This window comes from Hyperoodon ampullatus (genome assembly GCF_949752795.1).
Source record: "Hyperoodon ampullatus genome assembly, chromosome: 3".
Taxonomy (NCBI): Eukaryota; Metazoa; Chordata; class Mammalia; order Artiodactyla; family Ziphiidae; genus Hyperoodon; species Hyperoodon ampullatus.
The window spans coordinates 171,075,603-171,146,779 of NC_136916.1; the positions used below are offsets into that span (position 1 = coordinate 171,075,603).

At 52.3% G+C, this 71,177-nt stretch overlaps 1 protein-coding gene across 2 annotated transcripts; it reads right to left on the reverse strand.

The window, feature by feature from the left end:
- Window positions 1-6,505: 6,505 nt before the first annotated feature.
- Window positions 6,506-59,483, reverse strand: SYNE3 (spectrin repeat containing nuclear envelope family member 3; the record flags this gene model as incomplete). Of its 2 annotated transcripts, none has more annotated exons than XM_079699620.1 (17): window positions 6,506-6,793; window positions 17,679-17,717; window positions 18,700-18,849; window positions 20,741-20,902; window positions 22,429-22,558; window positions 23,005-23,177; window positions 23,331-23,492; window positions 26,795-26,929; window positions 27,804-27,947; window positions 28,889-29,071; window positions 32,739-32,913; window positions 34,351-34,487; window positions 36,894-37,241; window positions 39,864-40,025; window positions 49,548-49,857; window positions 51,146-51,318; window positions 59,326-59,483. In XM_079699620.1, 17 exons carry the CDS (start codon window positions 59,467-59,469, stop codon window positions 6,593-6,595), a joined length of 2,928 nt encoding a protein of 975 aa, XP_079555746.1. In that variant the 3' UTR covers window positions 6,506-6,592. The 2 variants fall into 2 exon arrangements, with proteins under 2 accessions (XP_079555746.1, XP_079555747.1); XM_079699621.1 differs by having other exon boundaries at window positions 20,741-20,887; window positions 59,326-59,469.
- Window positions 59,484-71,177: the final 11,694 nt, after the last annotated feature.

Here is a 71,177-nt window from a genome sequence, read left to right on the forward strand (position 1 = left end):
GATGGTGGACAGACTGCAGGGAGGCAGGGATGCCTCCAGGTGGGGTTCTGAGGAGGTGTGGTGCCTTCTGGTTCCTGAGCCCTCCCTTTAGAGGGGTGACGAAAGAAACTAACCAATCCACCAGGCTCACCTGCTTTGGGATGAGAGGGCTGCTCTTTTGGACTTGAAATGGAGGGGAAAGTGGTCATTCCTTCAAAGCTGGTACTGGAAACTTGCCATTTTTCCTGCTTCTGGTACCTTAGGTGCTCAACAAATTCTATGAACATCACTAGTTTCTTTCTTCCTTCCTTTCTTTCTTCCTTTCTCCCTTCCTTCTTTTTTCCCTTCCTCCCTCCCTCCCTCTCCCTCTCTCTCTCTTTCTTGATTCTGGATGCATCTTTTAAAACTAGCCAATCCATTTATTGGTTAAAAATAGATTGTGTACATCAATAAACAGGTTCTTTCTACCCTCACAATTATTGTGTTGACCCTGTATACATTCAAATCTTGCCTTAAACATGTTCTAAAAGAAAACATGAATGAATATAAATAAGCAAATGAAAAGAATAAAAGCTGACACTTCCTCAGTGGAGTCCTACAAAATCAAACATAAATGAAAAGAGAATGTAGAGCTAGTAATTGCACGTTCACATATATTTAGATCATGTATGTTTTAAGAAACAGTGGTTGGGCTTCCCTGGTGGCGCAGTGGTTGAGAGTCCGCCTGCCAATGCAGGGGACACGGGTTCGTGCCCCGGTCTGGGAGGATCCCACATGCCGCGGAGCGGCTGGGCCCGTGAGCCATGGCCGCTGAGCCTGCGCGTCCGGAGCCTGTGCACCGCAATGGGAGAGGCCACAACAGTGAGAGGCCCGCGTACCGCAAAAAAAAAAAAAAAAAAAAAAAAAAAAAAAAAGAAACAGTGGTTGAGAGCAGAAAAATGGACAGAAACCAAGATATATTTATCCACAAGCTGTTAAATGATCATTTCCTGGATTTTTAGCATTTTTGAACATCACTGGTTTCTAAAACACACAGACAGACACACAGAGCAAGAGAGAAATGGGCAAATTAGGACCCACTTAGCTAAGTCTTCCTCTAAGAGCACGTTGCATGCTAGCCAGAGAAAAAGAGAGAGCATCGTTTTCCAAACCAGCCTGAGGGAGTTTCCAGATGGCAGAGACCTCAGGGGGTCAGCTGACCTTCCCTTTGTGGGGAGAACAGCAGGGGGAACAACCAGTTGCTTCCATAAGAGGCATAAAATGCTGGAACCAGGGGAAACATCCTGGGTCCAGCATGGTCACCCTGAGGTTCCCAGAGATCACAGGCTGGTGGTATCTGTTGCCCGGAAGCCCAGGGCTGGAAACAAGGGCTGCGTAGCTGTGCTTCTGGGTGGAGATGAACACGTAGTCCACATATACACACATGCACACACACATATAGACGTGTACACACACACACACCACATTCACACAAAACTTCCTCTGTCCACTTCTTCCTCGCCTGTAAAACTCTAGAACATGCAAGGCCACTGCCTCTAGAGAGAAATGCCTCTTTTTTTCTCCAGTGGAAGGAATCAGAACTGTTCTACAGGCAGCGACATCCCAAAGCCGACTCTGCCCTCCAGCTGCCCTGCAAGAGGAGGTCTATTTCTGTTTTTCCAGGGGATGGTAAGCACCCCGTCTCTGTCCCCTGGCACATCACCCTGGCGTTGTCAGCTCTCCGGGGGAGTGGGCATCAGAAAGAAGCCTTGCGACCCTTCCTCTGGAACATTACCCTCAACTAGCTAACCGGCTGCCAAAGTAGCAGCAGCCCAGGCCTGCCAAGGAAAGAAAAGCAGCTGAGGCTGGAGTTCCACGGAGAGGCCTGGAGCCCATCAACCCGGGGTACAAGCCCCAAATCAACCACTCATGCACAAGCCGGTTGCTTTTAGGCAGGTTGCTAACCCTCTCTGTGCTCTGGTTTCAGCATCTAAAAACAAGACCATGATTCCACGGTGAGCGTTCTGGAAGGAGTCAGGGCCATCTTACAGGTCCTCAGTTTGTTTCTTCCCTCCCATTTCCATCAGAATAAGGGGAGGGGCTGCCACCCTGTGCTCTGGTTGCTGAGCTTAGGAGTAAGCATTCCTGAAAGGAAGCCTGGGATCCTCGGGGAAACTGAGGTTCCTCTGTATGATTACCGCCCCCTGTCTGAACAAGCTGGTTGGGTACCAACCTGTAAGCAGCTGTCACATTACTAGGACAACCAAAAGGCAGGCACTGGAGGATGCTGAATTGGCTGACTGTTCTTTCAGGCTCTGGGTGCTCTGATTTAAGATCTGTTTTTAAACCATGAGCTTTTGTCTTTTTAATTTCTTTTTAAAAATGAATGCCCCCTTCTGCTTACTTTGACGAATAGAAGACCTTTCTCTTGTAATTGAAACCGAGGGAGAAATGATGATTTAAATCCTCCGAATCTGCTCCTCTGCTGGAGGCTCCGTCAGTCGGACGCTGGGAGCCACCTGTGGCTGTGTCCTCCCACGTTCCCTTTCCAGGCCTCAGCGGTTTGCTGGAAAATGGGGGGAAGGGGGCAGCCTGGAGACGCTCAAGAGAACCTCTCTTTCCAGGATTTGCACCCAGGAGTAACTCATGTTCCAGAAGAAATTAAAGCAACTACAAATTTCCTGGGCTGGATGCAGACACACAAGTGTTAAAAAGCTTATCCCTGGGCTTCCCTGGTGGCACAGTGGTTGAGAGTCTGCCTGCCGACGCAGGGGACGCGGGTTCGTGCCCCGGTCCGGGAAGATCCCACATGCCGCGGAGTGGCTGGGCCCGTGAGCCATGGCCGCTGAGCCTGCGCATCCGGAGCCTGTGCTCCGCAACGGGAGAGGCCACAACAGTGAGAGGCCCGCGTACCGCAAAAAAAAAAAAAAAGCTTATCCCTGAGCCTACACGGCCAGGACGGGTGGCGCGTGGAGGGCTGCCCCTGCACACGCTCTGGCCAAGAGGGGCACTTGATTTATTTTGGTTTATTTACCTGTTCCCAAGTCTTGCAAGAAGGTGGACCTAGAAGTATCCTGAGTGTGGAGGGAATGGCTGTGACACCTTGGGGAGGGAGAGGGACTTGAAAAACTCAGGGACCCCCGTCACCGGGGGAGGCAGGTGGGGGGCAGTGGTGGAAGGTCATTTTCACCCCTCAATGATGAACGCCCCCAAATTCTGCTGACAGAGCAGGAGACCAAGACACGGAGGGTCAGGATGACTGGGGCCGAGACACCTAAGTGCCACCCCAATCCACTCGACCCCTCCTTGTCGCTAAGAGATGCCCATTTTGTTGGAGGATGTGTTTCCAGACTCCTGAGAGATGCAGAGGAACCATGTGACAGTTCTGACCAGTGAGATGTCGACAGAAGTGTCTGGGTGGGGCTTCTGGGAAAGCTCCTGAAAAGTAGGGCCCATGTATTTAATGCTGGGCCTGTGTTCACAGCTCATGGCCCGACCACCTCTCCTCTGTTGCTGACCCAGACGGGTGACAATCCTACTGGGGTGAGAGAAGCAGGGGGAGACGCCACTCCATTAGCTGAGTTCCCAAGAGAGAGGGAATTAGGGTGCATTCCCGACTGGGCTGGGAACACAAGAAGCTTTGCTGGGGGTCACTGTGCTGCCACCAGTGAGAGACACTCAGGTAACAGACTTCAAAGGGAGCCGCTGGCATCTCGGGATCCACAGAGCAAGCAGGGACCTCTCCCCCATCTCCCCACTGCCCCAGACGTGGCCACCCTGGGGCAGGCGTGTCCCTCATCAGGGGAGACAGCTAAGGAGGGTGACAGCAGCTTTGATCAGGCTCACCTGTGTTTCTCTCTTCCTCCTCCCCCTCCCCCTTCCTCCATCTCTCTCTGTCTCTCTCTCTCTGTCTCTGTCTCTCTCTCTCTCTCACACACACACACACACACACGCACGCACACACCCCTGGGCTGGGCAGTGATGTTCACACTTCTTACCATCTCTCTCACTCTGGGGGACAGAGGAAAAATAAACACACGAAGGTCCCACTGCGACACCCTTCTCAAAAGGCACATTAAAGCTCTTCGAGGTTGGTGCTCAGGAAGCTAGAAAGTCATAAAAATCACAGATGTCTGCACCCACTTTAAGCAAGAGATGATACTTGAAAAGCACCAGTAAATGATGGTTATATCATATCGGCACCGCATTTATATGAAAGTAATGAAAATATCAATTCTCTTTTTTAAAAAAAGTTATGCAAACAAGCTCTATGGCATCACTGTCAAAGTTTAAAAAATATATGCAGACACTCCCACCCACCAGCCCACACATTACACCTCTCCCCCAAGCCCACACGCAGGACACAACTGTGCTTACATCCTTCGAGCCTTTTCTTTCTGAAGTTATGGATAGGGGTGGGGGGATGGGACGACCGCGAGCAGGGCGCCGCCTGGGGTTAGCGCGACCAGGCTCAGCTCTGGGCTTGGCCACCTCTTGCTGTGTGGCTGTGGGTAAGTTGCTTCCCCTCTCTGGGCCGCTGCCTGCTCGCTGTGAAGTGGGAGTGGGAGAGGAGATGTTCAGAGGCCCTGGCCACGGCGTTGGCCTTCTTGGGCTGGAGCAACGCAAGCCAGTGGGCATCTGGGCTCAGCTGCCTGGGCCTGAGGTCTTGGTTCACACAGCCCCTGATTTTCCAGTAAAGTGATCGCCTGTGGAGAACGGCTTTGTGGCTTGGTTTCTAAATATCTGGAGAAAAGTGTGCTTTCTGAGTCAGCGCTGAGAGCCCTTGTCGGTGACGCTGTTTCCCCACCCTGTGGATGTCAAGCTCTTTCTAGTTACAGGGATGCCGGGGTCCCTGTGCTGAGAGCTGTGCTGAGGCTGGGCTTGTGCTAGAAAGGACGGGTCCGTGTGCTCCAGAGAGCAGGGGGCAGCGGCACGGGCTGGGGGTCTGGACCCTCTTGGGTCTTCGGTTTCCCCTCTGTTTAAAGGTCTTTCTTGGCCTATAACACTGTGATTTCAAAGGCCTGAGGAATCCCCTCTTGGTCTCCTATGCGTAGCTGAACAGACAAAATCAATTTGTAAAGAGTGGGAACTAAGCATTTTTTAAAAAGAAAAATTTTGTGTTGATTTAGGGAAAATATGATCCAGTTATGAAGCATTTAGGAACCATTCCAGAATTCCTTGGGGAGGAAGGAATGTACTTCCAGCCTCAGGGCCCAGGTGGTTCATGGGCCCGATTGCAAAGCCCCTGCAGAGGGGGCCTGGTGGGACGCCTGGCCCCTGGGTCCCTCGTGGGCACATGTGTGGGACACAGGACCCACCTCTCTCCAAAGTCCCTTCTGGGAGGAGGAGGGAGAGCCCTTCAGACAGGCTGAGCTCCACGGCGGACCTCCACTCTCTACCTTGGACCCTCGATCTCTGGCCCCTGGCGTGGCAGATGCTCCCCTTTGTCCCTTCAGCCTGAGTCGTAGATGATGGAAAACTCAGCTTAAGAGCAACGGGGGTAACACATCTTCCCTGGCACTGTCAGGTGGGTGCTACACACAGAGTGTGCTCATCATTCTGTGGGGAAAGCCTAACAACAAGCTTCCTCTCCTTCATTTTCTCCCTGAACAGAGCAGAGAACACATGGCATGATCTAAACATTCTCTGAAGACGCACTGTCCTGGCCATGGACCTTCATCACTGGTCTGGGCTATTCGGGCTCCTTGAGGTCCCCATTCTGCTGTGCTTTCTTTTTTTTTTTTTTTTTCCTCAGTACGCGGGCCTCTCACCGTTGTGGCCTCTCCCGTTGCGGAGCACAGGCTCCAGATGCGCAGACTCAGCGGCCATGGTTCACGGGCCCAGCCGCTCCGTGGTGTGTGGGATCTTCCCGGACCGGGACACGAACCCACGTCCGATGCCGCTGCACCACCAGGGAAGCCCCCTGCTGTGCTTTCTTAGTTCTGGGTCTGCCCTTTGGAGTTCTTCTTTCCCTCCCTTAATTTCACTCCATCACTTGTCACTTTTCATTGCTCCCATTGAGCCTGCCTGGGATCAGCACCCTTTCTGCTTCTAACCCACAGCATCTAATCTGCTGTTGTTCTAAAAACTAGACAAGCATGGTTGTTCTCATTGTACCTAAAGTAAGAGTCACTGGGCTCTGAATGAGGGTCAGTGTTGTTCTTCTCTGCTGACAGCTCAGAGTCCTCTTCATGGACATCTGGGTGTAGGGCTTGGCTTCTGGATGGGAGGTGGCCATAAAAGCGACCTGTTATTGTTCTTGCTTTCCAGGGCTGACTGCAGGCCAAGGCCAAAATGCCACAAGATCCCACTGGACAAAAACACTGCTGGGAATTTTCCCAAAGACTAATAGAGGTCATATATGAAATCATACATACTGAGCATTTACATAGAGAGCATATAAAAATGTTATGCATTATTCCCTAGTCCCACATAGTACATGTTTAGTATAAATAGACTAAGACGACACTGTATAAAAAGTAATTTTGCTCTGGGAATATCAATACAGTATTTACACGGATGCAGCCCGGGAGGCTCTGGCCTGCCCCTGTTTCCAGTTTCCCCATCATCCTCCGGAGGAGCCTGGGGCACATGGAAGTTTGGAGAAGAAAGTCCCCCGAGCGCCGCCATGGGGCTAGGTGGGCGGGGGGCCGTCGTAGCGGAGCGTGAGCGTGAAGGAGCGGGCAAAGTTGTTGGCCAGCGTGCAGCTGCGGTCCGCCTCCCTGACGGGGAGCAGGAAGAGCAGCAACAGGCAGAGCAGCAGCAGCAGCTGCAGGGGGAGCGCCACGCAGCACACCTTCCGGCAGAGGGAGCCGAGCCCTCGCCACCGCTGGGTCTGCAGAACCAAAGCAGGAGATGTGAGTGGGCTCCGGAGGAGAGTGGGCTCGGGAGGAGAGGGCTGGGATGACCCAGGAGCAGCAGTGGCTCTGGGTGGACTCTCCAACCTCATCGGCCTCAGTTCTCCCATCTGTGAAGTGGGACTAATGTCAGTTTTGCCGGAAACAAAGATCTCTAGTTTTCTCAAACCGCTCAGAAAGGAAGAGGATAAAAAAGTTACAGGCTTTGTCCATGCTTACACAAATCTTTGCCAGGTTATAAGAGTCCTGGGTGTGAATCTTAAGAAGGTCAGTCAATCTCGCTAAACTTCAGATTTCCATCTATAAATAGGGGGAATAATGGCACCTACCTGACAGAGTTGTTGTGAGGATTCAATGAGACAGAGCCTGGCACACAGTAGGTACTCAAAGCTGCTGCTGTTATTATTATGCATCATTACTATGATCACCATCTTTGGTGCATGTTTTTGGCCAATGGGGTGAAGCTACCATCTGTGGGATTATGACTAAAGACCTCTAAGAATCCCGTACAGGCAGAACCATACAGCAGCACTGCAGGGCCCCAGTTGGCCTCGGATAGCCAGTTCCCCTCTGTCCCCGCCACGTGCCCCAGTTTTCTCTTCCCAGGAAACAGGGGTACTGGTGGAAAGGGGGCTGCCTCCTCACCCATTACAAGGCACATTCATGGGGAATGTAAACCATTTGAAGATGACCTGCTTCGGGGTCAGCGTTTCATAAGTAGCAGAGCAACTCCCTTGCTGCGATCTACTGAACATCAGCCCTTGACACAGGGTTTGAAAAAATAACAATAAAAGAAAACAAAAATTATCACCATCTAAATCATGGTCACCACCGTCACCACCACAATCACCATTATCAGCATCATCACCACCATGTTCATCATTGTGTTCTTCACCATCACTTTCTTCATCCCCTCCTCCTCTTCCTCTTTCTTCTTCATTTCCTCCCTCTCTTTGTTCCTCATCAACATCTTCATCATCAACACCCTCAATATCACCTGAATGCCAATCTCACAAGTCAAACGTCTAACGGGTTTCTTTGCTGCGATGTCCATGAAAGCAGCCAAAGGACATTTCCTAAATCCTAGAGGGACTGGCTGGGTTGCAACTTCACGGGAGTGCACAGCCAAGAGCCGGCCACCCAGTAAAGTGGAGGCCCCACAGTCAAGGTACAGCATGGTGCAGGGCAGGGGCCCAGTCCTCAGGAGCTTGGCCGACTGGGCTCCAGGGAAGACTCTGTCACACACTAGCTATGTCCATAACTTCTCTAGGCCTCAGTTTCCTTCTATGCAAAATGGGGATAAAACACCTACCCGCATTTTCCAGGTTGTGGTGAGGACTCAAAGCAAAGTACATTTATACACCAATTAAAAAGTATATATGCTCTTGGGACTTCCCTGGTGTTCCAGTGGGTAAAGACTCCGTGCTCCCAATGCAGAGGGCCTGGGTTTGATCCCTGGTCGGGGAACTAGATCCCGCATGCATGCCGCAACTAAGAAGTCCACATGCCACATCTAAGAGTCCACGTGCCACAACTAAGAAGCCTGCATGCCACGACGAAGATCCCGCGTGCCGCAACTAAGACCTGGTGCAGCCAAAATAAGTAAATAAATACATAAATAATTTTTTTTAAAAAAAGTATATACGCTCTTATTACTAGTACTATTATTATAGAATATACCTACTGGCTCCCTAAAGAACCAAAGGTTCACTTTCCAGGGTACCAAGTCAAGTGATGATAATGATGGTGATGATGATGAGGATGAGGATGATAGTGATGATGATAATAGTGATGATGATGGTGAGGATGATTATAATGATAGTGGTGGGCTTCCCTGGTGGCACAGTGGTTGGGAGTCCGCCTGCCGATGCAGGGGACACGGGTTCGTGCCCCGGTCCGGGAAGATCCCACATGCCGTGGAGCGGCTGGGCCCGTGAGCCATGGCCGCTGAGCCTGCGCGTCCGGAGCCTGTGCTCCGCAATGGGAGAGGCCACAGCAGTGAGAGGCTCGCGTACCGCAAAAAAAAAAAAAATAATAATAATAATAATGATAGTGGTGATAATAGTGATGCTGATGGTGGTGGGGATGATGCTGAGAGGAATGATGCAGGTGTTTCTGCGAGGTTCTGACCTGAGCACTTCTCTCTCTCTACTTCTCATACCTGAGTCATCTCACCCACTCTCCTGCCCCAACTATCCCCTCCAGGTTGATAACACTTGACCCTATGCCTCCAACTTCAGGTGTTCTCACTCACCAAAGGCCCTAGACACTGATTTTGTAAAAACAGACTTCTTACAACCCACACAATAGAGAAGCATTGCTGGCTGCATTTATCTCAGCAGTGACTTCAGGAGAGTGTGTGTGTGTGTGTGTGTGTGTCTGTGTGTGTGTGTCATTTAAATAGCTGAACGATGTCCACAGAGGAGACAGGATCTTCCCACAGCTGCCAGGCTGGGTCAGACCTAGCTGCCACGTGCTCTTACCCACCTACTCGACTCATGTAGCAATGCCTCAGTCTCTGGGGGCTCTAACTTGACTCTTTGTTTTTTTTGTTTGTTTGGTTGCGGTATGCGGGCCTCTCACCATTGTGGCCTCTCCCGTTGCGGAGCACAGGCTCCGGACACGCAGGCTCAGCGGCCATGGCTCACAGGCCCAGCCGCTCCGCGGCATGTGGGATCCTCTTGGACCGGGGCACAAACCCGCGTCCCCTGCATCGGCAGGCGGACTCTCAACGACTGCGCCACCAGGGAAGCCCCTAACTTGACTCTTTGACACTTCATGTTGACTTTGCCCGATTCCAAATCTCTGACCCACCCAGGAGAGGGAAAGAGGGTGAGGCAACATGCAGGGCCCCCCTAGCCTGGGTTCACACCACAACTGAAAACGTGTAATTAGTGGTCTCCCAGGTGGAGATCTGTGTCTAAGGGTCCTGTTTGCTTCTCCTTTCTCAGAGCTAACACTTTGCTTATTTAAGTGAGGAGTTGTGCCTTGGCCACGATCCGCTGGGAAAACAACTCTGAAGGTCCAAAGCGTGTTTGCATTGACAAGTGTTGACAAGGGGTGATCTTTTTCAAGGAGTCCTGCTGCCTGCCCCATGTCTATTCACACAGAGCTCACATCTTCGTTTTGAGGGACCTGAATTCTAAAATGCCCTTTAAAATAGAAGACACACTTTAATACGATTCTCAAATGCTTAGAAGACAAATGTGTGCACGCACCCACACACAAATAGGCATGAACTACTGTCTAAGAAGACAACAAAGAAATTGACAATCTCAGCTCTTCCCAGATCTGGCAGCTTCTCTGTGCCTCAGTTTCCCCATAGAAAGTGCTACGTGTGTTCTGACCTGTTAGAGCTATCCAAAGAGAGAAGGGGCTTCCTCGGGAAGTGATAAGCTCCCCATTCCTTAGGGTGTGGAAGCAGAGCGTTGATAGCACATGGTGGTGGGGAGGAAGCAGGTGATGTCGTGGAGGGTGATTAAATGCTTGAGTCCTCCAATATCTCCCACGAACCTGAGACTCTGCAGTTTTGAGGAGTTCAGGCAAGATGAGTTTATCACAGTAAATGTGATTTAATCTTCTGCCATTGATGAAAAAGGATGTGGGGGAAAGAAAAGGCTTGGAGTCCTGGGTTCTAACCCTGGCCCTGTCGCTTCCCAGCTGTGTGACCTAGGACAGGTCACTCAGCCTCTCTGAGCCTCAGTGCCTCCATCTGTCAAGGCAAAGGGAGACTGACACCTGCCTGCCAGAGTCATAAGGATGAATAGGGCAATGCAGGTTACGCTCAACATGCAAATGATGAGCCAACATGCCAATGGTCCTTGGCAAATACTCATTCCTTTACTCCTCCAACTGCCCAGGGCAGATGGGCAGCTTCTACTAGACCCTTAAGCTTCCCCCTGCACCCAGGGTGCCAAGAATCAGACACTATCAACCTCCTCAGCCCCATCAGAAAGGAAGACACTGCTCTCCCTAAATGCCACTTCTTGGCCCCTTAAAGGCCCTCACATCCTCCTGCCACAGGGCCTTTGCACAGGTTATCCCTTCTGCTGGAAGACCCATTTCCCTCCTTTCTCTAATGCGCCTGGTTAGCTCCTACTGATCATTCTAATCTCAACTTGTGAGTCGCTTCCTCAGGGGAACCTTCTCTGCCTCTAAACCAAAAAAAGGCCCATTACACATTCTCATGGCACCCATACCTTTCCTTTGGGTTACCACTTAAAGTCTGTGTTCCCCTTGGCTCCTTGGAGCTAGGGTCTACATTAGTTTGGTTCACGGCTGTATCTTCAACTATGTGCAATAAATATCTACTGAAAGAATGAAACAATGAATAAAAGGCTCTTTCCCTTCCTGTGCATCTGGCCATCTGCTCCTCCCTCCCTCGGTGCCTGTCCGTGAACTGTCCACGCTGTCCTGATGGCTCCCCCAGAACATCTGGGTCCACACGTTAATGAACAACACTGAGCACACTCCAGCCCCGCGCTCAGCTCGTCTCCTCACTCACGGGCTTCCTGAGCTCCTGCCCAGCTCTGGGAGGTACACTGTGCCCATTTCTCAGAGGAAGAAACTGAGCCCACAGGAAATAACCAGCCCAAGGTCACACAGACAGGCTCAAATTGCCAGCACAGCTCCACAGCCAGGCTCTTCCCACCATCCCATGTGGCATTTCTCATAAGTAACAGCAGCAACAATGACAAAAGTCCCCCTGGGCCTCTGTTGAAGCTGGTCCCACCCTGACCCGGGGCCCTGGGTATGGAAGTTCCAGGGCAACACCACTTGGGCTTGCAGGGTCTTTCCCAGGAGCTAGTTCGGTCTCATTCTCCAGCACAAAGATGCTTCTGGGCCAGCGCCAAGAGCTCAAGGTGATGGGCAGGGGCCAGCTTTTCTCTGGCTATTCAAGATGGACCAGCACCGATGTCCCTCACTAGACTCTCACTTCGCAATGAATTCAGTCCCTGAAGGTTCCTCTGACAGATGCCAAGCCACGTGCTGGCTGGCTTGCTCCCACTAGCCTTCCTCGAGAACCCCCAGCAGGGGGCTGTGTCTCCTTGACCGGTACAGGGAGTCCCAGGACATCACAGATCCTGGGCTGGGTCCTGCCCACAGCACCTTGAATATCTTTGTCGCTAAGTTCTTGGTGCCGAAGCAGTGAGTTAGAGCCCAAACTCATTCCCCAGGCGTGCTCAGAGGCGGCGGAGAGCTCCCACCCAGGCACAGAAGGGCAGAGGCTGGGGTGGGGCGGGGTTAACATTATCTCCTCCCTGGGCCAGCCCTGCATGCGATGGTCAGGCTACAGAACTGTGTTTTCCCAGCCCCCTGGCTTGGTTTGGGGGAGGATGAAGATGAGACGGTCTGAGCTGGCTTTTCGGAGGTGGTTTGTTGATGGATGGGAAAACCTCTGGATGAAATGATCGGACTGAGGACTGACCTTATTATTACTCAAGAGAGGACAGGGCTTCCCTGGTGGCGCAGTGGTTGAGAGTCCGCCTGCTAATGCAGGGGACACGGGTTCGAGCCCTAGTCCGGGAGGATCCCGCATGCCACGGAGCAACTAGGCCCGTGAGCCACAACTACTGAGCCTCCGCGTCTGGAGCCTGTGCTCTGCAACAAGAGAAGCCGCGATAGTGAAAGGCCCACACACCGCAATGAAGAGTGGCCCCCGCTCGCCACAACTGGAGAAAGCCCTCGCACAGAAATGAAGACGCAACACAGCAAAAATAAATAAATTAATAAATAAACTCCTACCCCCAACATCAAAAAAAAAAAAAAGAGAGGACAGGGCCCCGCTCAGCAGCAGACGTATGGACACAAGGCCCCCTTCCCCTCCCTTCCTTCCCTCATCTCTCCTCATCTGAGATCCATCCATGACCAGGCTCTTTGGAGTCTAGGACAGAACCAAGGTCAGTGAGGGTCTAAGGTGACCCAGAGGCATCCAGCTGGGAAGACTGGGTAGTGAGGATGCTTTGCTGATATGGGAACCGGGGTTTGGCTGGACACAGGGAATACAGTGAGGTCAGCTTTAGACACGCTGAGTCGAGGAGTCTTCCGGGTAAACATCCCACAGGCTTGGGCCTTGGGACTGAAGCTAGAAGGAGACCCAGACCAGAGGAGGACCAGAGAGAGAGAGAGGCCTAGTCAGGGAACAAAGCCACGGCAGGAAGGAGCTGCTGGGGAGAGAGTGAGTCGTGAGAGGGAAAGAGGCCCTGGAGAACCCGGTGGATGTGACCATGTAAGAAAGAGGCGCTGTATTTCTAGGGTCTCTGAGCAGTTAGTTCTTAGTAATTATAAAAGAAATGACAGCAGTTTTCACAGGCGAGAAATTTGGCAGTCACCACCTTCATCATGTGATCAGAATCGGCATCACCAGTATGGGGGTGTATCAATATCACATGTCTCCCAGTAAGACGCGCTAAGAACACAGCATCACTTCTGGGATGTGCTTCCCAGAAATGCAGAGCAAGGAAACACTGGGGAAACCCAAAGGGAGGGACATTCTACAAAATATCTGGCCTGTACTCAAGAGGGTCAAGGTCAAGAAAAACTGAGGACTGGTCGCAGCTTAGAGGAAACTAAAGAGGTGTGATGACTGAATGTAACGTGTGGTCCTAGGTTGGATCCTGGACTGCGGAAAGGGCTATAAAAGACTGTAAGTGGTACATCCCTACAATGGAATGTTATTCCGTGTAAAAGGAAATGAAATACCAGCCACAGAAAGGCATGGAGGAAACTCAAGTGCATGTTGCTAAGTGAAAGAAGTAACAAGATCAGTGGTTGCTGGGGCTCTGGGGGAGGGGAGAGGGATAAAGAGGAAGAGCTGGGCGAAGGTTAAGGCAGTGACACCATTCTGCATGACACTACAATGTCATCATACATTTGTCAAACCAACACAAAAAGTGAACCCTAATGTTAACTATGAACTCTGGTTAATAGTGATGATTTTTGTTTGTTTGTTTGTTTGTCTTGCGGTACGCAGGCCTCTCACTGTTGTGGCCTCTCCCGCTGTGGAGCGCAGGCTCCGGACGCGCAGGCTCAGCGGCCATGGCTCATGGGCCCAGCTGCTCCGCGGCATGTGGGATCTTCCCGGACCGGGGCACAAACCTGTGTCCCCTGCATCGGCAGGCGGACCCCCAACCACTGCGCAACCAGGGAAGCCCAATAGTGATGATTTTTTAAAAGCATAGCTATTGAATGAATAATAAAGTGAACTAACAAATGAAAAGAAAAAAAAGCATAGCTATTGTGAGAGAAAGTTATTGCCTAACGTGGGAAACTCACTAAGAGATTTAGTGAGTTCTGAGATTTGGTCTGACAATATTTCTTCCGCTCTACCATGCTGACTGTAAGGTGCAGCACCATTTTACACACCGCTAAGAAAGAAAGAGACCCAACAACCAAGATGGAGCGTCTGATTGGAGATCCCACATAATGCCGGGGCCACACGGGGCTATGCCTCCAGGGTCAGGGGGAACTGAGGGTTAATCCCGCCCCACCGAAAGGGGAAGCAAGGAAATCCCAGGTCTCATCTTGGCACTGGGTGCGGGCAGCAAAAAAAGTCTACCCTGAGAATTTGAACCTCAGTCCAGAGCTCCCAGAGGTGGGTCATCCAAATGGACACAATCAGTGTGGTCCAGTGGAAAACAAAACTCAACCTCCAAGGAGAGATTTTAATTTAAAGAAATCTCAGATGGAAAGTGTCCCGGGTGGCAGAAAAAAGTAAGCCCCAGTCTTCGCTGGAAAAACTAGATTGTAACAGGACACCCCCATTCCAGAGAGGTGAAAATGTGAATAATTATGAGTCTAAAACCTGTGAAATATGGGCAAGTGAGTTAAATGCCACTCTCGAGTCTCTCACCATCTGGACCCGTCTCCCAGAGGCCACAGCATGGGATGCCCAGGACGGATCTGCTCTCCATGCCTGCACACGGGCACGTGGCCCTGCCTAGTGCACGCCGGCAAAGCCAAGCATTGGCAAATCCGCTCCTCAACTAACAGGCTGTCTCAGGTAGGCCCACTTCCCTGCACCAGCACAGGAATTTAGTTGACTCACAGCCCAAGAGCAGCTCGAAAAGCAATGACATTTCATGTGTCTGATTGCTTCAAGCAGACGTATCCGGTGGCACTGAGCTGGCAAGCGTGTAGGCAGCTGCAAATTTAATATATCTTAATTATTCTGTTTATATAAACAAGCAGGCTGAAGCCACTGATGTAGTTGGAGCTTTCAGTGGCTTGGTGTGTGGAGAGAAAAAAAGTGTGGAGAGCCAACTGCTCATAAATAATTAGCTTTAGGGCAGGGTTTTCTTTTTCTTTTTTTTTTCCCCTTCCCTTTGGACTAAAAATAATATATGGAATGTTTTTAAGTTGGCAAGATTACAACCTCGGAAAACAGCACCTATTTTCTACCTGTCAGACCTGCGTGTGTATGTGCAGACCTGCGTGTATATGTGCAGAGCCCCACACATGCATGTGCGCACCCCTCCCAGCCAAACAACACCAGAGCCCCACCAGCGGGTGGATCCCCCCCACTGCTCCCCCCAGAAGGGCACTATCCCTCTGCCATCAGGAATTGAAGCAGAGGCAGTGACTGCAGACCTCTCCTAGGTCCTCATTTACATGGCAATTAAGAATCTGCTGGTTTACGATAAGAATTATTAGTTCAGTGGACCCGCATTTTATTCCTTGGAAAACCCTGGTTAAGTGACTCGCCAACGGTCACACACACTAATGGTGGATCCTGGACTCAGATCCAGAGTGTATAGCAGCGGTTCTAAGTCTGGTCCCCAGGCCAGCAGCATCAGTGTCATCTGGGAGCTCGATGGAAATGCAAATCCTAGGGCCCCCTCAGACCTAATGCATCAGAAACTCTGGATGTGGGACCCAGAAATCTGTGCTGAAACAAGCTCCTATAAAGGAGCCCCAGATGGCCTCTGTAGATTGGCTTCCGAGTTGCTTGCTTCTTCACAGGAGGCTGAGACCCATGAGCCAGCCAGCACCAAACTCAAACTTTCACACATCCATTTGTTTTGAAATGAAGCCTGAATAAGCAGATATTTTTTAGCCATTTAGAGTCTGCCTGCTTTGCATATCCCACGAAACCGTGCCCAATGTGGGACAGTCATAGATAAGATCAACCCTATAGCTGTAAATACCTCAAGCCACTGCTGTCCTTGGGCGGTCCCTGGCCAGAGACTCGACATCCTGCGGGCAACACCAGCTGTGGGTGTGAGCCTCTCTCCCAAACCCCTCCACCCAGCACTCCCCGAGCAGTCCTTTGCTCTGGTGAGCTATCCCAAGTACCTGAAACAGTGCTTGGTACAAACTCAGTGCTCAGTACGTATCTGTGAAATGAACGAATGAGGAACCGGCCAATGAACCTAGGGTTGTGAACACTCCACATGAACCCGGTTTCAGGCTGCCAGGGACCTGAGTCTGCACTGCAGGGCTGGTGTCAGCCAGCCAAGCGTCCCCCTACTCAAAAACACCACAGGACCCAGACATGACTGCCCCTGGACTCTGGCCTGGGAGCTACATAGATGGGGGCTCCCAACCAGAGAGCCTTAAAGAGCAGGAGCTGGAGACACCTGAGCCCCCCTGTGCCACCAGGAGTCACAGGCTGGGCTGTGTGCGCCCCCCCTGCCTTCCTGCTGTGCTCCCCTACACAGAGGAGGAGGCCCTCTGTTCTTCTAAATTAGGGGGGAAACCAGGGCTTCCGAGTCTCCTCTAAAGAACGAACAACAGTTCACATGATCTTCAAAATTCGTTCATGAAGTGAATAAAGTCGGCACTGATGGTTCCATTTTACAGATGGGGAAAGTAAGCCCCAAGAGTCAAAGCAACTTGCCCAAGGCCGCAAAGCTGGTGGACGTCAGGCCCAGAGCACAGCACTGGTCTTGTGACTGCCCCAGCCAGTCCCGGGGACACCTGCTGTCCCACAGATGGAGACATGAACACCAGCCGGAGACCAAGAAGTCCAGGTGGACAGAGCCCCTGGGAACACAGACTGCAGGGCCCGAGAGATCTCCTGGCCCCGGGGCTCTTTGGAGCAGAGTGTGCTGCAGGCTCCCGTCATGAGCCAACGCTTGTCAGGACAACAAGCGTGCTCCCAGAAAAGGTGGCACTGGGGACACCAATTCACACCGGACTTTTCCAGAAGTGGGGAGAGCCTCCAGCCCCCAGGGACGCTTTCTCCAAGGCCCAGCGTGGATGGTTACGTGTGGGCTTAGGAGGCAGAGGCCAGAGGCCACTCAGGAGCCGTGCACCTTGACTGGACGCGTCACTCCGATCTTGCCTTTCCTTGTTTGCCTTATGCTTAACGTGGCGGTAACGATGCCTGCGGGGTGTCTAGGGGACAGTTAAGTGAAACGCCCTCACCGCGATTTAGCACAGAACCTGGCACACGCTGGACGGTCAACATGTAGCATCTAGAGTAATAATTCTTATTCCTCATCATGGCTATGATTCCTGCTGTTACTGTCGTTGCTTTGGCCCGCAAGCCCCGCGGGAGGGGCTCTGAGCGCTTCACCCCTTCCCCTTTTGTCCCCCCCTACTCAGGTGGCCGCGAGGTCCAGTGACCCGGAATGGTCCAGGTCTCCTGGGACCGTCCCAGTTTAACGACTGCTGTCACAGCAGTGTCCTTGCTCACTCGTCCCCGTGTCCCGTCACAGCTGAGGACACGCTGTGCATCCCTGAGAGCAAGGACCCCCGGGGCCCAGCACAGTGCAGCCCACAGCCGATTCCCCAGAAACGTCCCTCAGACCTCATGGAACCTTCCAGAAAGCCCAGGGGTCCTGCCCCAGCGTCACAGGCCCAGCAACCCTCCAAACGCCCTGCCCTCTAGCTGTGTGGAGCAGATGGCAGACACCATACCTTTTGAAATCCAGTCGGCTCCCCTGGAGAACTCTGCGTCTGGTATTTTAGGTAAGGAGAGGAAAAGGGAAAAAAAAAAAAAACGAAGTTAAGTGAGTGAAGCTTAAATCCCAGCAGAGCCTGTAATGGAATATTCATTTTGTCAGGGGAGTGTTTCTTTAAAACTTCTGGTCATCTGGACAGGCTGAACCAGCAGGTGATTCAATTTAATGAGCTTTTTAACGCGCATGGGGCCCAGGTGGGATCCTGTCTGGGAAGCCCTGACCTGGCTGGGGCTGGGGTGACACCTAGTGGCCGACATGGCTGTTTCAGGACCAGAAAAGCTGCAGCCCCCAAAGCTTGGAGTCTGGGGCCTGAGGGCCCAAAGGGCTCCAGGAGGCCAGCCACCCTGTCCTTGGATTAACCTCCGTGCCTCAGTTTCCCTATCAGTTGTCAGGGAATAATAACAGTACCTCCATTATAAGGCCGTAAGGACATAGCATTCAGTAAAGGCTGTTAGGAGTTTAGCTATTGTTATCGTTTTGTGTGAGACCTGGGGGCGCCTAGGGGGACGTGCTTCCTCAGGGTCACAGAGCAGGTTAGTGGAGGAGGGAGGCTGGATCGCAGGTCCCACTCCTGCGTTCCCGCTGTCATGCCTCCAACACCAGGGTGCGTTTGGTGCTGGCTTTGCCCCGTCCTCGCCACGTGAACTTGGGTGAGTTTTTTAACGGTTCAGAGTCTCAGCCCCACTCTGAAGGCTGGAGATGCAATTCCTCCGGCTGCTGTAAGCCCTGAATGGGACGATGCACGTAACGGTTTCAGGTTGCTAAGTAGCAAAGCTGTTGTTAGGGGAGCTCCAGCCTCACTGGGTGGCAGGAGGACCAAACGACAAACTGCAAGTCACGCGCCTAGGACCCATGAGTCTCCGTCTCCTCTCTCTGAGTGGTCCCCTCAGCCTGGTCTGTGGAGGCATGGGGCAGAGTGGATGAGGGCCCAGCTATGTCTCCCCAGGGCCTGGGACCTGTGCATCCTTAGCACCTACAAGCAGGTGGCTGGAGTCCTTTAGTTTGGACTTGTAGAGCATCCACCGGTAGCGCAGATCCTCCAGCTTATCTGAGGACCCCCTTGCTGGCCTGAGACGAAGGAGGTTTTCAAAGAGATGCTGACCTTCTGGTACCCGAGCCTCCAGCTCCTAGAGGGAGAAAGACAGGGTCATGTGTGCCTTCCAAATGGCCGAGGAGGTCCCACCTGGCTGGTAAGGAGAAGCCATTCAGATTTCACTTAAGAGGCAGCCAACAGAATAAGGCCCTGCGTGATAACCTCGGGAGGTTGAACTCTACACTGAAATGTTTTCCCTGGGGGAAGACAAGGTCATATTTAGGATTCGGAACGGTCACTCTGGCTACAGAATGAGCCACCACTGAGATGGGGACCCAACAGGAAGGAGGGAGGCCAGCTTGGAGGCTATTGTCAGAGTCAAGGTCAAAAATGATAAATGCCTAGATTAAGACAGTGGTAGTGAGGAAACAAACAACAAAAACCCAGGGGGTGGAATCAAGAAGGGCTTGGCGACTAATTCAATGTGGGAGAAGGAGAAAGATTTGTGGTAGATGGATTATGCCTCCAGCCCCCTGCCATATCCACGCCTTTTGAAATATGACTTTGCAATATTTCCCATCAAGAGGTGGAGTCTATTTTCTCTCCCCTTGAATCTGAGCTGGCCTTGTGACTTTCTTTGTCCAACAGAATGCAGGGGAAACAATGTTGTGCCAGTTTCCAGCCTAGGCCTGAAAAGGCCTTGCATGCCCCCACTCGCTCTCTCAGACCCTGCCTGTGTTCTGGGAAGCCCAGGCTGCCCTGCAGCAGGATAAGAGATGTGTGGTGCACCTCATGATCATCTCGAATAGCCCACCAAACTCCAGAGGACAGCCACCCTGCTGGTCTACAAATAAGGGCACCCAGCCAAGATCAGAAGCACTGCCCAGCTGACCTCAGTCTGAATTGCCAAACTTCAGAATCATGAATTAAATAGACAGTTGTTCTCTTAAGCTACAAACTGTTGGAATGGCTTGTTACATAGCGAGAGTTAACCGATAAAAGAAGTGTGATTAGTGGTGGTATTTTCCAAGTTAGGGACCACAGCAGTAGGTTGAATGAATAGATGAATGAATGGATGGTTCTCCTAAAATATTTGAAGCAAAAAAGTTTTCTTGGGCTTCCCTGGTGGCGCAGTGGTTGGGAGTCCGCCTGCCGATGCAGGGGACACGGGTTCGTGCCCGGGTCCGGGAAGATCCCACATGCCGTGGAGCGGCTGGGCCTGTGAGCCATGGTTGCTGAGCCTGCGCATCTGGAGCCTGTGCTCCGCAGAGGGAGAGGCCACAACAGTGAGAGGCCCACGTACCACAAAAAAAAAAAAAAAAAGTTTTCTTCTTCTTTTTTTTTTTTTACAAATTTATCTATGTATTTTTGGCTGCGTTGGGTCTTCATTGCTACACGCGGGTTTCTCATTGCGGTGGCTTCTCTTGTTGCAGAGCACGGGCTCTAGGCACGCGGGCTTCAGTAGTTGTGGCTCGCGGGCTCTAGAGCGCAGGCTCAGTAGATGTGGCGCACGGGCTTAGTTGCTCTGTGGCCTGTGGGATCTTCCTGGACCAGGGATCGAACCCTTGTCCCCTGCATTGGCAGACAGATTCTTAACTACTGTGCTACCAGGGAAGCCCTGAGGCAAAAAAGTTTTAAACCTATTTTTTTTTTTTTTTTGCCGTACGCGGGCCTCTCACTGTTGTGGCCTCTCCCGTTGTGGAGCACAGGCGCCGGATGCACAGGCTCTGCGGCCACGGCTCACGAGCCTAGCCGCTCCGCGGCATGTGGGATCTTCCCGGACTGGGGCACGAACCCGTGTCCCCTGCATCGGCAGGCGGACTCTCAACCACTGCGCCACCAGGGAAGCCCTAAACCTATTATTTATACACAAGCCAGAACAGCTCAAGAGCTATGTATGTGCTCCTGTTTTTAGAACTCCCTGGCGACAAGCACATCTCTGGGGGCAAATCCTTCGGAAACAGGGCCTTTCCTTGGGAACAAACCTGTAGTTTTGTTTCTCTGGTCCTCAGGTCCTTGGTGGTGGCAGTTCTCATGGTGATGATTCTAACCAACTTGGAATTATCCACCTGCAACCGGTGCTCAAAGTTCCTCAGGAGCTGGGAGAAATCTTCACAGCTGCCTTCCTCCTCCTGAAGCACATTTGTCTGCAGGAAGGCACAGCATGACCAACGCATCAGAGTTTCTGAAAACAGTCCACTAGCCACATGTCCTGGGGATTCCATCTGAGCAGAGGGGTGGAGCTGAGGATGCCCAAAGGGTGATAAGAGACACCTGGCGGGGGGGATGAGGAATGCATCTCTACTCAATGTGGCCATGTTTAGGGGCCAAGGACATTCCTCACTGTCACCTCCCTGGTCTCCTGGAGACAGCCAGCATCATCCCTTACCAGGATGTCTATAACAGTGGTCACCTTCTGCCACTTTTGTCCCCCTCCAGGCTATGCGGCCGGAGTGATCTATCTAAAATGCAAGCCACTCAGCTGAGCCTCACTTATACACTTTAGTGGCCTCTCACACTCCTTGATGTGGCCTGAGAGCCTCAGGTTCCGGCTCTGCCTGGCTCTGCAGACCGTGCCACCTGCCCCTTTCTCTGAGCCAGCGCCAACAGACGTCTCGGCCCCTGGCACTGGTGCTTTCTCCCTCGGTCTTTGCACACGTGGCCTCCTCTGCGTGGGATGCACCCCCTCCACTCCTCTCCTTGACTCCCACTCAGCCATGAGGATCCCCCGACATTTCCTTTCTCCTAGGAGGGCTTCGCTACCGCAGGTCACATCACTCTGCAACAGGCTGCCATAGCGCCTGGCCCCTCTGCCTCCGAGAAACGCATGTTCTGTAAACCCTTATTCTATTGCCTTGTGGTTCCCATGTCCTTGCTCTGCAAAATGTGCTCCGAGGCCCAGCAGCCTAAGCATCTCCTGGGAGCTTGTAGAAATGCAGAGTGACGGGCCCCAGCCCAGACCTGCTGAATCAGAATCTGCCTTTTAACACGATCTGGAGGCACATGACAATCTGAAAAGCTCTGTACTGGATTCTACGTTCTCTGAGGGTTGGAAGTGTCTCTGTTTTATTGACAGCTGTGTCTCAGCTCCAAGCACAGTCCTGAGAACATAGTAACAGCCAGAAGTGCTTTCTGGATGGGGAAATGAAAGAATGAATGGGAAAACAACTGAATGGACGTGTTGTCTTTGAAGAAAAAGGAATGGATTTCTTTTCAATGTGGTTTCATTTTTTAAAGCCAGTCAAGGGAAGGGATGGATGATACAATGTAGATAGGTTAGATCTTTTTACAAAATACAGTTTAGGGCACAAAAAATACCCATCTCGTGTGCTTTCAGTTTGCATCTGGGGTCAGCAGAAAGCTTCCAACCTTGACACTCTGCCTGTAAAGGCAGTAGCCGGGGTTTCTGGGGGTGAGGGCCTGTCTGCCCGAGGGATGCCTGGGACCTTCCCTAGTGGGGACCCCTGGGTCTGGGGTCTCAGAATTCCTCTGTCCAGTGGCACAGGGAGCTCTGGTGCCACTACCGGGCAGGCTCACCTGAGATGGGACATGGTCCAGTCCTGAGATGAGCATGTGGCCCCAGGCAGGGAAGGGACTTTGCTGGAGACAGCTTCCAACCATCAATTGACTCAGGATCTGGTCCCTCCCCGGAAGCCCCACTAGACGGACTCACCTGACGGTGGTGTCGGAAAATAAGATCCGTGGGGGTGATGAGAAACCCAGTCTTTGGGATGTTGTTGGTGAAAATCATTTTCTTCCCCAAATCCACTTCCATCCTCTGCAGCTGCTGGTTTCTGATGAGGCTGAGAAGACAAACCAGCCCAGTCAACGTGGTGATGGGATGGGGACTCCCCGGGTCACGGGAGAAGGAACAGAATTAGGGCACCAGGCTGTGGGAGCCAACTTCTGGTCCTCACAAGCCCACGCCTGTCCTTCGGGTTTGTCAGAACCTCCCCAGGGCACCTGCATCTCCAGTTTCCTGCTAGAGACTCACGTTACTGTCATCAAGGTGCATATACCCATCAATGCAGGCGAGGCCCAAGCAGGAGGGGCAGGAGGCTAATTCCCAAGCTGAGGCGTTTCCTCGCTCTTTGTGTCTCTACTTAGAATTGCCTCGAGATGCCCGGAGGCAGCTGGCACCACGCCTGGCACGCAGACCCCAGCCATCTTTTCTAGGAGTGTGGCTGAGCTCTCCCTGGCTGGGAAGGGGGCTGCCCGAGACCTGGCGCAGAGCCGGGAGCCCTCTCACCTCAGCAGGCTTTCCCCCAGCAGCCTCAGGGCCCCCCAAGACGCCACCAGCTCCTGCAGCTCCTTCTGGACCGCAGCAGCCCCCTCCGGAGAAGACTTCTCCATCACCAGCCGGCCGCGCGCTTCAATCAGGGGCAGCTGGGCCTCCTTCCCCGGGAATTCGTCCAGCAGCTTCTGAAGGACACACACACACACACACACATACACACAGAGTAAGGTAATGGGGAGGGGGGGGTCTCTGCTCCCCAGTATGAGAGCATTGGCTCCCCAAACCTGCTTTTTTGGGATGCAGGGGACAGAATCTCTCTGTGGGGAGAGCCCTCTTACCTCGACATCGACCTCTCGGGACTGGGCATCCCATGGGCCCGTGTCCACGCGGTGGGCCTCCAGCTTCTGCGTGAGCACGGAGATCCACTGTCGCAGCTCCAGAACCTCGTGGCTGAAGGTGCAATGTTCCCGCACGCTCTGCCGGCACGTGTCCACAAGGTCCTGTAGCACAGCCCCGGGGGACCCAGGCTGAGACCTCACCCTGCAGGACCCTCAGCCCTGCCTGAGCCCCAGGGGAGGATGGCCCCCAGGGCTCCCCATCCAGCCAAGAACATGAGGGGTTGGTCTTCTCTCCTGCACAGAGCAAGGAATTTACCCCAGAAAGACCAACTCTGGTTTAAAGTGCCTATAAGCCTGTCCTACTTTTATGGAAAGTACCAGGTCTGGGTGAGGGTACGGGCGATGGTAGCTCGCGTCCGTCAGGGTTTGGGCAGACACGGGTGCGACCACTTGGGAAGACCGTGGGTCTGTATCTACTAAAACCCAACACAGGCATCCCTACGACCCAACTGTTTCATTCCTGCACGTAACCCATCAGATGTGAACATAGCTTCACCAAAAGGCACGTGTGTGCTGTTACTTGTGAGAGCCCCAGACTGGAAACTACCCAAGTGCCTGTCAATGGTAGATGGACAAATGCATTGAGGTACGTTCACAGGATGGACTATTTCACCTCCGCCGCAGCCAGAATGAACAATCTACACAACAATCTAGTGCAACATTATGGATGGATTTACAGCCATCATGTGGAGACCTAGAAGCCAGAAACAAAATGAAATATGCTGTCTGACTCATTTGAAGTAACGTATAAAATCAGGCAAACCCAATCGATGCCATGCCAAGTCGAAGGTCAGGGTTACTCGCAGGTGTCAGCCAGCAACTGGAGGGGGCACGAGGACAGGTATTGTCCTGTGCTGTGATCTGGGTGCTGGTAACGCAGATTTTTTGTTTTTACAAATGCATTAAGCTGCATAATTAGATGTTCACTTTTCTGTATATGATTATACTTTGATAAAAAGTCTTTAAAATGGTCTTGCTTTGTTTCCCCTCTCCTGAGTCAATCATGGCTCAGCTCTCTGGGACCTTGTTCATCTCTGTCTCCACAAAAGGTGGGTGCTGTATCCAGCACTCCGTCCTCTTGGTCACCCAGCCTGAGACCCTCAAAGCCCCTCCCTCTCAGCCCACCACAGGCCAGTCAGACCCCAGGGTCTGTGGTCCCCTCTCTTGCTGTGATTCTCAGTTTAGGTGCTTGTGATTCTTTGCTGGGCCACCGTAGGGCCTGCCTTCCTGCATTCCAGACACTGGTTGACACCACTGGCTGCCACTAGAAGCTGGGGACTTCCCTGCACTGTCACTACCACCGTCCCCTCCTGTCCCCTGTGCACCAACATCAGGCGCAATGCCTCCAATAGCCACCCCCGTGCTCAGTGGGGTATGTGCCCCCCAGGGGGACAGGAAGATCTCCTGGGCTATGGGAGAAGGACTTATTAGAACTTACTAGACTTAAAAAGCACCGAGCACCAAAATAATAAAAGAAGGGCAATACTTCTTTGAAGAAGCATTTAAACAATAAAGAAAGAAGTATGAGAGAAATGGAGTATCACCATTTTGCAAGCCTTGTGATGCTCAGCTAATACTTCTTCTAATTATTATAACAATCCATTAGCTCATCATTTGGATGTAGGCATGAAAGCTGATGTCTGCTGCTTCTGTGGGCTCTGCAGGTCCCTGAAGAGCGAGGACAGTGAGTCCTACCTATTTCTCTACTTTCCCGGCCCCAACCTTGAGATCACATGCTGTTAATTTATTAAATGGAATTAAATGCATTCATCCACACCTTATGCCTCCATTAAGACCAACAATGCAGAACTACTCCACACCTCGCAAGGTTTTCTCATGTCCTACTTATGTCCACAGAGATGAAAAACCTGTTTATCGTGACCCGAGCTTAGAATCTTACTCCAGTACTCTCATCACTAGAGGCATCTGTACTGTTGAGTAGAGCGAGTGTGGTCTGACCACCTCCGATGTCTTTGGTGTAGCCTTCTTGGAGCACCTACTTCATCAAAAGGCATTATTTTATTTTATTTTATTTTTCTAAAAGGTTATTTTATGACATGGGCTTTTTTCTTCTTTTAATGTATTTATTTATTTATTTTTGGCTGCACTGGGTCTTTGTTGCTGCGCGTGGGCTTTCTCTAGTTGTGGCGAGCGGGGGCTGCTCTGTTGCGGTGCGCGGGCTTCTCACTGCGGTGGCTTCTCTTATCCTGAAGCACGGGCTCTAGGTGTGTGGGCTTCAGTAGTTGTGGCACGCGGGTTCAGTAGTTGTGGCACACGGGCTCTAGAGCACAGGCTCAGTAGCTGTGGCTCACGGGCTCTAGAGCGCAGGCTCAGTAGCTGTGGCGCATGGGGTTAGTTGCTCTGCAGCATGTGGGATCTTCCCTGACCAGGGCTCAAACCCGCGTCCCCTGCACTGGCAGGTGGATTCTTAACCACTGCGCCACCAGTGGTTTATTTAAAAATAAATTTTATTTATTTTTTAAATTGAAGTATAGTTGATTTACAAAGTTTCAGGTGTACAGCAAAGTGATTCCGTTATATGTACATATATATGTATATATATATAATTCTTTTTCAGATTCTTTTCCATTATAGGTTATTATAAGGCATTATTTTATTATAATTACTCTCCTTTTATTTCTCTTTTTGATCATAGAAAAAGCGTTGTATTAAATTTTAAAATTATGTAGGTAGCTCTATGAATTTCAGGGTTGCAAAGAAGATGTCAGGAATATTTGTTATTAACATAGGGCATGCAGGGTCCGGAAGGGTGGAGAGCCCTGCCTTAGACTAGTGTTCTCGAGCTGTGGCTGCCTGACAGCTGGCTTTGCACGCCTGGGGCACTTGTTACAAATGCAGACCCAGGACACCATTTAAATCAGTGTCAGGGTGGGGCTGGAGCCTGCATTTCAACTTGTCCACAGGCCAGTTTTGAAGGAGCCATTCCACTACCCACACCTACTGGCCGTCCCACCACCAAAGGGGCATCGATCCTGTGCGGACCCCAGCAAGATCCAGGTGGCCACTAGAGGGCACTGCATACGGGGCTTACGGCCACCAGGACCCACCTTTCAACCTGGCGTTACAGCAGCAAACGTGACGGGGACTGCTGCGTGTGTGCAGCCTGGTCCGTGCTTTGCTGACTCCGTTGTCCATCTACCCACCAGAACTTAAACCCAGGAGAGCAGGGGCCTTGGCTGTCCTGCTCGTGCTGCTTCAATCCTTAGAGCCCAGAACACTGCCTGGCATACAGGAGGTGCTCAGTAATTGAGGTGCCCCTGAATGAATGAGGAAGGGAAGAAAGGAAGGGAGAAAGAAAAGGAACGAAGGAAGAAAAGAGGGAGAAAGTCCCCAGGAGCGTCAGACGTCTCTGTCACAGCACAGACCCTCCGCTGGCCCCTTACCTCCAGAGACCTGTGCAGGGTCCGGTGGTCAGAGGAGAGCTGGTCCATTCTGTGCTGGTGGTGGGAGTTCCCCTGGACGAGAGGCCTCATGGCCTCCACCTGCACCCCCAGGTCCAGCCCCTCCTCCTGTAGCCCCTGCAGGAGAGGAAGGAATGAGTGGAGCGCGCTTTCTGCTTCTCCTCGTGGAGGCTGATCAGGGTGGGGGCTCCGAGTGGGAGAGACCGGGAGGGTCCCAGGACCGTGGGTCTCCCCCTCTCCATCTGCTGCACCATATGGCTGTCTGACGAGCCCACTCTCAGGACTGGTGAGAATTTAAAAATGAGATGAAAATATTCTGAGACACCATGAAAATAAACAGCTAAAGACCAGAAGGCATCTCTGGGGGACAAACTCACGTCTGGACTCATACTAGATGACCACCTCTTAATAGGAAAAATCACATCTCAGCTTTAGTTTTAAAGCCCCAAATGCATCACTTTTAATACCTTCCAAAGAACACTCCCAGTAATGTATGAGCTGTGCCTGGGTTTTAAAAAGATAATTGTTGCTTCACGTGCATTTTAAAAACCGGCAAGCTCCTTATGTAGCCAACAATTATTCATGATCAGCCTATGTACAGTCCATGTGTTCTCAAACATTTATTCTTAATCCCCAAATCATTTATTTAACTGAAGGCCTCTGGACTCATTAGGACCACTTAGTGAAGCAACTTTAAAAGTAAATATTCATGTTAGACTTTGGAGCCATGGAGTAAGCAAAAGGACAGCCTATCATTTTGTTAGGCTCAAGAATCAGCCATTTGGAGGTGCTAAAGGCCTTGCTGAGGCCAGGAACCATCAGGTATATCAGCAGAGATTCATTTGAGATGAAAGGTCAGTTCTCAAGGGAGGGTCTAAATATCTGGCTCGGGCTGGCTGCTGCTTTGCTGGTTACTGTTACTGCAGGGGGCTGCTTCTAGGCACAGCTGAGTATCTGAGTAGGGGTGACTCAGGCCCGACAGACCTCTTACCTGCAACCTCGAAAGCTGGGCCTGTTTCCCAGGAAGGTCCCGCTGAAGCCCATTCTCAGCCTGGACCCTGATTTGGAGATCTGAGAGCCTTCTCTGCAGGGGATCAAAAGCCGCTCCGAAATCTTTGTGTTGAGCGAGTGAGCTCTGCGGAGACAGAACAGGCAGCACACAAATCAGCTTTCTTCTCAGGCTCCCTGTGGTACAACCTGACACTCACAGACTAGCTGCTCTATCTCCAGCCTTCTGGCTGGCTTGTACTCACTCAGGTGCCGCCCCCTCCAGGAAGCCTTCCTGGAGCCCTTGAGGGTGTTTGACTCTCCTCCTTGAGGACCTTAGTGTCCTCACCTAACAGTTGTCTGCCTCTAGAACAGGGGCTGGCAAACTACATCCCCTACCACACACCCCAAGTCCCACCAGGGGCCTGTGTCTGTAAATAAAGTTTTATTGGAACACAGCCACACCCATTCATTTACAGCTGCTTTCACGCTACAGCGCAGAGTTGAGAAGCTGCAACAGAGACCACTTGCCCTGCAAACCCTCAAATGTTTGCTAAATGTTTGCTCCGTGGATTAGATCAGACCAGGGATGTAATGCTCTTAGCAGGTGCCAGGCCCCTGGTCAGGGCCCCAGAGACCATCTCTTTCATCATCAACATTATTAGATGCTCAGCAAACATTTGTTACCTAAAAGAAACTGGCCACAACATCCCATGTTATGTCTTTGATTTCGTGTGGCCGTTTAGAAGTGTCCCTAATAATATTAGCTCCCAGCTCTCCAGTGGTTTAAAGTTTACAAGTGTTTTTCTCTGCGTCTTCTTATCTGACAGTCCCCAGCTCTCTGCAGAAGACAGTTCGACTTGATCAGTGAAGAAGGGAATTTGGGGGCAGAGGTGGGAAGCCGACAGGTGAGAAGGATCGCGCCATAATCCTACCCAGATGATAGATGAGGGGCCTGAGGTCGTGGGGGACAAAGCGATACGTCCAGGGCCACGTGGTGGCCAGTGGCAGAGCTGGGGTCAGGATGCAGGGCTGCCCTTCCTGGAAGGCCGGCCGGGTCGATGGCTGAGGGCCGCCAGAGGGGCTCACCTGCAGTTTGCTCTTCCTTTGCAGAAGGCGGTTGTGCAGTAAGTCTCTGTCCCTCACGGAAGTTGCCACCTGCTCCAGCAGGGCCGTGGCTCTCTCCTGGCCAAAGATGCCGCCCAGCAGGTCTTTCTTCAGCTGCAGCATCGTCAGCTCCTCCTTCAGGTGGGAGCTTTCCGCCAGGGCCACCTAAGGGAGACAGGGCCTCCGTGAACTGCAGGGCAGGATGAAGCTGGAGACGGGGCCAGGAGCGCACCTGTTCTGGCTGCGCCTGCTCAGGAGGATGGGCCTTGGTGCTGGTTTCCAAGGAAGCAGCGAACGTAAGGAGAAATGGGCTGGCAGGAAGGCGGTAGGAGGCCCTGAATGTCAGGGTCAATCTGATTCCTCTCTCACCTCCACATCCATCTTATTACCAAAGCCTGAGCAAGAATTCTACCTCCTACGTGTCCCGGAAATCCGTCCCCTCTCCATCCCCCATCACTGACTGTGGTGCACCCTCAGCCTTGCTCACCTGAACCCCAGAAGCTCCTGACCGCCTGCTGCCTCCCAGCCGCCCCCCGAAATCAACCGTCCACACTGCAGCCGAACCCCAAACTAACCAGTCTGATCCTCTACTCAGTGATCCTCTATCACTGACAGCAGTGGGCCATCCCCCAGTTGGTGTATGGGACCTTTCGAAGGGGCTAAGGGCCTATGGGATCATGATCAGAGGAAATTCTGCAAGGCTTCCCAGAGGAGGTGGCACCTGAGTGAAGTCGTGATGTGTGGGAACTCACTGGGCAGAGAGGGGAGGAAAAGGGGACTCAGAAGCCCTGTGTAATGGGCAGCCGGCTCCTAAACAGGCAGCCTGAACTCTGCACAGCCCAGGCCCCACCTCCTCCAGGAAGCCTCCCCTGACCACATTCCCAGCCTACATGCACTCTTCCTGCCCCCAAAGCCTGTTCCCCGCTTCAGGTTCTTGCTGATCAACAAGCTGTTGGGGACAAATACTTCTTGCTTCTCTAACTGAGGGCGCAGGGGCCCTGGAGGCCAGGGGTTTGGTCTTCAGCTGGCCAGAGTCCATTTGAATCTGATGATGTTACAGAGATGCTGAGCCAGGCACGGGGCTGGGAGAGGCAGGACTAGGACCCCAGCCCAGGTGTGTGGTTTGCAATTAGCCACACGGAGGTCAAGCCTCTAGCCGTAGGAAGGCACCTTCACCCCCTTTTCACCCCACTCAGACACAATATCATGAGGGTTAAGAATTCAGGCTGGGGAGTTGCAATCATGAGTTTGGATTCCATACTAACTGGGAGAACTTGGGCCATTCCAAGCCTCGGTTTCCTCATCGGTAAATTAGGGGTAGTCACACCCTAGTTCACGGGGCTGCCGTGAGGCTTAAACGCCTAAAAAGCATTTAACATACTGCAGGACCCACAGTGAACACACGATAAAAGACAGATCTTCTCAGCCATTATTATTTAACCAACTGTTATGTGTTGAATTGTGTCCTTCAAAGAAGATATGGTGGAAAAAAAAAAAAAAAGAAGACCCATGGGGAGAAGATAGCCACGTGATGACAGACACGGAGATCAGAGTGATGGACCTACAAGGCAGTGAACACCAGCGACTGCCAGCAAATACCAGAAGCTAGAAGAGGCAAAGGAGGATTCTCCCCTAGAGCCACTGGAAAGAGCAAGGCCCTCCTGACACCTTGACTTTGGACTTCCAGCTTCCAGAACTTTGAGAGAATGAATTTCTGTTGTTTTAAGCCGCCAGTTTTTGGTGCTTTGTTACAGCAGCCCCAGGGAACTAATACACCAGCCACGCCCAGCTTTTGGCTGGAGCTTTGCAGATCCACAGGCTGCTCTGAGGCTAGATGCAGGAGCTGAGTCAAGAAAATAGAGAGCTTGGCAGCTTGAGCCCTGGCCTGTGAAATCCATCCCGCCCAGGTGGGCCGGTAGGAGTGATGAAAGACATACTCCCAGCCAGCAAACAGAGTCCAAACGTGAATAAACCAAAGTCCTGGCCCCATGTGTTCCAACCCACTGCTCTGTGAAATTCCCACACTGGGAGTCTTGGGTCACACTCTAGAAAGACAGAACCTCTCTCCTGCTTCAAGGAGGTCTCGGTTTGCTTTCTGCCTCAGTGGGAAGGACAGGATGAAATATAGTTGTGACGCAGTGGGGAAAGTTAGACAGGTCTGGGTCAAAGCCAGCTCTGTCACTTAATGGCTGTGTCACATCGAGCAAGTGGCTTCCCCTCTGGGACATTTGTTTTTCTCAACAGTCAGATGATCATAAGTGTTCTGAATGCCTCGCAAACCTATTTTCAAGAGCCAGAGTGAAGACAGGGATAAGAACATTAGACAAGAGTCTAGAACCCACCATTCTGGCCCCAGCTCTGCTCTCTGGAGCAGCCTGACCTTGAACAAGCTCCCTAACTTCTCCCTGGCCCCAGTCCCTCATCAGTAAATGAGGAGAATGGTAGAAATGGAAACAAAAATCCATGTACATAGATAATCAACATATGTTAATTATGGCAATGAAAACTGGAAAGAACCTAAACAATCGAAGTGCGGAAACGTTAAAAAAAAAATGACATGCCCCCAAATGGAATATTCTGCAGCCATTTAAAGTGATGGCTTTTTTTTTTTTTTTTTTTTTTTTTTGCGGTATGCGGGCCTCTCACTGCCGTGGCCTCTCCCGTAGCGGAGCACAGGCTCCAGACGCGCAGGCTCAGCGGCCATGGCTCACGGGCCTGGCCGCTCCATGGCATGTGGGATCTTCCCAGACCGGGGCACGAACCCGTGTCCCTTGCATCGGCAGGCGGACTCCCAACCACTGCGCCACCAGGGAAGCCCTAAAGTGATGGCTTTATTGAACCATTTTAAAGGCTGCTGAGAAAAAGTTCATATGTGTCAACTGAAAATATCTGAATATACACCTATACAGCATGAGCTCAAATACACAGTGAGGATGCACACTTGCAATGGGGGCATCCACCTTGGGGCCATGAAGGCAGACGTGGTTTAGAGCTGGAAAGAGCTTGGGTCCTGGAAGATACTGCTGAGCTATCAAGCCAGCTCTGGGATGACCTGAAAGTCTCCGTGTTTGTTTGTTTGTTTGTTTATTTAATTAACTATTTAATTTTTTTTGGCTGCATTGGGTCTTCGCTGCTGCTCACGGGCTTTCTCTAGTTGCGGTGAGCAGGGGCTACTCTTCGTTGTGGTGCACGGGTTTCTCATTGCGGTGGCCTCTCTTGTTGCAGAGCACGGGCTCTAGGCGCGTGGGCTCAGTAGTTGTGGCACGCGGGCTCAGTAGTTGTGGCTCACGGGCTTAGTTGCTCCACGGCATGTGGGAACTTCCTGGACCAGGGCTCAAACCCGTGTCCCCTGCTTTGGCAGGTGGATTCTTAACCACTGTGCCACCAGGGAAGTCCCGTCTCTGTGTTTTAAGCCACCACTGATCAGGTTTCCTGTCACCTGTCACATGCATCCCAATTGACACACAGTAAAGGTAATGGCCTGACATCCTGCTCTTTCTCAGCACTGCTCAGGCTTCCACCAGAGGACTGCCTGCAGCAGGGCCCTAAAGAGAAGGGCTGAGCGCAGATTGGTGCAGAGTCCTGGAGCTACACCAGGCACCAGGCTTCACCTTCTTCCCAAGAACTGAGGGTGACTTTTGTCGCTGATAACTACAAGTGTTGACATTTCCTGTGCACTTAGAACTCACCAGACAGGGTACAGTGGGCTCCACCCAGACATCTGGAGGACTCAGAGACACGCCTGTCCCTGCGGGGGCGGCTAAAATGCTATGCTTGGCTGGTGGCCTCCCCCAGCTGCACCCATCAGCCCTCCCGACAGAGCCATGCGGACCTCAATCTGCGGCAGGAAGGTGTGGACGGAGGGCAGGTCTGGCAGGCTGGCGGTGACATCCACGATCCTCTGGGCCAGAGCCCTCCACAGATGCAGCTCCTGCAGAGGCCGCTGGAAATGCCGCCACAGGTCCACGCCCGCAGCGTTGCGCAGCCTGCTGCTCTTGGCCTTCATGCTGTGAGCACCGTGGAGGGGGAACCGAGAGAGGAGAGAGCGGGTCAGTACAGGAGCAAGGCCTCTGCCCAGAACCCAGAGCGCCCCGCTTGTGCTGCTCCCAGGGTGGGCACTCTCCTCTTCTACAGACTGCTGGGCTGTCCACGGGACCCTGAGGCCTATGCTGTCCAGATAAAAGGGCACTGGAGGTAAACCAGTCCTCGAATAGACTTGCAGCCTAGCTTCTGGACCAGGGAAAGAGTCAAGCCTGGAAGAGGAATTATGGAGCCCCCAGGCTGGTACTGCCTGCCCCCAGGCACCTCGCAGAAGCAAAACAAACTACTTTCTTGAGTAGGATGCCATGACTTTAGGCCCAAATAATTTCTACAAATAAATTTTCCAATATACTGTCCATTGTATAGCACAGGGAACTATATTCCATAACTCGTAATCACCTATAATGGAAAAGAATCTGAAAAAGAATCGATATATATGTATAACCGCATCACTCTGCTATACACCTGAAACTAACAAAACGTTGTAAATCAACTACATTTCCAAAAAATACATATATATATGTACAGGTATAATGTCTAGCACCCAGTCATAGATAACCAGCACCTGCCACCTCCACAAGAGCAACGAAGGGGAGGGAGACCTCGGCCACCCTGTCCCACGGCCCGCTTTATGCACAGGAGATTCAGCCTCACCACCACCTCAGCATCTTGTGGAGGATCCAGGCCCTTGTTCTGGATGTACACATGTAGGGCCTGTGCACACCGTGGGGTGAGAGTCCCCTGGCAAGGCAGGAGGCCCCTGAGTTCCTTCTCGAGGAAAACCCCTGCATCAGAGGCAGGAGGATGAGAAGTGCTACAGGGATGGGGACAGTTGGGCTGTGTTCCAAACACCTCTGAGCCTCATGTAGTAAAAATAGGTACCGATTCTGAATTTACACTGTGCCCAGTTCCACACAGGGTGGATATTTGAACTGCTGGTCTTTGCTGGGCTAAGAAGCTGGAGACCTAGCCGTGCCCGAACCCATGGGCGGAGAGGGAGGTAGGGGCTGGTCTGAAGTCACGCCCAGTGCTTACATCAGCACCGCCGTCAGCAAGCAGGGCACAATGCTGGCCTAGTGAAAAGCCCTCCCCTTGGACCATTACATAGGGAACCCATCCCCCATGCGAAGCTGCATAAGGAGACATGATGGAAATAAGCAAAGAGGCCACATAGCACGGAAAAAAAGCAAAGTTCAGGCCTCTTTCTGGGAGCAGAATGGAAAATACTTCGAAAAGGGGTCAGTACCTGAGCCCAGTGAGACCCTATAATGGCCAGTCGTTGATAAGAGCAAGAACTGTTTGTCACCAGGCAGCAAGAGGGTGCAAGTCCCCCCTGCAGCTGGTGTCAGATGGGCAGAGGCCCTGAGCATGGGGTCCAGGCCCGCCCTCGGCCCACCCGGTACCTCTGGTGCTCCTGGATGGCAGCGACCACGCTGTCCACGAGGGGCTGCGGGTCCTCGGGGAACACGATGAGCTCCTTCAGCCGGGCCTGCAGCCGGTCCACCCGAGGCTCCTCCGCGGCCAGCGCCGCCCGCGTGGCCTGCAGCGACAGACAACACCCGACGGACCGGGTGAGCTTCCGAGATGGGATGGCGGTGTGTGTGCACCGGGGTGAGCATATTCTGTGGGGGTGGGCCAGCCTGGGGGAACACGGTCCCCCAGGGGAGGGGCAGGGGCCCCGAGAGCTCAGCCCCTGCGCTCCCTTGCTTTCCCGCTCCGTGACCCCAAACACGTTTGCTCTTGATGGGCAGGTTTTTCTCTTTATCATCACCTACCTCACAGCCTTGCCATGGACTAGCACCTAATCATACAAATAACTGACACTTAGGGAACAGCGATGACGTGCTGAGTGCCCTGTGGTCCCATTCATTGAAGCCTCGCCATGGCCCTAGACAGTAATTCTCCGTGTCCCCGTTTTATACACAAGGAAACTCTGGCCAGGAGTTTTCTGACAGTTGCAGAGGGGGAAACAGTGGACCTGACATTGGAGCCGGGCCCTCTGGCCCTTAACCTGCCCCTTCAGCACTGAAGGAAACAGTGCCCTAAAGATGCTCTGTGAATCCAGTTACTGTTGTCGGCACGAGGATATTTCCACCCAGCATGCCCGACCACTCCACTCAACCACGTTCAGGTACTTCGGATGCGGCCTTTTCCTGCTATCCTGGGAAATGTGCAGTTTGATCTTGACCTTGACTCTGGCTTGGTCCCATGCTCAGTAGGAGGCAGGGTGGGGGAGTGAAAAGCGCACGGGCTCTGGCAGGACACAGGCTGGCCTGGAAACCCACCTCCAGCCCTTCCCAGCTGCGCAGCCTTGGATCGGTCCCGGTCCCTCGGTGGTAAAACGGGGCCACCCCCACTTGACAAGGCACCGAGTACAGAGCGGGAGCACTTCTCACTACATAAACGCTAGTTTAAGAACAGAAATCTTCGAACAAGTTCTGAAATTCCCCTTCATTGATTTCCGGTTCGTCATATCTTGGTCATAATTGACACTTGAATCGGGTGGGACAGGCAGCGCCTGTAGGGATGTGGTCAGCATCCTGCCTCGGGAAAGGCTTCCTGAAGCATAGCCGGGCACGGCCGGGTGGCTGTCGGGACAGGGGAGTGTTGGCAGGGCTTTCCAGGCCTTACCCTCCCCACACCCCAGCCCTGCCAGTGTGCTTGCTTTGACCTTGGCCCTCACCTAGAACTCCTGGTAAGAGCCATATGTTCCCTGAGTCCCGATGCTCTTGGCAGGTGCTGTCCTAAGCACTTTTGTTTTCACACGTTCATAAGGAATGTGGAAGGCAGAGGTCTTATTATCATCACGTCCATGTCACATTTAACTGAGATTAAACCAATTCTCCCTGGGAATTCCCTGGCGGTCCAGTGGTTAGGACTCCGCGCTTTCACCAACGAGGGCCGGGGTTCAATCCGTGGTTGGGGGAACGAGGATCCTGCGAGCCGAGCGGCGTGGCCAAAAAAAACCAAAAAAAAGTAATTCCCCCAAAGCCAGCCAGTCGGCAAGGAGAGGAACCAAGACTCGAACCCAGGCAGCCTGATCCGAAAGCCCCCGCCCTTCCCCACTGCACCACACCACCCCTACCCTGTGCCAAGGCAGACAATCCGACAAGGGAAACAACTCCCTGTGTACAAAGGTGAGCACTGCAGTGCACCTGGTCTCCTACAAGGCTGAGTGATGCTAAAGAGCATGGATGCTTTGTTTCCACCTACACACACATATTTCTGCATATGAGCAAACATCAGAAGGAAGAGGGGAAAAAAACAGAACAAGCTGGAGTGGAGGTAGGACCCGGGGGCTTTCCTTTTAGATATTTCCCCTAACGGAATTGACAAGCTAGCCCTTGGAGTTAATATAACAAATAAAGGACTGCAGAAGGGTGTGAATCCTTACTTGAAAAATCTCTCTGTCCTCAAGTCAAACCTCTCGTGAGTGTGCACATGGACGGGGAAGGGGGAGGGTGCTCCGACTGGACACCGTGTCTGGGTTGGAATGCCCCCACGCTCCCCAGGATGGGCATCATCTGCTGGGCCTCCTAAGAGCCTTGGTTATGCTTGTTCCTCATCTTCTCTACACAGAGAGCCTTGCCTCTGACCTAACACTCCCTGTTCTGTGCTCAGAAAGTGCTCCCCACATCCTACCATCAGGCAAGGGAATGGCAAACTTGGAGCCGATCCACCTCTTATTTACCCACCAACTCATCATGTGATGCTGGGGATGTTGGGGTGGGGGGGAAAATCTCTCCAGGCCTCAGTTTCCTCATCCAGAAAATGGGTACAAACAACCAATTTGTCTACTATGCTCGGGGAACTGAGATTATCAAAAATCCAGGAAAACCAGAGCCAGTGTGCTTGAGACTTAGTGTGATCCTCCCACTACACAGAGGATGCCCCGAGGCACACATGGCACCCGGACTGGGCCATGGCTTTGCCAAACACTGCTTACCGAGTAGAGTCTCCAGCGGGCCACCAGCTCGTCCTGGGTCCCTGCTTTGGCCGCGGGTTCCAGGTCCTCCTCCGCCAACCTCTGAAGGCCCTTCCTGAACTCTGCCAGCTCAGCCTCCAGCTGCCTCCTCTGTTGCTCATAGGCTCCCCTGGACCAGAGCAGGCCCTGCAGCCGCCCCTCCTCCTCCTCCCAGAGTGCACGCAGCTTCTCCAGAACATTCCGCATCTCCTCCAGTTCTTTGGTGATCTTCTCTGCGCCCAAAGGGGAGGTGTTGTGGATGACCCCCCCGGCCTGCTCCTCCAGCCTCTTCAAAGACTCCTCAGCCCTGGGAAAGTCACTGGCGATGTCCTAAAGCAGGGAGGCGGTGGGAGAGAAACACGAGGGAAAAAGAAAACACGTGTTGCATTTTCCAGGACTGCTGGGAACATCATGCCAAATGGTTAATTCCTATTCCCGGGCTAGAGCCAAGGCACCTTTCCAAGGGGTGGACTGTCTGCCTTTATAACATTCAGAATGTAATTCCTTTACCATGTCATTTACAAGCCATTTGATTAAGTGAAGGGGAAAGTCTCCATTGGGTACTTCTCTGTCTTTAACACTCTCTGACATTTGTTAATCTTGCTTTTTTAAGAGAGATAGAGGCAGCCTCAGGCTTGAAGCCTTCAGCTGGCAAAAGTATGGAGCAAATAGAACCTAACGATGCCATTTGGCCTCATTACATCTATTTGTATGGTTATCTACTAATTATGAATGAGTATTGGTATTCCATTTATGACAATGCCATAAAGTTTCTTTTTAATTCAGTGTTCATTGCCTTCTAATGTTAAAAAAATTTTTTTTGTAAACACTTTTGTCTGTTTCATTTAAAATACCTTCAAAATATTTTTTTCACTTTTTTAGTGAAGTGCAACTTACATGGAGTACAATACAGACTGTCCTTGACTTAAAATGGTTCGACTTACGATTTTTTCTACGATGGTATGAGATCAATATGCATTCAGTAGAAACTGTGCTTTGCATTTTGCATTTTTTTTTTTTTTTGCGGTACGCGGGCCTCTCACTGCTGTGACCTCTCCCGTTGGGAGCACAGGCTCCGGACGCGCAGGCCCAGCAGCCATGGCTCACGGGCCCAGCCGCTCCGCGGCATGTGGGATCTTCCCGGACTGGGGCATCAGCAGGCGGACTCGCAACCACTGCGCCACCAGGGAAGCCCTGCATTTTGAATTTTGAACTTTTTCCAGACTAGTGATATGCAGCACGATGCTCTCTCGCGATGCTGGGCTGTGGCAGAGAGTGTAAACCAACATGGTTTTCACTTTCACTATGGTATTCAATAAATTAAATGAGGTATTCAACACTTTATTATAAAACAGGCTTTGTTTTAGATGATTTTAGGCTAATGGAAGGTGATTCTGAGCACACTTAAGGTAGGCTGGACTAAGCTATGATGTTTGGTAGGTTAGGTGTATTAAATGCACTTTCGACTTATGATATTTTCAACTTACGATGGGTTTATCGGGACGTAGCCCTACTGTAAGTTGAGAAAATCTATATACAGATCTTAAGTGTTACTGTTCAAAGAGTTCCGAGAAATATATATGCTCACGCAGTCCACACTGTTATCAAAATATAGCATTTCTAACATCCCAGAAGATTCTAGAACTTCATCTATTTGAAATCATAGACTATGTTATTTTTTGAAACTGGCTTCTTTCACTCAGCATAATGTTTTTTAGATTCTTCTATGCTGTCAGGTATATCAGAACTTCATTCCTTTTTATTGACTAATATGCCTTTTTACATATATTCTAGTCTATGATGTGTTTATCCAATACTCTGCTGATAAAAATCTGAGTTGTTTTCAGTTTAGGGCTGTTATGAATAAGGTTGCTGTGAACATTCTTTTACAGATACCCACACTTTTCAAAAGTTCAATTTATATCACTTTGCTTTTACAAAAGACCTACATTAGTACCTGTTTTCGCTACCTGAAAGAAATCCAAAGAGGATTTTAGCCTTTGCGAGAAAAGGTAATTACTTCTCTGCTTGTTTTCTCTTTGTTTGTTTGTTTTTCTTTTTAATTTTTTGGCCGTGCTGCGCGGCATGTGGGATCTTAGTTCCCCAACCAGGGATCGAACCCCCCGCCCCCGCAGTGGCAGCACAGAACCTTAACCACTGGACCGCCAGGGAAGTCCCACTTCTCTGCTTTACACCATTTCGGCTCATGAACAGTTTCATAGGAACACTATTTTCAGATAGTGGGGAAACTGTACAAGTCATATAAGATATTTTGTGGTCACTGTTCATTGGTTTTTTCAAAAGAGAGTCAATTTAAATACAAATATTAAATAAATGGTATAGGTGCTGTATCGCTGTATCAAAAATTATAAAGCGGTCCTTGAATTATTGAAGATAATCTACCCACTCACTTTACAGAGGGAGTCGGAAGCTCGTTCAAGATCACAGCAAGTCAGGAAGCCCAGAGTGGACCCAGCTTCTCCCCGCTGCAGGTTTGATGCTTACATCAGGGTTCCTTACCTTCGCATATTGACACGTGAGGTCAGATAATGCTTTGTTGTCGGGGGCTATCCTGTGCACTGTAGGATGTTTAGCAGCGTCTCTGGCCTCCTTCCACTAGATGCCAGGAGTACCTCTACTCCCAGTTGTGACAACCCAAAATGTCTCCAGACATGGACAATGTCCCCCATTTGAGCCCAGCTGGTGTAGACCGTGCTGCTGTGGCCTTGGGTCTCCAAATGCCCTGCTGGCCCAGAGATTTCCATAAAGCAGCCGAGGCCCCAAGCATGGGATATACACCACATCCCATGCTTCTCCTCTTGTGGGGTCTGTGTACAGGGATGTGTGTATCTCCTGGGACCCCCCAGCCCCATCCTATTAAATAAACTCTAACAGAGACCCACCAGCCATGAGCGCTCCCTCCCCACTCGGGCAGAGACTTGCCGGGGTTACCTGCAGCGCCGAGAGACGGTCCTTGGTGCTCAGCTGGCACTTGCGCCCCATGCAGTCGTGCACCCGCTCCACCACCGCCTTCAGCCACAGCTGGAATTCATCCACGCTCACCTGGAAATGCTCATGCTCCTGGGTCACGTGCTCCAGCAGGTCCACCCTGTTCTGTGGGAGGGGAGGAGAGTCACCGGCTGTAAAGGTCCCCAGCCCAGGCTGCCCTCCCCTGGCCTCCTAGGCCTGAGTGTGTGTGGGGGGGGGGGGGGCGGAGTTTGGGATGCAACTGACCCTCAGCCCTTTTGCTGGACACAAAGATCCCAGACATTCTTCTCTACCTTATCGGCAATCAGCCAAGAAATTCTTGGTTTTGTAGACCAAAAACATGTCAGCACTGGGCCTGTCAGCCACACAGTGGGCTTTCTTTCCTGCCACGTCCTAGGAATGGCACTCAAGACGGGGCCGTGGTAACAACTACATAACACTACCATTTGAGCACTTACTAAGGTGCCGGCGCTGCCCTAAGGACTTTGTGTACAAGATCATCTCACTGAACGCTCCTGACTGCCCCCATAAGGTGGTACCATTATTATTATTATTTTTTTTTTTGCGGTACGCGGGCCTCTCACTGCTGTGACCTCTCCCGTTGCGGAGCACAGGCTCCGGACGCGCAGGCTCAGCGTCCATGGCTCACGGGCCCAGCCGCTCCGCGGCATGTGGGATCTTCCCGGACCGGGGCACGAACCCGCGTCCCCTGCATCGGCAGGCGGACTCTCAGCCACGGCGCCACCAGGGAAGCCCGGTGGTACCATTATTATCCCAGTCTGATAGATGGGGAAACCAAGGCACGGAAAGTGAAATGACTTGCCCAAGGTCACCTGGCTAGGAAAGCACCAAGATTCCAACCTGGGAGGCAAAGCTGGGCCAACGCATCTCTGCTCCATTGCGACTATGTCCATGGGGTACGAGGGTAAACAGCAGGCTGCCCTCCATTTCCCCCTGAGTGTGGTGATTTGCCTGCATGTGTTGGAATTGCCTCTATTTTCAGACAATCCCACTGAAGCTCTAACCACACAGGGGCAAGATGGGGTCCTGAGGGTGGGTGACATTTGGGGAGATAACAGTGTCCCTGCTATAAGACCTACTGTGTGCCTAGAGATTCTGATTTTCAAAACACACCCCTGATTACAGCACCATCTCTTTAAACCCCTCCACGGCTCCCCACTGCCCCCAGGCCCAGGTCCAAGCATCGTAGCCTGGTGGTCAAGGGCAGGGCCCCACGATGCGGCTCTGTAGACCAGTGGTCAAGACCCTGGGCTTGGGAGCCCACTGCCTGGGCCTGACCCTGGCCCCCCTCGAGCTTGTAATTAACCCGTCCGTATGGTGTGGCTGATAACAGTAACTGCCTCATCAGGGTGGCGTGGCATTAAATGAGTCAGGGCTCGCACAACCCCAGAACAGCCCCGGGCAGCTAGTAAGAGCTTGAGAACTCTGAGCCATTGTTTATTGTCACCTGTGTCCCTCTGCTCTTGTCACACCCAACCAAGTGAGGGGTGCCCACGTGGCAATGCTCATCTCCAGGCCCCACCTGCTCTGAAGCTTTGCCCACTGCCCCAGGCTGTGGCCCTCCCCCGGCCTTGTCTACCGAATTGTCATCTGGCGGGGACCAAGTGCTCCCTAAGGGCATGGGGGTTGATTTCATCTCCCTGGTCCCGCTCAGGGCAGGCTCTGAGACTAAGTGCTTCCTGAGTGGCCAGAAGTAATTAAGTGCGGGGTGTGTGCCGGTGGAGGGGTCTCTCCAAGGAGAGCCAAGGAAAAGGAACCAGGGGACCTTCATTTAGTAAGCACCTACTATGTACCTGGAAATAGACCAGCATTATCGTATTTAATATCTTCACAAGGATCCCAAAACTGTCCCATTATGCAAGTATCCAAATGGGTGTTGGGAGGTAACATAACTCTTGCAGACAAGATTTAAACGCCAAGTTCAGACTCCCAAATCACTGCTCAGGCCCAGGAGGTGGCAGAATCTCTCTTTCTCACTGATGGTAGATATTCCGGGCTTTGCCTGCCATGTGGTTTCTGCTGCAACTTCTCAACCACTTGTGTGCTACTTACATTGTAGCACACAAGTTGCAGCCACAGGCAAACACATAAAGAATGGTTGTATTCCAATCAAATGAATCATGGACACTGAAATTCGAATTTCCTATCATTTTCACATGTCATGAAATATTCTGCTTTTAATTTTCCCCCAACCATTGAAAAATATAAAAACTATTTTTGGTTTACAGGTCATAAAAAAGTCAGGAATTGGGCTGGATTGAACCTATGGGCAGTGGTTTGCTGACCTCAGCTCTCAGCCATGGAGCCAGGCCACGTTCAGGAGGGTCTTGACCTTCTACGAGGCTAAGCCAACAATTCTCAACTGGGAAGGGTAGACGGACATGTGGATTCGAAAAACCTCCCTGGCTATTTGTATGTGCCTTCCCCTCCCGTGGAGAAGCCCCTCACCAAACCTAGAAACACTAATTCATTTAAACCTTTGCAACACCCATGCCAAGTAGGAGAAAATACCCCCATTTCAGAGACAGGGGAACCAAGGCACAAGATCAAGTCCTTCAGTGAAGAGCTGAGAATCCTCTCACTTATGGGAGTGAGGCTCAGAGCTTCAACATCAGCGCTTGACAGATGGGAAACACGGGGCTGCTTGAATTCAGAAAGTGGACCAAGGCACAGTGACCATCCCCTTCACGTTTCCCTTGCTGGCTTCCCGTCCCCGCAGGATTATCTGCATCCACCAGAATCCTCCCCGAGCTTCCTCCATCCACGAGAAGATTCATTTATGAAACAAAGTGGGTCAAGAATATGCCGCGGAGCGGCTGGGCCCGTGAGCCATGGTCGCTGAGCCTGCGTGTCCGGAGCCTGTGCTCCACCACGGGAGAGGCCACAGCAGTGAGAGGCCCGCGTACTGCACAAAAAAAAAAAAAAAAAGAATACTAAGCAGAGAATAGGGGCTGGGCCCCTGGTTGACACTGATGGTGATGAAGGTTGTAGTGAGGCAAACTCTCCAATAAAAGTGCCAGCTGGCGGCTCTGTGCGTGTGAAGAATGAGGTGCTGGCACTGGGGGAAATCCAGAGTAAATAAAAGCCTCTGTGATGGTGAGCAGGCGTGCTAGGAGAGGAACGCGGCCGAGCAGGGCAGGCATCCAGCCGCGCTCTGTGCCAGGCATAACGAGATCACAGAACACAATTCAGGCATGGCCGGGCAGGGCACGTCGGAGGAATGTGGGTGACAAATGGGAGAGGGTTCCGCCTCCTCTCTTTACACCAAACAATCAAACCATCTGTGTGGGCAGAGCTGTCAGGAATGTCAAAACCCAACCAATTAACAAGGGCGGGCGTGGATTTGTGCCTCTGCAAAGGGCTGCAGGAAGGGCTCTGATTCCTGGCCGAGATGCCAAACAAACACAGCCACAGAGGGAAGCAGGGAGGAGGAGGGTGCTACTATCTGCCTGGCCCTTCAGAAAACAGAATCATTGGATTAAAAACCATCAGGCAAAGTAAACAAGCAGGCCCCGCCTACTGGCCACCAGCCTGCTTTGTCTATTCTTGACTTTCAATTGCTTTCTGCTGGCTGTGCCATTGCTCATTCCCGGGCTTGGCCACTTTTCCTGATCAAGAATCTCCCTTCAGGGGGTGGTCACGAAGGATACAGTCCAGAGGTGACCCCCGCTGTGCTTCTGTGGTCCTGTTCCTGTCAACACCAGAGGCCTTGCTAATTAACATCTTGGAAGTCGAAACTGGATTTTTAGAGGCAAAAGTAGTGGCTTGTTAACCAGCACGAGAAATAATGAAATGGGCTCTCCTCGGTGAAAGTTGAGATATTAATACATACCGTATCTCCTATGGCCTTGAGATGCATCCTCCCCAAATTCACACGATGAAGCCCTAACCCTCAATGTGATGGTGTTTGGAGGCGGGGCCTTTGGGAGGTGATCAGGGTTATATGAGGTCATGAGGGTGGGGCCCTCACGATGGGATGAGTGCCCCTATAAGAACAGACACCAGAGAGCTTGCTGACCCTCCCTCTCCACCGTGTGAAGACACAGCAAGAAGGCCACCATCTTCAAGCCAAGGAGAGGCCCCTCACCAGGAATCAAATCTGCTGACCCCTAGAGTTCAAACTTCCCAGCCTCCAGAACTGTGAGAAACAAATTCCTGGTTTTTTTTTTTTTTTTTTTTTTTTTTTTTGTGGTACGCGGGCCTCTCACTGCTGTGGCCTCTCCCGTTGCGGAGCACAGGCTCCGGACGCACAGGCTCAGTGGCCATGGCTCACGGGCCTAGCCGCTCCGCGGCATGTGGGATCTTCCCGGGCCGGGGCACGAACCCGTGTCCCCTGCATCGGCAGGCGGACTCTCAACCACTGCGCCACCAGGGAAGCCCCAAATTCCTGTTTTTTAAGCCACCAAGTCTATGGTATTCTGTTCTGTCCACCCAAGCAGACTGAGACAATATCCCAGGGACCCCTCCCACCCTGAGAATAGGCCTGGACCTCTAGGATCTCTGCAGGGCTCTCCTGCTCTCACTGGGGTGGGAGGATTTCAGTTGCCTGCCTCAGGGTGGCTTTCTCGTCCGACTTTAGTGCAAGGTGAGACCTTCATCAAATGTACAGAGCAGGTGACCAGGAGGCATCCGGGCCACCAAGAATCTCTGAGGGCTACTGGACATGCAGTATCCCTCACCCTGCTTAGGGTGGAGCCAGAGTGTCTTCCTTTCGTCTGGGGCTGGAAGGCCCAGTATGGGGTATGCCCCGGGAGGCTGATGTTGGGGAAGCTATATCCTATTTTACTAATGAGGACCCTTGCTAAGGGTGATATCAAAGTTTGCCCCTTGGGCTTCCCTGGTGGCGCAGTGGTTGAGAGTCCGCCTGCCGATGCAGGGGACACGGGTTCGTGCCCCGGTCCGGGAAGATCCCACATGCCGTGGAGCGGCTGGGCCCGTGAGCCATGGCCACTGAGCCTGCGCGTCCGGAGCCTGTGCTCCGCAACGGGAGAAGCCACAACAGTGAGAGGCCCGCGTACCACAAAAAAAAAAAAAAAGTTTGCCCCTCTCAGCAGCTTCTGTCTTCTGAAGGTCATGGCATCATCTGGAAGCTATGACTGTTCTCACCAACAAAATGCACATTCACATGACAGTTTGAGCATAATTTCAGAAGCTCTGTAGGGGCCTGCCCTGGCCTTTCCCCCATACCGCCTTTCAATCTTCTACTGCTGGCTCTGGGAGAGACAAGAAACAGCTCCCCGTTCACCACCCCTACACCCAACCCCAGTCCGAGAGCTAACCGGGCTCCCTGTGAGTTAGAACACAGCTCCCAAACCTCTGGCAGCCAGGAGGAGAAAACCAAGGGTCTGTGAGCTTCAGCCAACAGCTCAAAAGGCCAAACTGAACTGCCTTCTCTCATAGGGTCCAGTCACCCTGCACACCCCCCAGTTTCCACACTGAGGTCAAAATTCACCAGCCCGTCTGGCAACTCCGAGGGCTTCTGCCAGGGCGGCAACTTCCCCCCACCCCTCCATCACCGGCAGAGCCCCCAGGCTCCTGCCCCCAGGATGCTGCCAGCTGGGCTCCGCCTCGGGAAAACCCTTGGAAACAACCTGCTCCCTCATCCAGGGGCTCGAAACCTCCCATGTACCACTGCCTCCACTTTCTGAGCTGGACCCACAGGAGCTCTGGCGGCCCCTGACCTCCCCTGATGGACACAGGTGCAGTGACTCACCCAGGACCCGGGGCAACCACCAAAGGAGGAGCCCACATAGGGAGTCGCCTAGGACTTCCGGTTCTTTCTGATGGGTCAGTGGTATCTGACCCTTAGATTATTTTTTTTTGATTAAAGTATAGTTGATTTACAATGTTGTGTTAATTTCTTCTGTATACAGCAGAGTGATTCAGTTATATAGATATATGCATTCTTTTTCGTATTCTTTTCCATTGTGGTTTATCACAGGATACTGAATATAGTTCTCTGTGCTCTACTGTAGGACCTTGTTGTTTATCTGTAGATTATTTTTTTAAGTCAAAATAAAAAAAAAAAAAGGCCCAGTCACACCTTCTCTATTTACCACATAAGAAGGTTGGGAGGATCAGATAAGGTCAAAGACATGCAGGGACTCGGAAAAGACAGCATTCGCCAGTAAGAGCTGTGATTTCTATAAATTTTTGGATCCAGTGAGGGGAGGGTTCCCTGGGGGGACGATGAGAACCTCTGAGGTGATCATTTCTTAGAATTGGTGCTCACCAGTGCCCCAGGCATGTCCCTTCCATACACACGCGTGTACACATACACACACACACGCAAAACCACTTTCCATTTCCTGTACGAGGCACTCCCTGCTGATTGACACAAGCACCTGTTTCCTGTAAAGTCACAGCAGCAAGGAGGCCATGGGCCAGGCACCTCCCCTGCCTGAGCCCGTGGGGCAGACCTGGAGCGAGAATTGCTGTTAAGCAGGCTCTAGCCACTTGGATGCGGTGAGGGAGGGCCAGCTGGCTCCATCTCTGAGAACCAAGCTCCACCCCGCCTGCCTGTCCTCTGAGCCTCCCAGCTGCAGGGGCGGGGTTCTCATTCATTCAATGAAGGGCTCCTAGCGCCTACTGCGTGGCAGACACCATTGTTTTGGCTGTTTCTTCTCACTGCTACTGAGAACACAAGTCATCCTTTATCCTGGGAAAATGCTCGCCAATTTCAAAGAGCTCACGTGCAAACTCATTCAGTCCTACAACCTGGCTCCAGGTAGGGTGAGCACCCCAAGGCCACACAGCCGGGAAGCAGCAGAGCCTGGCTGGAACCCAGGTCCCTTTCCAAGCATTCTGGGGCCAGCGTCCTATTCCTACTCAAGGTTTCTCAGATCTCTGCTTATTATAGAACCATTTCCCGTAACTTGAAGGACCCAGGAGACTTCCACCTCCAGCAACATGGGAGAGCTGAATACCCTTCCACCGTAGCCAGCCAGAAATGCTGGATAAAATGTAACAAGTGTCATTTAAATGCAGAACCACGCACACACCGCACACACCGAGGTAAGAGATATCCCGTGGACCAGATGCAAAGATGCTATGGAAACCAGGATGCTAAACCCACATGTGTGCTTGACGTCTTCTTGGGTTTAGTGCTCAGGTTGGAGGAGGAGGTAAGACTCTGGGCCCAGGGGGGCAGAGACCACGGCAAAAAGGCAGAATACTCAGGGGACTCCCCCTCTGTCAAAGGGTGAACTAGAGAAAAAACCTCCCCACCAGCGCAATACAAGACAGAAGCATATGTGTTTCAGCCTGGCCTCTGGCTGAAAAGGCAAATGAAAAGATAGTCACCTTTCAAAGTATGGAGCCAGGAGCCTCTTGCATCATTTTGGCTTAGGGTTCAAGTGCAGAGAACCCACTTGATTTAGGAACCCCCAAAACATTTCAGTGACACTCAATAGGAATCCTGAAGGTAAATTCCCGTGGCAGCCTGGCTGAAGAAAACACAAGTTCTCTGAGGGCCAGGCCCAACCACGGGGTTCTGCAGATAAGGCCCCAAATAGGATGAGCTCACAGCTCAGAATTACGAAGTCTCCAAGGGAACAATCCACCATGTCAGGAGACCCAACAGACGGCAGCATCAGGCCAGGAACTTCAGCTACTTGAGCAGCCTGACGATTATAAAATGTGTATGATTAAAATGACTACAGATAGAATCCGTACCTGAGAGGAGTGCAAAGTTTAAGAGAAAAAGGACAATGAAAACAAGAGGGGCTTCCCTGGTGGCGCAGTGGTTAAGAATCCATCTGCCAATGCAGGGGACACGGGTTCGAGCCCTGGTCCGGGAAGATCCCACGTGCCGCAGAGCAACTAAGCCTGTGCACCGCAACTACTGAGCCTGCGCCCTAGAGCCCGTGAGCCACAGCTACTGAGCCCACATGCTGCAACTACTGAAGCCCGCGCGTCTAGAGCCCGTGCTCCGCAACAAGAGAAGCCACCGCGATGAGAAGCCCACACACCGTAACGAAGAGTAGCCCTCGCTCACCGCAACTAGAGAAAGCCTGCGTGTAGCAAGTGAAGACCCAATGCACCAAAAAATAAATAAATAAAATAAGTAAATTAAAAAAAGAAAGAAAGAAAGAAAAAATGAATGATGGATATAATACAAAACCAAATAGAATTTCTTGAAACAAAACTGAACTTAGGGACTTCCCTGGTGGCACAGTGGTTGAGAATCTGCCTGCTGATGCAGGGGACACGGGTTCAAGCCCTGATCTGGGAAGATCCCATATTCTGTGGAGCGGCTAGGCCCGTGAGCCACAACTGCTGAGCCTGCGCGTCTGGAGCCTGTGCTCCGCAAGGAGAGAGGCTGCGATAGTGAGAGGTCCGTGCACCACGATGAGGGGTGGCCCCCGCTTGCCGCAACTAGAGAAAGCCCTCGCACAGAAACGAAGACCCAACACAGCTAAAAATAAATAAATAAAATAAATTAAAAAAAACCTGAACTTAATAACTCAATGGACTGTTTAAACCAAGGCAAGAGTGAGGTGAGAGATGGGGACAAAGAATGGGCAGAGGAACCGGGGGAAGGACAAAAGAGAGCCGAGGAGGAAAGCAAAGGAGAAGGACTAAAGGGCAGGAGGAGGGAGGGAAGGAGGGAGGGAGGGAGGGAGGGAGGGGGAGGGGAGCTGGGTGGAAGCGAACCTCAACGTCCATCCGTCAGTCGGTCAACACACACTTACTAAGTGCCCACATGTGTATTAAGCATGAGCATGAGCAACCCTGGCCATACAGATAGTAGATAATGTGTCAATGGGTGGATGGATGGTGGAGGGGTGGGGGGATGGACAGGTAGAGAGTTATATAATGCTTGGGTGAGTGGATAAGAGATGGGTGACAAGTAGATAGTGAGTAGATAAGTGGGTGAAGGGGTAAACGGTGGGTAGCAGATAGTGGAGAGATGGATGGGTACATGGGTATGTGAAGAGTACATAGGTGGGTTGATGAGTAGGTGAATGAATAGACGGGTGGGTGATTAAGTGGTTGGAGAGAGGAATAGGAGATCTAGTTAGGTTAGTGGAGAGGTAGATGGGTGAGTGAGTAAACAGATGGATAGGAGGGTGGGGAGATGGGTGGATGGATGGGTAGGTGAGTGGATGCAGTGGTGAGTGGGTAGATAGTAAATAAGGGATTTGGTGGTTAGTTTAGAGGGGAGATAGACGGGTGAGTGGGGAGACATTGGATAGGAGGGTGGGGAGATGGGTGGATGGATGGGTAGGTGAGTGGATGCAGTGGTGAGTGGGTAGATAGTAAATAAGGGATTTGGTGGTTAGTTTAGAGGGGAGATAGACGGGTGAGTGGGGAGACATTGGATAGGAGGGTGGGGAGATGGGTGGATGGATGGGTAGGTGAGTGGATGCAGTGGTGAGTGGGTAGATAGTAAATAAGGGATTTGGTGGTTAGTTTAGAGGGGAGATAGACGGGTGAGTGGGGAGACATTGGATAGGAGGGTGGGGAGATGGGTGGATGGTGGTGGGTGAGTGGTGTCGGGGGGGTGGATAGTAGATGGTGGGTAGATGGATGGATAGATGGCGAGGGAGCAAACGAGGGGCTGGATGGGTAGATGGGAGCAGATGACCGGGTGAAGGGTGAAGACAGCCCCCTGCCCTCACCCACCTGGGCTTTGGTCTTCACCGCGTCGTACTCGGCCTTCATCTTCCTCTGCGCGTCTTCGTCCACGCTGGGGTCCCCGATCCTGTTGAACAGGGAGGCCGCCTCCTCCAGCAGCCGGTCCAGGAGCACGGCCTGATTGTCCACGTTCTGTAACAGCACCTGGGCGTGGCTCAGCTGCCAGCGCTTCTCCTTCAGGCCCAGCTGCAGCTCCACCGGGGGCTCGAGCACCACCGTCGTCTTCTGGAACCAGCGGTAGAACTCATCCCGGGCCAGCAGGTACTCGCTCCAGTGCAGCCACACCCACTCAATACGGCTGCAGGCAGAGGCCACGGCCATGAGCATCCCCCCACCAGGCTCACGGGCGGGGAGGCCGTGCCGCTGCCCCCTCCCCGGCACTGGGGGGCTGTGGGACGGGGCGCGAGGACGCCCTCTCGGGCCTCACCCCGGTCCTGATAGACAAGACCCTCCCGTCTGGGAAACAAGCTCCACGGGGCTAACGATCAGGGTGGCTCAGATTCCAGACCTGCTCTGAGAACCCCCAGCCTGCTGATGCCCTTAGCCACCAGGACCCCAAATTCTAGCCCCAAACTCCTATTAGTGACGCATGACGATGCCCCCAGTTGTTTCTCTCTCTGGTGCCGGGGCTCCACACACAGTCACCCTGGCTCTTACCACATGGGTGTCCACTAGCAGTCACGAGAAGACTGCCACGGGGAGTGTGGCTCTTAATTTGCAGAGTACGATAGGATCTGTGGGCTTGTCACCACTCAGCGGGGACAGAGGGCTGGGGCCTGTGCATGGGTCCCAGGTGTGCCATGAGCTCGCTGCATTACCCTGCCTCTGCACCCGCCTGTTTCCCCATCTGTAACATGGAGATGGCCCTATTGGTCCAGCCAACATCAAGCTACTTCGTTTGGAATTCCAAGTGAAAGCGTTTGAAAAGCAGAAAACACTGTGTAAAGTCCCCCTGGTCCACTCAACATTCTGGTTTCATAAAGACGGAGAAGATGCTGGCAGTTCCTGCCCACTGAGGACCTCCTGTGTGCCAAGCGCTGTGCCTGGCCCTTGACATTTGCTCTCCCCCGCCATCCTCCTAAAAACCTTCAAGAAACACTTGATTATACCCATTGTCTAGATGAGGCGCCTGAGGCTCAGAGGCCAAGTAACTTTCCCAAGGCCTCACAGCAAGTAACGAGCAGAGCAAGAGGTGATCCCAGGTCAGGCAAAGCCCCCACCCCTGACCTGGCTCCCTGGTACAAGCAGAGAATCTGGGCTAAAGTGCCAGCGAGGCAACAGGCCTTCTTACCCTGCAGGGCCGTTTGGCCATTCTGCTGAAGGATGCACACTCGGCAAGTCTACCAAGAATTAACTGTTGGCAAAACATGATGGGCCCCCACTGTCTATCATCCTCATTAAGCTTGATTATAATTAGAAAGAGGTAGGCAGGGTTGACTGATAACCCAAGAGAGCATCCTGTTTCCAGTAATCCCAGGACCGAAGAAACGTCCCTTGGGCAGAGGCCCCAGGCCAGCGTGGTGGTGGGCATGGAGGGTGGGCAGCAGCTGCAGACAAAGGCCTGGAAAGGTACCCAGCCACCCTACCTGTGACAGTGGGTCATGTAGGTGACCGTCTCCTCCCACTGGGCTTTGACGTCCCTCAGCCGGGCCAGGATCGCGGGCTTCTGGTCCTCATGGCAGCATGCCAGGAGGGCTTCGGCCGCCCGCAGCACCATGTCCACCTTCATGCGGCCCTCTGGCTCTAGCTGGCATATTTTCTGTTGTGGACACAAAGCCAGTTCCCAGGAGTTAGACAACACGCCAACAGACAGAGCCTTGGGAAGACAGTGGCAAGACATGGAAAGAGGCAAGACTTTGAGACCAGAGGAGCTGGGGTTCGAATCGCAGCCCCTGCCCCTTCTCCTGTGACCTTGGGCAGGCTGCCAAGGGCTCTGGGGTGGGAGCGAGCAGCGATGGAGATTAATCAGCACAGAACCGTCCGGAGCTGTCTGATGATAGGAGTGCCCTCCCTTCCCCGATGGGCCTGTTTCCAGCTGCGTGAACCCAGAAAAGTTTCATTACTTCCCTGGACTTGGTTTTCTTGTCTGTAAAGTGGGTGTACAGTAGCACTCAGGTCTCAGATTTTTTTTTTTTTTCAGAATTAACTGAGAAAATGCATGTAAAGTGCATGTCCCAGTGTGTGGCGCCATGAGAACCTGCCTCTCAGGCCCACTGCAGGGAGTGGGCTTGGCCCAGGTCCCCAGCCGAGGCTCGGAATTATCTCTTGAGTTTGCCGCTGGCACCAAGGCCTCGCTCCCTCAGCTGTTCCCACCAGTGACCAAACAGGAGCATGAAGGCAGGCCCGTTACTATAGGACACTGGGCTCCTCTGACGGGTGACTGATTCAGGATGCCCCACGGCCTTGCCAGATTCCCTGAGAAGCACCCGGCAGCCCAAGATTCTCCCTGCTCTCCCGGACTCAGGGTCGGACCTGCATTGGACTGACCATGTCCCTCCCCGCCACCCCGAGTTCCCGTCCCACTTTCTCTCACAGGTGGTTCCCTATTAAACGTCTTGCATATTTAATCTCATCTTGGCCTTGGCTTCTTGGAGGACCAAGGCTGATACACAACGCCTGGCAAATAGTACGTTATCTGGTAACGTTAGCTATTGTCATTACTCACTGTTATTATTCTAGTTCTTTGGCAACTAAGGCTTGGTCTCTGCAGTCAAAATAAGATTAGACTCCAATTCCAGGGCTAGTCCCCACTACCTGTGTGACCTTTGTCACGGTACTTAAACTCTCCAGGCCTATGAAATGGGGGAAGGTAATGGTTACGCTACCCAAGGTTATGGTAACATTGCGATACATTAGCACATGGCCTGGCCCACACTGCATCTTCCATCACTCCAGAATTGTTCACCGTTACTACTATCTTTTGCTTACCTTCTGATTATATTTACCGACAGCACAGCATTTGCCTAAAGCTCCAGCTGTTCCCCAGCCTGTCCCCCTAAGGCTGGCAGTCAGTTTTCTTAGACTGATGTCCCAGTGGGCTGGCCGTCTGAGCCTTCTCTGTGGGTGGGGTCGGGGAGGGGCTCCTGCTGTGTCCAGTGCTGCCCCGCTGATAGCTCTGTGGTCCCAGGCAGGTCACTCAGTCACTCAGAGATGTGATAACAACCTCTGCTTTGTCTACCTCATAGGGTTATAATATTACTTTTCAAAAACACTATTAATTAGAACACTGATGTGTTAGTGTACTTTATAAACCACTGAGCAGTTATGTAGACCCTCCCCCAACACGTGCAAATGGGCAATGGTCCCAGTCCTTTTTGTTATCTCATATGAGAGTGGTTAACGATGATGATGGCAACGATGACAGTATAGAGCAGCGGTCCCCAACCTTTCTGGCACCAGGGACCGGTTTCGTGGAAGACAGTTTTTCCACGGGTGGTGGCAGGGTGGGAGATGCTTCAGGTCGTCATGCGGGCGATGGGGAGAAGCAGATGAAGCTTCGCTCGTTCGCCTGCTGTGCAGCCAGTTTCCTAACAGGTCACAGACGGGTACCGGTCCCCGGCCCAGGGCTTGGGGACCCCTGGTATAGAGGGACTTCCCTGCCTACGCGTGTTATCAGAGTGAGGTTAAAGAACCTCCTTACAAGGGCTGTCTCTGTGCTCTGAGCGGGGTGTAGAGCAGGTAGAGTGAAGCGCAGGGAGGTTCCCCCAGAGATGAAAAGAGCTTTGGTTTGGGGCTTAGGGCTGGGCCGAGCAGCAGGATTGGCCGGACCCTAGCAGGTAACAGAGACAGCAGGCACCCAGCAGGGACCCCAAGTCCCGCTCAGCAGCAGGCAGCAAAGTGGCGGACAAAGGCACCACAGTGACGCGTGTGGACCAAAGACCCAGGGCCACCGTGGAATGTTCTGGGCTGAGTGAGATTACCCACCCCCTGCACAGAACATTTCACACCACTCAGAAGAAGGGGTCCCCCAGCGTGGCTGAGGATGAATTTCTTGCCATCCAGTGAGATTTAATTGGATTAGAAATAAGAATAATAATAATTCAGGATCTGATGTCTCTGACACCCAGAGTTGTGGAGTAGACCCCATGCCCAAGCCCCAAGCTGGCAAGATGGTGGCACCAAGGTGATTCCAACTTTACCCATGGGGGCACTGGGGACCCACAGAAACCTTAGCTTTGCAGAACAATTCTCTGCAGCAGTTGGTGAGGCCTCCTCTATAGGGGCTGCCCAATTTAACCTCAGTCGGAATCCAGCTCCGTGAATGAAGGGAGACAGCAGCTTGGGGAAGAAACTAAATTCAATCTCTCTCGGCCACACTCACAAGGAACCAGCCAAGCCTGGGGAGTCCCTGTGAGGACAAGGGCCCCTTCCCAAAGTCCAGGGTCCTGATGGTGTGACCTCCTCTAGGCCTCTGGACCTTTGCCCTCCTGAGTCCTGGCCAGGGAGGCGCAGGCTGGACCAGGGGAACATGGGAGACGGGAGGACCCACTGCTCTTTGCAGGGGAGTGAGCCTGTTGCTTCCCCGCAAAGAGAGAAGAGCTGGCCAGTGCCAGAGGCCGGCACAACATGAGCCCCACCTGGCCCGAAGCAGAAACCCCTGCCCCCAAACCAAAACATCGACCAGAGGCATGTCTGCTGTGGGACCAGAGGCCAGGGCCCTGCTGGCAAAGCCAACTTTCGAGAAGCAGATTCCACCCTCCTTCTCTGCCCTGATGATTCCGCTCTTTGGCTGGTGCGTGGTTCTTCTACAGCCCCACCCCAGCAAGGACGCAGTACAGGAGTGCCCGGCAAGGGACACGAGCCAGCTGGGAAGGGGGTCATTGAACTGTAGCCACAAAGCAATTCTGATTCGAGGGAGCCAGTGAGGGCAAAAGTCAGGCGGGGGTTGGGTGGAGGGAAAACCTCAGCGGGGAGGAGAAGCAGGTCAGGAATCCTGGAGGAATGTGGTGAGTCAGGGCTTTCCCTCAATGCAGTCACGGCGGGATGGGCACTGTCCTGGGTGATATGCCGAGTTCTGTGCTGAGTACTATGCTGGGTACCGAGCTGAGTACTGTGTTGGGTACTGTGCTGGGTACTATGCTGAGTACTGTGCTGAGCACTATGCTGGGTACCAAGCTGAGTACTGTGTTGGGTACTGCGCTGGGTACTATGCTGCGTATCGAGCTGAGTACTGTGTTGGGTACTGTGCTGGGTACTATGCTGAGTACTGTGCTGGGTACTAGAATCTAGGAGGAAAACAAACATGGCCCGATGCTTGCAGGCTGTAAGGGGGTCTGCAGACAAGAGCACAGATGACTGTAAAAGAGCCATGAGAGACCCCAAACTTGGAGCTCTGAGGAGGGATGTGGGCAAACCAAGAAGGCCTTATGAGGAGGTGGCGGTGGCACCAGGCCTCAGTGCTGAGCAGACACTTGAGCCAGCAAAGCTAGGAAAACACGCGTGTTCAGGGCATCCGGCTTTTGGAAGCCAAGTCCTAGGAAATGTGGCATGTCTCTGACCATAAAGAGGCTTGGAAACCAGTAAGGAAGCAGCCTGGCCTAGACCCCAAGTGCAGGGCCGAGGAGGGCAAAGAGACAAGATGCTGCGACCTGGGAGACCAGCCGCTGCGGGCCCCGGCGTGGGCTGGGAGAGTCCACAGGCTGGTGTCCCTGCATCGAAACCACGAGAGACAATCTTCTCCACTGGCTCTGCCGGCGTGCCCTGCCCTTTGCCAAGTGCGCCAGTAAGTCACTGGCCTCAATGCTCCCACCCTCCTGCAAGGTGGCAACTAGCACTTTTCCCCAGGAGCAAAGCTGAAGCTCAGAAGGCACTGGAAATTCTCCCCAGGGGCCACAGCCAGAGCGGGGATTCGAACTCAGGCCTGCAGGCCCCAGACCCCAAGCTCTCCTCCTCCCCCAGGCTGCTCCCTCCCCTCCCCCTGGATCCCCATCCTGGCTAACTCCTCCTCATTCAAGCCTCAGCAGTGAAGTCACTTGTCCCCAGAGGCCTCTCTTGAACCACCCCCCCTGCTGGGGGTTCTTCCTGCACTTTACAGCTGGGAAAATGAGGTGGCAGGAGGGCATGGGACCCGCTCCTGGCCACACAGCTACTAAGCTTCAGAGTTGGATCAGAACTCATATCCTGGTCACTCTAGCCAACAGGCACTTGGGACGTGCATCACTGAGCTGGTGGAGGGACCGCATGGGGGACCCCGGCCCCAGGGGATGTCCCGCGGGCCAGCAGGTGGAGAAGGCTCTAGCCGCCCCCTTTCACCAGAGGACAAGGGTGAAATGTTTTCTTATTGCAAAATCGGTTTTGAAACATCAAAGCACACAGAAAACGAGCGGGTCTGAGCCCCACAGGAGAGCACGGTGGTGCAGCACCCAGGACGCGGCTCCCTTGACCTAGGCTCCAGGCCAAATCCCTGAGGGCTCACCTGATGGAAGTGCTCCCTCGGCTTCCAGAACCCGGTCACCTTGGCCTTGCCAACAGCTCTTCCTAAGGGCCGCCCTTGCCTTCGCCTAACGAAGCCAGGCCCACCACCAGGGGGTAATGAGCTGCGAGCAAATGGTGCAAGGTCCAAAGGGATTAGCACGTAAGACAGCAAGTGCTGTGCAGGGCTGCCAGGAGCTGGGGCTGGGGCTGGGGGAAGGGGTTAGGAAAGACACGTGGACAAGGGGATGTTTCATTTCACATGCACACTCAGACCCGAACAAGAGGGCGTTCCAACTAGAGGCAACAGCACACACAAAGGTTTGGTGATAGGAAATCTAGGAGGTTTTCTGCCAGCAGGAGAGGATGTGTGCCTGGGAGGTCGGCTGGAGGGGGAAACTGAGGCTGGAGAAGAGGGTTGTGGCAGATAGGCAGTGGAGGACGTTTGATGCCAGGTGAAGCTGGGTTTTCTCTCGCGGGCAGTGGGGAGCCACAGAAGGTTTTAGAGGAGGAGAATAATTTCATGAGACCCATGTTAGGGATGTACCTCGTACATACTTGTGTGGCTGCAGGATTATGTGCATGCCTGTCCCCGTGATGCCGGGAACCCGAGCGTAGGGTGTCCACTGCCCCAGGACCTCACACAGGGACAGCGGCCAGTGATGCTCTGAACTCAGCCCTGGGTTCAAGCCCTAACAAGATCCATTCCTTTCATTCTGGCCCATCACTGTGTCTAGGGATCCATTTCACTATTGAAAAGTGGGGCCAGTACACCACAATCACAGGGCTTTGGGGAAACTAAACATGAAAGCTGACAGTACAGGCTTGAGCACATAATAAGTTGCTGAATGAATGTCAGCTCCCTTCTCTCAGTGACCGGGTAGAGTCATCTTTTGATAATGAATATTGGTGACAATAATAGTGACGATGATGACAAAGGCCAAGGCTGACAAGAGAAGGGGCTTTGGTTGTCAACTCCTCTCCTCACCAGGCTTGCCCCTGACCTTCCAAATCTCCAACCCACCACCCACTCTGTTACAGAGGAGGGGTCCTCCTTGGCTCCCCGTTCCAGGCTCTGGAACCACTGACCCCTCCCCACCTCTCTGACCTCTGCTTCTCCCTGATGGTTGATGCTGTCCCAACACCAACATCAGGGGTGTCCCACATGTGCCCCCAGCTGTGCCCACCTCCAGTGATTTTCCTATTCTGTTCGCTCTGCCTGGAGCCCCTTCCCTCCCCTCCCCCTGGATCCCAAAGTCTGGCTAACTCCTCCTCATTCAAGCCTCAGCAGTAAAAACCCTTGTCCTCAGAGGCCTCTGTTGACCCTCTAGACCGGGGGATGTGACCTCCTCGGGGCTCCCCATGCACCCTGGGTTCTCCACTCACTTCACCGTCCAGTTGAGAAGCCTCTGACCGGGCCACTCAAGAGTGGTCACCCCTCCTTTCTGCTGTGACGGTCCCCTGGGCAGGGCTCTCATCAGCTGCATCAAGTATCTGTTCATGGTTACTATAAAAGGACAAGTGGTCCAGGGTGGTGCGTGCTAGGATGGTGCTGCACCAAGAGGGAGGCCGAGCAGGGATGGGGGACCTTTCCCACCGGGACAAGTGGGCGTCTCTGTGCCTACCTGGGAGGAGTTCCCTGAGGGTAGGGACCAGGCACCATCACCTGGCATCCCAAGGGTTCGAGGCCTGACACAGGGGAGGCTGACGGAAAACGTGACTCAAAGTGGAGGGTCTCAGATCCTTTGGGGTCCGAGCAATGAAGGACTGAGAAAGACTATTCTGAGGGCAACTGGGATGACAGGAAATGCCAGAAAACACTGGAGGAGACTGGGGGTGGGGGATGGGGAATAGAGAGGGTGCCATTGTCACTGTCAACTCAGGTCATTTACATCCAGCCTCACAGGTAGCACAGGGCTTTCTCTATGGTAACATCCATCAGCAACAAAAGCCTCCTCAAGGCAGCTTGTGACCCATCCTCTTGAAGTCAGCATCCTGACATAATGAGCCCATTCTAGAAGGGAAGTGAAGAGAGGTCCAGCAGGGTCACAGGGCCAGCAAGAAGCAGAGCTGAGATTTGAACCCAGGACTTCCAGACTCCAAAGCCTGTCCTCTCTCTAGTCCAGTGAGCTGTTCTACTAAAGAGAATGTCTGAGAAACCACAACACCCTGCACCCCGATGCTGGCAGGCACGATTTTACAGAAGCACACAATGCTGTAGGGAAGCAGAAAGCACATTTGAAGAGGAGTCAGAAGACCAGAATTCCAGGGTGGAGTGTCCTCCCCAGAGACCTTTTCAACTTGAACAAGTCACCAGACCGCTCCAAGACTCAGTTTCCCCACTTTTAAAATGCAAACCCTGGGTCCTCCTTCATACTGTGTGGTGACACTTAAGCCATTGGCCCTGAAAAGGCGGTATCAATTCTTAATTTTAACTGTCTACTTCCAAAAAGAGCATTAGATATTTTCAATAAAATGTGCAAAATCAATAAAACAGCTCAAAAAAAAAAAAGAAAAAAAGAGAAAGAAAGAAAAGATAAGACACAGGAAGTGGGTGTGGGGTCAGCTCTGTTTCTAGCCTGTTGGGGGGGCAGTTTGTGCAGGAAGAGGTAAGCCTCCCCTTAAATAAAGCAACCATTGTTAGGTGATAAATTAGAATTGTGGAATATCCCAATGGATATGACCTGAGAGACGTTAAGTCAACTGCTTTACTTACAGATGGGAAACTGAGGCCCAGAGAGGGACAGGGATGTGGCCGAGGTCACACAGCACTTTAGATCAGCATGGAGACTACAACCCAGGTCTCTGACTCTTAGTCTAGAGTTCTTCCCCCTGGCCCCTGGCCCAGAGCAGATGACCTCAGGTTGGGGGCACCACAGTGCTGGGCCAGGCACTGGGCATCGGCACTCCCGGTCAGGGTAGCACTGAGCCTCTGCCTTGTGCCAGGTCAGGGTAGAGCTGGACTCTAGCCCTATAAAAGCCAAGGGAGGGGCCTCAGCTGCAGAGAAGCAGAGAAGGTGCAGGAAGCAGGGCCTGGGCCACCTGGGGGTGGGGACCATCCGGCTGCACGGTGCCCCCTTCCAGGATGGGAGAGTCAGACCCTTACAATGAAAGTGTGATCCCAGGACCCCCAGCAAAGGTGTCACGGAGAGCATGTCAGAAATGTCACATCTCGGGTCCACCCCCAGCTCCTGGATCAGAATCTACACTTAAACCCCAGGAGATTCAAAGACATCAGATTTTGAGAAACACCAGTCTAGTCCGCTCTGCCATGCAACAGTTGGGAAACCTGAGGCCTGAGAGGAAGGGACCGGGCCAGGGCCACAGGGTTACCAAGGCCATGGTCTCTGCATACCTCGGTCTCCCGCAGCCTGGCCTCCAGGGCTGCGCGGGGCCCCTGGGTGTTGTCATTGATCTGCAGCCGCTTCTGCACAGCCTTCATCCACTCCTGGGCGGCCCCCATGCTCCTGGCGAAGCCCTCCTGCGGCTGCTGAGTCATGGCACCTGCAGGGGCTGAAGACAGGACCACACAAGGTCAGGTGCACAGGTGAGGAGGGCGGAGGGGAGGCGAGCTCTGGAGAGGCCCCAGCCAGCTGATGGCGGCGAGGGCCGGGGAGCCCGACCCTGGGAATGGGGCTCACACTCCACCCCCAGCACCCTCCTGATGCTCCGACTGCGGTGTCAACAACCAGCGGCGCTCGTGTTTGTTAGAGAGCCAAAGGACTGGAAATGGGCTGAGAAGGAAAACAGGTCTGGCCTCTCCGGGGGCTGGGCAGGGAGAGCGGGCCCAGGGTGCCCGGTTGGCAAAGAGTCTCTTTGTCTCAGATTCCCTGCTCCCCTGTGACGCTAGCTTGGCACTCAGGGCCAAATCTCTCCTGTCTTTTTGGTTGGAAACCCCTCCAAAATTGGATCCTAAAACACACACAGGCTGAGATGTCTGTGACAGACACTGAATCTTGATCTGAATGCACTAAAAAGCCTCTACCTAAGAAACACAGTTTGGGGGCATTGGCCAGGCTGACGCCAGCCCCTGAATCTCACCTGAAATTAATATCTCAGGTTGGGGATGGCCCGGTGAGCCAGGTGTCCTGTGGCTACTTCTGCACCAAACCTGGGTCCCTGGCAGACGTTGCTAAGTGTTTCCACTGAGCTACGCACCACCTACCTCTTGGCAGCCACTGACAAACAACTGACCTAGCATCTGAGCTGAGACCCACTGCCTTCGGGGATGCCCGCCCCCTGGCATAGGTCTCCCAGCTAAACCAACTCCTTTGCTATCCCGTCCCCTCCTCTCTTTCCCTTACCTTCTAGCTGCGGATACAAGGTCTCAGATTTTCTCATGTAACTTTCTTAAAATCCCATTAAGCCCAGGAGAAACTCTTCTGTATTTCGGTTCTAGTTGTCTGCTTATGGCAACTATAACCGACTTTGGATTAAAGTTATTTATATCTGCATCTTAGGTGAAAGGATTGTGTCTAGATTATCCTCCAGTCTCCCACAATGCCTAGCACAGAGTAAACCCTCTGCCGATGCTGAAATAGCCCAGCGTTGGTATAAAGTGTCATGCACCCAAAACCAACCACAGCATTTGTTAAAAAGGCAAAACAAAACAAAACTAGGAAGAACCCAAATGCCCAACAATAGGAAATTAGTTAAGGAAAGTATCACACACTCGCACTTCAGAATATTATGCAGCCAATAAAAAGTAGGCTTGAAATGAATTTGGGATGGAGAATACTTAGGCTCTAATGATGGTATCAAAAAATGCAACAAAATTTATACTTAGTAGCCCCAGCTCTACAGCTAATAAAAACAAAACAAAACAACCACAAAAAAACCATGCTCCTAGAAAAAGGCTGGGAAATCTCACCATTACGATGCCCAGGTAGGGACTTCCCTGGCGGTCCAGTGGTTAGGACTCCGCGCTTCCATTGCAGGGGGCATGGGTTTGATCCCTGGTCACGGAACTAAGATCCCGCAAGCCACGTGAAGTGGTCCAAACAAACAAACAAAAGCCAATGCCCACGTGATGAATCGGAGAGAGGGGTGTGGGCAAGTGGCTGAAGACGCATCCCACATGACCTCGGGCCTCTCTTTTCCTGGCATGGTGTCTTTGGAGGCCACGTGGTTAAGGACCATTGTCTGGTTGGTGGAATCACAGTTGGAAGTTCTTCTGTTTCCCTATTTTTCCTCTTAGGCATTTTGTGAATTTTCCAGAAAGGGCAATCGTTACTTTAAAATAAAAAAACCCAAATAATTTCTTAACATTGGTGGAATTGTTTGTTGGCCCTTTTTTCTCAATCATCAGTTGGTTGTGCAACAGGCATTGACTGGGAATCTGGGCATCCCGCCCTTCACCTCCACCCCTGCACTGGCAGCTCTGCCATCAGATTGCACGACGGACGCTGGGAGTGGGGAAGGACGTCACCAGCGAGGGGAAGGGAGTGGGTGACCCAGGGTGGGCTTCCCTCTGGGACCTCAGGTCCTCAGAGCTCAGTCTCCCAATTTTCTTCCGGAGCTGTTCTGATGTTTTTCTAACAACTTAATACGTTCCCTGCAGCCACTCCCTGCCTTTGAATGCTTCGTTTGAAAAGCCCATTAGAATGCGCAGGCATTTAAATTGGTTCATTGTGGCTTTAATCTCTCGTCTAGTGTGTGACTTGATTGGCTTCCAAAAGCTCAGCTTTTATTTTTTACAAAGCGTTGAATGGGAGGAGCCGAAACTAGCTGCCAGAGTTTCAGATGACAGGCTGCGGAGGGGGCGTGGATGCTCTAAACACCCTAAGGCAGCGAGGTTTGGAGAACCCTTCCTGCAGTTGGAAATGCCCAGGGCCTGGGAGGTGTGACGGTTTGGAGACCCCAAGGTACTCAAATGGAACACTAGGGGTCCGGCAGGGTGGGGCGGGACTCGGGTGGACCTCAGACCCACGGATCAGCGTCAGATGGGGGCTTCTAACCTCAGATGGGGGACCACTAACTGTCAGCTTGGTGAAGCTGCAGGCAGAGTTCAAGAGACCAGGGCCTCTTGGCCTGTTCTACCAAACCACTTCATTCCAGGTCAGTGAAACACAGAGGAATTAAACACGCACTCCTAGCTAGGCCAGATGCTACAACCACAGCAGCAAATAAGTGGGCACCACCTCTGCCTCAAGAAGCTTCCACCACTGCAGAGCACAGGGAGATCAGCTCGGTGCTTTGTGACCGCCTGGAGGGGTGGGATGGGGAGGGTGGGAGGGAGGGAGACGCAAGAGGGAAGGGATGTGGGAACAGATGTATATGTATGACTGATTCACTTTGTTATAAAGCAGAAACTAATAAAAAAAAATAAAATTAAAATAAATAAATAAATAAATAAAAGAAGCTTCCAGAAGAGAAGCTGCACATTGAATGCCTGTGTGGGCTGCAGGTGGATGAACTGCAAACCAGGGTGGGGGATTTGAGGGGAGGGGGATGGACTTTTACTGTGGACCCCTTCTTGGAATAAAGTCTTTAAATGCCGAGAATAAACAGCAAGAATTACAAAGGAAACCAATCATATTAAAACATAGTTATCAAAATATCAAAAATCGAATTCATCACACACAAACACCCCCCACATACCCCACACACTACCTTACTAACACATTAAATCACAAGATCTAATGACAATGGGTCTAATAACTACTGGAATTTTGAAATACTGATGGGCATAAAATACATGTTAGAAAGGTTAGGTTAGAAAGGAAGCAGCCTTGGTTTTCAGCGTCCATGTGGTTATCACAAATGACAGCCAGAAGAGAAATGATCTTTTTCCCTTGATGACAGACAAGCCAGGCCAGGGCAGATGACAGGGCAGAGGGGCAGACACAAGAAGGAGCATGTGTTCAGATGGATCGCGGGTGAAAAGGCACCAGCCTGGGAGACGGACGCGTCCACAGGAGGTGACCGGGGACGCAGCTCTCCCAGAAATGGACTGTGAGGCTGTACTTCAGGGGAGGCCAAGAAGCTTCCAGAATCTGAGCTCCAGGCCTGAGCCATCGAGTCAAAAGGGGAGAGCTCAGTTAGAGTCACAAGGAAGCCTCAGGGTGAACGAGCAGGCAGAAGTGCCATAAAGCAGTGTGTGGTTGGATGCAGGGGGGCGGAAAACGTGATGTAGACTTGGAAAAAAAAAAAAAAAAAAGCCAACCAGGGAAGAGAAAAGGGTGCTGACATTCCCACCATGATGAAAGGCCTACGTCCGTGCTAAGCACTTGTCTACAAGTCATCCATTTGGTCCTTGAGGGTAGGTCACACAGGACGGAGCAGAGGTAAGGCAGCAGGGCATCCTCTCAGGCGGAGAGCTTCGGCTGATTAGCAGAGGGACCTCAGAAGAACTTCCTCCCCACCACCGACCAGCACCTTCCTCTTAGAATATTGGGGGACTCATCGGGCACCTGCTCAGAACCAGTGCTCAGTGGGCAGGGCTGCCGTCACCTTCCGCAATCGCAGACAAGAACACTGAGGCTGAAGTGTCCAGGGCACAGGGCCATCAGGGCAGCACTGAGATTTGAACTTTGTTCTGTCAGATTCCAAAGCCCAGAGACCGTGACTCTGGTTGGACAGGGTTCAACCAGGCAAAGTGAATCCACTCTGAGTCCAGCTGTGAACCAGAGAGACCCGGCTCCACGGGGGTGAAGGGGCTGAGAAGCTGCCAGGAGACAAAAGGGAACCCAGAGGTCGGCTACTTCCACACCTCGGCTGGAGGGGGCAAAGGAGGAGGTGATGTTACCACCTCAGGCTGGGAGCCTCTAAGCGGCAGGAACTGGAGCCCCAAGGGAGGCATCACCCCAGCCAGGGCGGAAAGGCTGCTGTGGGCGAAATCCCTGGGCCAGCACAGGGGAACCTGAGCGATGCAGCCCTCAGGGGTCAACCCTCCTGTGACCCAGGGGACGAGAAGGAAGGTCTCCCAGCTCAGGACTGCGAAGGCTGCCCATCTGTAGATGGAGAAGGACACCAGCTCCCTTTGCCCTGATTCCAGGCTGCCTGAGCAATGGGCCAAGCTGCAACTTGGTCTGGCGGGGGGAACCAGCCTTACAGGACAAAGGACAAGTTACTGGCACTGACACTGACCATTTGCCGGGTTGACCTTGAGGGGGAGTCCACGGGAAACAAATCAGGGCTCAGAACCCTGTGTCCTGGGGGCAGTGGGATTAGAGCCCTCCGTCCTCTCCCTTCCCCTTCCTGGGCCTGGGAAGCTGAGGCTGCAGGATGGAGGCCCCTACATGGCTCTGTGGTGCCAGTGGTGAGGGGCAGACACCCCATACGGACCAGGTTGGGACAGCTCCCTGCTCCAGCCCCTCCAACACCATAAAGGCAAGGTGAAACATTCCCTGGGAATGTGCAAACACTCTAATACCGCGTGCCATTCAATGATCTAGACACTCCAAGAATCCTGCTTAAGACCTAACCAAACCCCATTAGGGAATGCCCCTAAAACACGACACCAAACCCCTCCCAAGCAAAGAGAGGGGCAAAGTCAGGTTCAAAGAGTGACTATTATGTGGCCGACATTATTAATACCTTTTTTTTTTTTTTTTTTTTTTTTTGCGGTACGCCGACCTCTCACTGTTGTGGCCTCTCCCGTTGCGGAGCACAGGTTCCAGACGCGCAGGCTCAGCGGCCATGGCTCACGGGCCCAGCTGCTCCGTGGCATGTGGGATCTTCCCGGACCGGGGCACGAACCCGTGTCCCCTGCATCGGCAGGCGGACTCTCAACCACTGCGCCACCAGGGAAGCCTATTAGTACCATTTTATAATGACGGAAACTGAGACTCAGTAAAGCAGAGAGCCTGCCAGAAAGTGGTAGATCCAGGATTAACAATAATAATTCTAACAGCCCACGTGCATCTTGCATTCTGTACGTGCCTGACTCCGTGATAAAGGGCTTACAGCTATTAACTCATTTATCCTACAAAGACGAATGAGTCACTTATCCCTATTTTATGGCTGAGAAAACTGAGGATCAATGATGCTAAGAACACTGCTCAAAAGCCAGACGGATGTTAAGTAACGGGGGCAGGACTGGAACACACGACGGCCTGAGGCCAGAGCCTTTTGCTCTTAGACACCACGGTGCTCCCCGGCTTCCACGCCCCCGCCCGTACCCCGCCCCCCCAGAACCCACTGAGAGCCGTTCACGCCTCCTGTGGGTCGTCTCCTATGAGCATCTAAGCTCCAGGAAGGTGACCGCAGGGTGTAAACCTGGGGCTCCACTCAAGAACCTAGAATTGGATTTAATAAACTGAGGCCCCGGCTGCCGGGCCGCCTCAGTCCTACGGTGTTCAGCCACCTTGGCCCTCTGCCAACCCAGCTGCCCCCTGGCATTTTGCTCTAGAACTCAGAACCTTCAGGATCCAGACCCAAGTAAACGCCAGCTCCCACGGCAGGCCCTGTAGGCAAGTGTGCTTGCCCCCCTCACCTGGCCAGGGGCCCATACCACAGACGGACACTGCGCACCGGCACGGGGCACACTCCCTTTCCCGCGACACGCTCGCCTTTCCGGTGACTCACTCCTGCTCTGCCACACACAGTTTCCACGCTTACTCATCCCCACTGCTCTCCCATACACAGATGGGCTTTCAGGAACCAAGCGGGCAGCTGGTTTTAATCCCAAAGCCTATTCCAAGTGGATTCTGGGAACTCTTTTTTGTTTACTTATTGCAGATATTGTTACGGAGAAGCCACAGTTCAGAGCATCGTTCGGAGCACTGGGAGGGTCCTGGGCCGTGCTCTCTTATCTGGCATTCACAGAAGGTGATTCTGAGAGCAAAGTGTGTAAGAAGCAGGGACCGGCACTCTCCGCAGCATCTTAATGGGTCATTGGACCAGGAACTCTCACACCACCTTATTTAGTCTTACAACAGCCCTCCCAGGTTGCTGAATCTGGAGTTGGGAACAATTACTGGGCTTTATCCCGTCAGAGATAACCACAGGCTCGGAAGGATGAAGGGACTGAACCAAAGCCACACAAACCACAGGGCACCACAACCCACCCTCTGTCCATGGGCTTGTCAATGTTCATACAAGAAACTGCGCTTAGGAACAGGGTTCTGGGGTCCACTTTACAATTCTAGCCACAAAGGGGACAGGCCAAGAGTCCCCACAAAGGGGACTGCCTTCAAGACAAGTGCTCTGAGAGGGGTTCTCAAATCAGCTTTGCCATCACTGACAAATGGTATTTGGTGGTGAAAGCCCGCTGCGCTCTGGCCCACCTCCTTTCCCAGAGAGCTGACTATAAAACAACATTTCCAATCACTCTGAAATTAACTAAACCCAAGCTCTCCGTCAAAAGGCACAGTGTGGAGGACGCTGGGATTTTTACCCGGGAAACGCTGGCCTTGCAAAGCACAGTCAAATGTGGATGTCTGGGAGGGGGAGAGAATGCAAAGTGCAAATGTAAGAGAATCAGATACAGAAGGCCCGACCTCCCAGAGACGACAGGGGCATCCCTTGGGCAACGCAAGTGGCTCCAAGGTGCGGGGCCTCGGCTCCTTGGGCCACGTGTGATTGGCTCAGGCTGCTGGGAGGGCAGCCAATCAGAGGGGCGCAAAGCGGAGGGCTCCCTGACGGGGTTCTGAGAAGCATCCTACCAGTAGCCCTGGTCATGTAGTCCCAGCCGGCTGCTGGCCGTGTGGCTAGGGGCGATCAGAGGCCAGAGAGGCAGGGACTGGCCATCAGTTGCGGGTCAGAGAGCAGCAGTGAGCAAGACATCAGACTAGTCCAGGCCTGGGTGGGACACTGAGTGCTGCGGACCGCAGGCGTGAGTCTGGGCAGACCAATCAACGCTGCCCAGCCTACCTCTGATTCGGAAATGGGAGCTTTAGGTCGGTTTTGGTTTTTCACACTGTGGGTCGTGGCCCAACCCCATGCCTTGGCAGTGAAAGCACCAGCCGCACTCCCAAGTACCCTGTAGATGAAATCTCTAAGGTCTTGTCCCACCAGAGAGGGTTCCATTTGCCGTGTGGCAAGGCCCATCCCAGGTCCTGCTCCAGCCTCCAAAGCCCCTCCCTGAAGATCTGGCCAAGGGGGTGGAGCTTCCAGGATGGGATGTTGGCCCCTTGTCCCTGCGCCTTCCCTCCCCTCCCTTCCCCAGTGGCCCAAGGCAGCGTCTTCCATGACGGCATGGCAGTGACAGATGTCCTCATACCTCCTCCCCAGGCCTCTCTCTTATTGACCCTGGGAATCAGGGGCCCATGCCAGGCCCCCAGAGCCTCATACCTTCTGCTCAGGTAGGAATCCTCCCTGTAGAGGGGTGATTCCAACAGTCACCCCTGAACCCACCAGACCTGCCTTACCTTCCTGAACATCTCCCATGGAACCAGTGCCCCCTCCCTGGACTGTCTGCACCACAGCCCAAGGGAGCGGGTCCAACCACAATGACCACACACACCTCCTGTGGCCCTCAAACCTGAATTACACATGAACAGACATAAATGTCCTTTGACAGATGAATGGATAAAGAAGATGTGGTACATATATCTATATGTATACCTGTATATGCAATGGAATATTACTCAGCCATGAAAAAGAATGAAATAATGCCATTTGCAGCAACATGGATGGACCTAGAGATGATCATACTAAGTGATGTCAGACAGAAAAAGACAAATATCATATGATATCACTTATATGTGGAATCAAATATAACACAAAGGAACCTGTCTACGAAACAAAAACAGACTCACAGACATAGAGAACAGACTTGTGTTTGCCAAGGAAGGGAGGGTGGCCCAGGGAGTTTGGGGTTAGCAGATGCAAACTATTATATATAGAATGGATGAACAACAAGGCCCTACTGTATAGCACAGGGAACTATATTCTATACCCTGAGATAAACCATGATGGAAAAGAAAATTTAAAAATGTACGTATAGGGCTTCTCTGCTGGCACAGTGGTTGAGAGTCCGCCTGCCGATGCGGGGGACACGGGTTCGTGCCCCAGTCCGGGAAGATCCCACATACCGCGGAGCGGCTGGGCCCGTGAGCCACGGCCACTGGGCGTGCGCATCCGGAGCCTGTGCTCCGCAACGGGAGCGGCCACAACAGTGAGAGGCCCGCGTACCGCAAAAAAAAAAAAAAAGTACGTATATAACTGAATCACTTTGCTGTATAGCAGAAACTAACCCAACATTGTAAATCCACTATATTTCAATTAAAGAAAATATAGTTGTGAAAAGAAAAAAAGAAAAGAAAATTATGGCTGCACAATAATATACTTTCAGAACCACTCTTATCAAGAAGGACTTCAGAAATGAGCGCTTTCTACTAGATGAAAACGTCTTTGTATTCAAAAGCATTGCATCAAGATACAGGGTTTTTATTTTTTTGTTTGTCTTTATTAGATAAAAATTTCAAAACTTCTCATAGGACTCATGGTCTTGGGGCTCTCCTGGAGGTCCAGTGGTTAAGACTCCACACTTCCATTGCAAGGGGCACGGAGTCGATCCCTCATCCAGGAACTAGGATCCCACATGCCGCTCGGTGCAGCCAAAAAAAAAAAAAAAAAAAACTCATGGTCTCCGGAGAAATCCTCCTCATATCCCAATTTGAGAAACCCTGGCCTGGAGGATGAAGGGGACTCCTCAGGGACCCTCAAGGATGAGGCTCCCACCTAACCTACAGCCCTGACTCACCAGGGTGCCCCTGGTCCCTGCACGCCAGCTGTACCACACTGCTGAAGTTTCTAGAAGCTTAGAGTCTGAATGCTGCTTCCCTAGCTTAGTTCTGCCTGGTGAGCCTCCCCTACCCCAGTACACACCTCCTTCTAGCAGACTCTTCCCTGTTCTTTCAAGATTCAGTTCACTCAGAGGGGAAACCTTTCCAGCTTCCTCCCCCCCATAGTAACAGCTCCTCCCTCCCTCGGGTGCCCACAGGACCCAGTGCATGTTACCACTTACTATCTGTTTACTGAACACTCTGAATTTTTCCATGTTCTCCATCCAACAACCCCAGGAGGAAGGTATCCCACAGTGAGAAAACTGGAGTTTAGGGAGGCAAGGTGAGAAGCCATGAATCCAAGACGGAACCCAGAAGTTTGACCTCACGGTTCATGCTTTGCTGTTCGTATCTGTTGACACAAACAAGTTCTCTGAAGGAGGGCAGGGTCAGATTCATCTTACTGATTAACTGGGTCAGATTCATCTTACTGATTAACTGGAGATGGGGTGACCTTTGTTTTTAACAGGTTTATTTGGGGGTAAAATTGATAAACAATAAACACATTTCAACTGTAGAGTTTGACAAGTTTTAACATATATACCTACAAAACCATCACCCTAATCAAGATAATGAATACACCCATTACCCCAAAAGTTTCCTGATTCCATTTCTAATCCTTCCCTCCTGCCCATACCCTGACCCAGTCAACCACTGATGTGCTTACTGTCTCTAGAGGTTAGTTTGCATTTTCTGGGGATTTTTAAATAAATGGAATTATATATATATATATATATATATATATATATATATATATATATATATATAGGGGGGCGGGTGGTGTGGTCCTGGCTTCTTTCACTCAGCATAATTAGTTTGAGATTCATCCACGTTGTTGCCTGTATCAATGGTCCATTCCTTTCCATTGCTGCGTAATATTCCATAGCATGCGGAGACCTGCTGATGGACAGTTTTTGGCTATTACAAATAAAGCTGCTCTAAATACTTGTGTATGAGCATACACTTTCATTTCTCTTGCAAAAATACCTAGGAGTGGGACTTCCCTGCTGGCGCAATGGTTAAGAATCTGCCTGCCAATTCAGGGGACACTGTTTCGATCCCTGGTCCGGGAAGATCCCACATGCCGCGGAGCAAGTAAGCCCGTGAGCCACAACTACTGAGCTTGCGCTCTAGAGGCCATGCTCCGCAACAAGAGAAGCCACCTCAATGAGAAGCCCGCGCACCGCAACGAAGAGTAGCCCCTGCTCGCCGCAACTAGAGAAAGCCCGCGCACAGCCACGAAGACCCAACGCAGCCAAAAAAAACAGAAAAAAAAAAAAAAAACCTAGGAGTGGAGTGGCTGGATCAGATGGTAGGTGTATGTTTACACTTTTAAGAAACTGCCACACTATTTTCCAAAGCAGCCACAGCACTTTTCATTCCCACCAGCAGTGGATGAGTTCCCGTTCCCACACGGCCCTCTATGGTCAGTCTTTTTAATCTTAGCCCTTTTAACCGGTGGGTAATGAAATCTCATTGTGGTTTTAATTTGCAGTCCCTAACGGCGAACCATCTGATTGCCTTTTGCGTTTGTACTTTAGGACAAGATACTAAGCTCCAGACTGCCCTCAGCACTTCCCAGGCACCTCTTCCTTTAAGGCTACCGTGCTCAGTGTGGGCCCGATAGGCTGGAGGCTAAGGGAGCAAGGAGGTGAGTGATGGGGAGACACTCAGCCAACAGGAAGCTGCTCCAATTTCGAGGGCGCTGCCAGCTGACTCCTTGAACCAACAGCCAAGAGTGTGTGAAAACAGATAAACAAATGGAGTCCCTCATGTGTGCGTGGGGCTCTCGGAGCTCCCAAAGAGAGGTGCCATGGGGCCCTTATCCATGCTCCTGCGGGACCCTGGTTCAGTAGGGACCTGGATGTCTGCTCAACAACTCGTGTGGCTGCCATGGGGTCTCCCAGCATCCAGGATGGAAATCAACAACTTCCGAGGCAGTAGTCCAGCACCACTGAACTCAGCCTGCTGTTCTCATTTGAATGTGAACTGCCCATCTTGATCACTGCTATCAAGGTACCTGAGACAGATACTGACACATAGTAGGTGCTCACAAATGTTCATGGGCGGATAGATAAATCTGGAAAATATAAAGAATAATATTTACCCCCATTGGCATTGAGTAGGTACTTGATAATCGTTAGTTCTGGTCTTTTTTAAAAATTTAATTAATTGATTAATTTATTTATTTTTGGCCATGCCCCGTGGCTTGCGGGATCTTAGTTCCCCGACCAGAGATTGAACCCAGGTCCCGGCAATGAAGGTGCCGAGTCCTAACCACTGGACCACCAGGGAGCTCCCTGGTCTTTTTTATTAAAAGGAATACGTGTGGAGCCAGAAGGAGCATCTTACCAGCCTTATTTGGTCCTCAATATACACAAGCTGCAGGTTCAGGGAAACTTGGGGAAGGCAGGGATGGGGGAAGGGTGGACATCAGCACAGACTCTGTTAACCCCCAAATCAGAGTCTTCCTTCA